The sequence below is a fragment of the Abrus precatorius genome, unplaced genomic scaffold (assembly GCF_003935025.1).
Source record: "Abrus precatorius isolate BTA unplaced genomic scaffold, Abrus_2018 Scaffold10, whole genome shotgun sequence".
Lineage (NCBI taxonomy): Eukaryota > Viridiplantae > Streptophyta > Magnoliopsida > Fabales > Fabaceae > Abrus > Abrus precatorius.
This window is the reverse complement of record NW_020874292.1, coordinates 14,014-77,184: the sequence shown is the minus strand read 5'-3', so window position 1 is coordinate 77,184 and position 63,171 is coordinate 14,014. Positions and strand designations below refer to the sequence as shown.

Below are 63,171 nucleotides of genomic sequence, written 5' to 3'. Positions count from 1 at the left end.
CTAATAGGCTTGTTGAGTTAGCCTTGATTTTGGCCCTTTAATTAATGTAAATAATATTTTGATTATTACCTTCAATTGAGTTAATTACCTCCTAATCTGACAAGGGGTGTTCGGTTATATTAGGTCGAAGGGGTACTCGGTTACCTTTTTCTACAAGTAGGACAGAGTAAGGCCTTATCCAGTACACTAGCCCCCCAAGCCCGGAGAAGAACGAAGTGAGGGCTTAATAATAATGACATAAACACCAAGGGTATGTAGATAAGGAAGTACTCAGTTTTAAGATAAAGTAGGTATACCGAGGAGGTACTAGGTTTCTGAAGCGGCCAATATATAAAGAAAGTATTCGGTTTAAGGGAAGACCAATAAACTGAGAGGGTATTCAGTTTAACAAAAAAGTTAAATAGGTCGAGGGGTGTAATCATGAAGAAAATTATTAGGTGAAAAATAAAATAATAAGTAATTAAATAAAGATTTCAGTCATATCAGGGTTTCTAACCTTCAGGGTTTCAGTTTTTAGGGTTTTCTCGTAGTGTGTGTCTGAAACAAAAGGGTGTCTGATCTGAGCCATAGATCTGGAAAAGATCTAAAGGTCCAGAGGGGGTGCGACCTTTCGCTTGCCTGATGCCATGTACTCTATAAATACATGGTGGTCCAGGCTTCAATTTGTCACTTTTGTTCTGAACTGAAAGGTTATTAGGGTGTTTGCTTGCCGAGAGCTCATTCTTCTTTTCCTTTGAACCGACTATTGTAGTAAGGTACGCTTTACTCATTCATTCATTTTTTCATTAGTCTTCAATGGCCGAATCCTTAGAGTGGGAGGACTTTTTATCTTATTTGTCGAGACTGACTACTGTTGAGGTTGATAGCATTAGAAGAACCAAAGAGGGTGAGGTTCCTTCAAGACCGAGTAGGGCAAAAGATGAAGTAGAACGGGTAGTTAAGAAATGCAGTGATGGCGCCAAACCGTCGGGTGCTGCCGACGACTCTGAATCTACTCATTCGTTACCGAATGTCAGCCCTCTTAGAGAAAGACCAGTATTCCCTCCTTGTACAGTTTCTGGATACAAATGGGTCCATGGGGAGGTGGCCGCTTACTTCTCTCGCTTTCAAAGGAACCGAGACCTTCAATCTTTTGTAGATCACTGTGATATTTCATTATGAGAGTCTTCTACTCCCTATCCAATAACGATCGACACTTGCTGAGGAAATGACTCCGGCAATCCCAACCTAGTGTTCCTAGGAGGTGTTGAAATGGCCGACACCTTCTTAGTATATGAGTACATGTTTAAGGAATCAGGTATAAAGCTACCCTTTGACGACTTCCAAATGGGACTGTTAAGGGTTTTAAATGTAGCGTCGACACAACTTCATCTGAATGGGTGGGCGTCTATACAAGCCTTTAGAATCTTATGTAAATTTCATTACATAGAACCTAGTGTAGGTTTATTTCTTCATTTCTTTTGTACTTGTCCTTCAGATTTAGTAAGGTGGGTATCCTTAATAAGGCAACTTGAATTGCCATTATTCAAGCCTTATGCTTCGTCTTTCAAGGGTTTCAAGACCGGCTACTTCAAGGTAACCGTGCATCCTGTAGGTAGAAATTATTTTTTTGATAGCGAAGGTAACACACTTTTCCCCTTCCACTGGACTTGGGTACCTCGTCAGTATGACGTTTTACCCGAGGATATGTTATCGGCTACCGATGTGTCAGCCTTGGAATACTTAAGTCTCTTCCTAGAGAGCTTTCTGCTTGAGCCCTCATTCTCTTACAGAAGTCCCCTCATCCATGTCTGGACATGGATGGTATGGTTCATTTTTACAGTCTTTTTTTTTAATCAAATTGTATTGATTTGACTTTATGTTTTTGTTGTAGGTTTAATGGCTCAGAAAGGGGTAAACATGTCGACCTACCGTCATGGTCTGAGAAGACGGACTGCAGGTGATACACCAGTTGAAGAGCACTGACACCCCTCTTGACCATGTTCCTGACGTAACTGAGCCTCGTCCTCCACCCCAAGACCTTGTTCTTGCAGAAAGGCAACCGAAGAAGCGAAAGGAGAAGGCCAAGGAGAAAGAAGGGGAGAAGGAGAAGAAACAGACTGGTGCTGATGGGGCATGAAAGCAAGCCCAAGTTGCTGAAATGGTTGGAGCTAGTAGCCCTTCAAACTTCGTGATTCCCCCAGCGGTTCTATCTGACTCCTTCCGAGCCGACGAGGTTCGGGCTAGACGAGTGGTTGCCCCCGATCTAGTCTCTAATTCGGGCAGGGACGTTGTCAACAATTTAAACCGCAAGTCTTTGTGGCAATGCTACGCCGAGCTTCAAGCCCGAGCCATGGTGATGCTCCGAAGGCTGGCGTTGGAGCCCATGCTGGAGTTGGAGAAGGTTCAAAGGACTAAACAAGAGAGTGAAGAAATCCAAGCTGCCCTTACCGAGACCAACAAGGGTCTGGAGACCAAGATCATTCAACTTAAAGAACATTACAGTATAACGGAGTGTCAACTTCAGAGCACCAAGCAGGCTTTAAGGGCTAAGGAAGCCGAGATGGAGGAGGCTTTAAGGGCAAAGTCACTGGAGATGGAGGAAGCTCTCAGAGCTAAATCTCTCAAAATGGAAGAGGCCTTGGCTCATGAAAGGCAGAAGGCAGAGGCTGAAATGAAGACATTTTCTGACAAATGTTCAGACAAGATGGTTGTCAAACATGAAGCAGGCTTCCAACATGCTGTCTGTCAATGTCAGGAATTTTGCCAAGTTCCAACCGACTTCCATTTCGACCTAACCAGAGACTTCTTTGGCGGAAGTTTCTTGCAATATGACGAAGTAGATGATGACATGGAGCCTGACGCCGAGGCCCCTAGCCGAATCCCAACAGCTGAGAATGCCCCTGGTCCTGATGCCGAGGAGAGGGGGAATTAACAAAAAAAATAATTTCTTTTTTGTAATTTTCCTTTGTATTCATGGGCCGATAGTGCCCTAGTTTTGTAATCCCTTTGGTTTAATCGATACAAATGCATTTTTTCTTCAGTCTTCCTTGTTACTTAGCCGAGTACTACTACGTATATTGTAAATAACATATATAGCTTGACTTTGATTAGATTGAGTATATCCGACTAGTTGATATAATGAAATCTTCCAATATACTGAAGAGAGATTGTATTTTGCTAATGTAAAAAATAAAATTCATTCATTCTTGACCGAGTAGGGGGTACTCGGGAGGGAAATAATTCAACCTTGGCCAAGTAGGAATACTTGAGAAAAAAATTAATAAATGATTCATCCTTAGCCGAGTAGGGATACTCGGGAGGGAATTTAATTAATTTCAACCTTGGCCAAGTAGGAATACTTGGGAGGGAATTTAATAAATGATTTATCCTTAACCGAGTAGGGTACTCGAGAGGGAAATAATTCAACCTTGGCCAAGTAGGAATACTTGGGAGGGAATTTATTAAATGATTCATCCTTAGCTGAGTAGGGGTACTTGGGAGGAAATTTAATTAATTTCAACCGTGGCCAAGTAGGAATACTTGGGAGGGAATTTAATAAATGATTCATTCTTAGCTGAGTAGGGGTACTTGGGAGGGAATTTTATTAATTTCAACCTTGGCCAAGTAGGAATACTTAGGAGGGAATTTAATAAATGATTCAAGACAATCGAGTAGCTGTAGAAGAAGTATTTTATTGATAATGTGACTCGTTAAAAACCTTCCCAGAAAAACCCTTTTTCATATTCTTTTAAGAGGACAAAACCTGGGTGAGGAAAAGAGTGCACTGATTACATATTACAAATGCTTAACTGAAATAATGCTTTAAATGTGTGCTGTTTCAAGTCCTCAGTATCGTCTTCCCTTCCAGTGTCTCTAGCTTGTATGACCCATTGTCTAGCCGAGCCGTTACCTGAAAAGGCCCTTCCCAATTAGCAGCCAATTTCCCTTCTCGTCGGTCCCGACGTGCTTTCCCTGTTACTCGCCACACCAAGTCATTAACATAGAATTGTCTTGGATTAATTTTTGAATTGAACTTCCTTGCCATTATCCTTTTGCTAGCTTCGACCACTATCGTTGCTTGACCACGTACTTCATCCAATAAATCTAGGTTGATGGCAAAGGATTCGTCGTTTGCCGATTCCTCAAATTGTTGTTTTTGAAATGATGGCTCTCCAATCTCGACCGGCACCATGGCATCAGTACTATAGGTCAACCAAAAAGGTGTTTCTTTTGTGGTTGTTTGTGACATACACCGATAAGCCCATAAGATCTCGGGCAACTTTTCTGCCCATTCTCCTTTTGCCGAACGTAATCGTCTCTTAAGTTCATGTAGGATGACTTTGTTCCCAGCCTCAACTTGTCCATTGGATTGAGGATACTTAATAGATGTAACCCTGTGTTTGATATGCAATCCTTCCAAGAATTCATTGAATCACCGGTTTGTCAATTGCAACCTGTAATCTGTGATAATGGCATGAGGGAGACCGAATCGTGTGATAATATTTTTCCAGGTAAACTTTGTACATTGTTGGCCGTGATGGTAGCGAGTGGTTTTGCTTCAATCCACTTGGTAAAGTAATCTATAGCGACAATCAGGAATTTACATTGTCCTTTTGCCAAGGGAAAAGGACCGAGAAGGTCCATTCCCCAAATGGCAAAAGGCCAAGGAGAACAGATGGGGTGAAGGGTATCGACATGTTGGTGTATGTGGGGACCATGTTGCTGAATGGAGATACACCTCTTTACAAAGATATCACAATCTTTGGATAGTGTCGACCAATAATATCTGGCTCTCAAGACCTTAGTTGTCATGGTTTGTCCACCGGAATGGGTACCACAAATACTTTCATGAATTTCCCTCATTACATAGCTGGCTTGGTCTTCATCTAGGCATTTCAACATGGGTGTTGAAATTCCTCTCTTATATAGTTCTTTACCGAGAAGGATGTACTTGGCTGCTTGCATTCTTATCTTCTTAGCCAAGATTAGGTCATTTGGTAAGCTGTTGTTGGTGAGATACTGAATGATTGGGGTCATCCAATTCTGAGGCCTATTTTCTATGTTCATGCACTTTTGTTTAGAAATGTTGAGTGTATGTATGTTTGGATGAATCACACTTTGTAACTGCCCTGGTTTCCTTTGGTTAGCCAGCCTAGCAAGCTTATCGGCTTGTACATTCATAGTCCTCGGTGTGTACCAAACGTGTACCTCGTCAAATTCTTCCTCCATATTCTTGAATTCCTGGTAGTATTAGAGCATAACTGAATCCTTCACCTGATAAGTTCCACTGACCTGTTCGGCCATTACCTTCGAATCGCTCCAACAAATGATGCGTTTCACTCTAATTTCTTTCGCCAATCTGAGATCGGCAAGCAGAGGCTCATAGTCAGCTTGATTATTGGATGCTTTGAATCCAAACCGAATAGATTATTCAATTGTTACACTATTTGGTCCCTTTAATATAATTTCTGCTCCGTTACCCAGTTGGTTTGATGATCCGTCTACATACAGGTTTCATATATCAGTGGTGATCTGTTTTTGGGTAATAAACTCGTTGACGAAGTCTGCAAGCACCTAAGCTTTGAGAAGGCGTCAGCTTTCAAAATGGATATCAAATTGGGATAGCTCGATTGTCCATGCCACTAACCGACCAGCTAACTCCAGTTTTCTCAAAATTTTGGCCATTGGGCAGTCGGTGCGTACGATAACCCGGTGGCTTTGGAAGTAATGCCTTAGCCGACGAACTGTGTGAACTAGAGCTAGCACTATCTTCTCCATCAACTGATATCAAGTTTCAGCACTTTGGAGTGTTCGACTGATGAAGTATACAGGAGCTGGTTCAGGTGCTTCTTGTAATAAGACCGAGTTGATTGCATTTTCTGTTACAGCCAAGTAAATAATCATATCCTGTCCGAGTTTTGGTTTAATCAACACAGGCGGTGCTGCTAACACGTTTTTATATTGGAAAAAGGCCGCCTCGCATTCATCGAATCAGGTGAATTTTTGCAATTTCTTGAGCAAATCAATAAAAGGCTGAGACCTTTTTGCCATAATATGCAGAAATCTGGCGAGGACAGCAATTCGGCCGGCAAGTCTTTAGACGTCTTTGACATTCCGAGGACTGGTCATTTCAATGATGGCTTGGCACTTGTCAGGATTTGCCTGGATCCCCCTTTCAGAGAGCATGAATCCCAGGAACTTGCCACCGGCTACTTCGAATGTGCACTTTTCAAGATCAAACCGCATCTTATGTTGCTTGGATGCGCCGAATACCTCATTTAGATTAGCAAGATGTTGCTCCGAGGAAATGGATTTGACTACCATGTTGTCAACATATACCTCCATGTATTTTCCTATTTGTTTTTCAAAAATTTTATTCATCAGTCTCTGATATGTTGCCCCTGTGTTTTTCAAGCCGAAGGGCATCACTCGGTAACAGAAATTTGCCGAGTTCGTGATAAATGCCATTTTTTCCTCGTCCAGGGATGCATCCAAATCTGATTGTATCTAGAGTAAGCGTCCAAGAAGCTGAGTATCTTGTGATCAGCTGCACCATCCACTAACGTGTCAATGTTTGGAAGAGGATAGACGTCTTTTGGACACGCCTTGTTGAGGTCTGTGAAGTGAGTGCATATTCGTCATTTCCTGTTGGCCTTCTTGACCATGACTACATTGGTCAACCAGGTAGAGTATCTTACTTCTCGGATAAAGCTGGCCTTTAGCAGCTTATTGGTTTCCTCTTTGACTGCTTTCACTCTATCACCTCTAATTTTTCTCTTTTTCTGTGCTATCGACTTGACTCCCTTATACATCGAGAGATGATGACAGAGAAATTTTGGTTCTATTCCTAGCATATCTGACGTTGACCAGGTAAATAAATCAGCATTTCGCAGCAAGACTTTCTAAAGGTCCTACCTTTCTTGTAGGGACAACCCGGCGCCAAGATAAGTGATTTGTTCAGGCTTCGGTCCCAATTGGAAGGGCTGCTTATTTTCGCTGGGCTCGACCTGACATCCTTCATCAATTCTGGGATCTAACTCCATATCCAGATTTTCTTCTGATCGAGGGAGGACGATATTGACGTCTCGCTTGTACTCCTGGAACGGTTTTAAGCGCAGGCTTGCAAAATAGCATTCTCTAACCGTCTTTTGGTCAGCATGTACTGTAACAATCCAACTCCTTTCTGATGGAAATTTCATAGCCAAGTGATGAATAGACATTATGACTTTCAATTTATTAAGTGATGATCGACCGAGTAGTATGTTGTACGAAGTATTCGCGTGCACCACCAGGTAAGTGACCTTAATGCGTTTTCTTCATTTTCGAACGCGAATGAGGTGTACAGGTCAATGCAACCACGAGTCTCTACTCATTCCCCAGAAAAACTGACCAGTGGTTCGTGATACCTTCTGAGTTCATCTTCTAGTATCCCTAGTTGTTTGAATGTGTTCCAGTAGAGGATATCGGCGAAGCTCCCCTGGTCAATTAGTGTTTTCCTGACGGTGCAATTGAGGATATCCACATTTATAACCATAGGGTCATCTTGCACTGGATCTATCCCTTGAAAGTCGTTGTTAGGGAATGTGATGAGGGGAATCCAAATTCTACTACCCAGCGATATATTGTTGACAGAGTGGACTTGTCTCATATGTCTCTTTCTAGCCGAATTGGAGGGTTCTCCACCCGCAAACCCACCGGCTATGGTGTTAATAACCCACTTTGGGTATTTCTCCCGTTCCTCATATCTGTTTCGCAGGAGGTTCTCTTGACCGGCTCTGTTGTCGTTTAGGCTGTTTATCCTTATATCTTCTTGAGGATTGGGGATATCGGTCTCTACTTCTTTCAGTATGACCAGTGGGATTTGTTTGCACAAATCCTCGAAGGTGCTCTTCTTTGATCAAATTTTCGATTTTATCCTTCAGGGCCGTGTATTCTTATGTGGTATGGCCCCTATTGCGATGATATCGGCAAAATTTGCTTTTGTCTGCTCGATGGGGGTATTAGCACGCTTGGGCATGCTCAATATTTTAGTCGCGAGAGCTTGGTCAAGTAGCCTAGATCGGTTGGTGTTGAGAGTAGTATATGAAGGATACTTGGGACCTCTAGACAGCCTCTCAACATCATTTCTTTTGACTTTGTTTTCTTATCGAGACTTGAAAGTTTTTTTTTTGTCCGCCTCTCTCGAATTGGATCCCCCTTGATCTATCCGGACTTGGTTCCGGTATTCAATTAACTCCTCCATTTGCATATATTTGGCTGTCCGACTCCTTAATTCGTTTAGGTCCATGGGTGGTTTCTTACATATGCTATTAACAAAAGGTGTTGGTCTAAGGGCCGTTATGAGGTGGTGCGTGGCCACGGCTGGTTTCAAATTGTGGATTGAAAGGGTTACTTTGCCAAAGCGTTTCATGAACGCTCTAAGTGTTTCTCCTTTCTCTTGGCAAATATTGACGAGTGCTAGGGATGTCAGGGGGTGAGCTCAGCTTATGGCGAACTGTAGATTGAATCGTCGTGTAAGGATTGCGAAAGAGTCAATGGAGGAAGGGGGAGTTGGGTGAACCAACTGAGAGCTGGTCCTCAAAGGGAAATGGGAAAAATCTTGCACTATAAGGCCTCGTTTTCTGTATACAAACCGACTTGGGTTATGAAAATATTCAAGTGTTCTCCTGGGTCAAACGTTCCATTATACTTTTCTAATGTTAAACCTCTCCAGTTATCAGGTAACTTAGCCTCCAGGATAGGCTGAATAAAAGGGCTTCGACCCGAGACATTGTCCCATTTAGTAGGGATTCCAACTTGTGGAGTTCCCTTAGGCTTTTCTTGCAGTGCCGAGGACTCTCCCTGCTCTTAAGCGAACGAGGTAGTCTGAGAGGGTATATGGATTTTAATTTCCTCCCTCAAGTTAGCGTTCTCCCTCCTTAAAGCTGACATCTCAAGAGCATCTCTCTCTCTGGCCTGTTGCATTTCCCTCATCTCGGCCTGTAACTGTCTTACTATAGAAGAGAGGCTTGCATCTCCTTCTCTTTTGGCCAAAACTTCAGGGATCAGTTGATTGGGTGTGACATCTTCCTGTTGACGAGAAGTTTGTCCTTGATAATTATGTCCCTCTTGTTGGCTTCTTATTAGTACCATGATGATTGAAAAAGTGAGGGACATCCTTCTGTATGTTGCTGACGTGGAGAGGGTACCTGCAAAAGGCACTCCGATGCTGAAGTCAGATCTCGATTCTGAGCAGTAAATACTATTTTAATAATTAAAAGTCAACTCTTTACCTATATTTCCTACCTTTCTTTTATAGGCATTGTTATGGGCTAATGAGTTTGTTGAGTCAACCTTGGTTTTGGCCCTTTAATTAAAATAAATAATATTCTGATTATTACTCTCAATTGGGTTAATTACCTCCTCATCTAACAAGAGGTGTTCGGTTATATTAGGCTGAAGGGGTACTCAGTTACCTTTTTTTACGAGTAGAACCGAGTAAGGCCTTATCCAGTACACTAAGGATAACAAAAATAGTCCAAGACCTTGGTGTTCCAATTCTAAAGTTTGGCATTTCAACACACAAAGCTCAGGCAACTTCAAATAGTTACATGTTCCAATGCTGGCTCTTAGCCTTGCATGTTCTTGTGTATATGCAAAAAGGCTTCACAAGTGTTTCAATGTTCATTCTAGCATTTCAATGCCCACATGACTCCAAAGTATATAAATAGATGTCATGAAGGCTAATTTAGGAATTCTTTCATATTTTACATTTCTTATTTTAGGATTTTTTAAACTTTAAGTTTTTTTTCTTTAGAGGTATGAGAAATTTTTTGGTGTCTTCCCAAATTCTCCAAGAGAATTTCTTCTATCATCATTATATGTGAAAATGATTGAAAAAGCAAGAAGCTTCTTACTAAATTTGGGCGTGAAAGACAAAGTGAGAAGGTGAAAATTTGAAAGTGATTTTAGGGTAGCTTTGACATGAATTAAGGTTTTTTTTTTAGACTTGGTAAATCATCATTGCTTTTGGTAGATTTTTACCATTTGGATAAACCTTGAACGTTACTTTATTCATGCATTAAATGGCTTAAGTCTCCTTGGTTTCTTTTAGGTTCTTCCTCCTTAAAACCTTTGATGAGTCACCATAGTTTGAAAATTTTATCTTCTTATACTCATTGTCATTTGCAATTCACCCTAAGCTTACACGTTGTAAGGGCCATTCATTGCCTTCTTTCCTAATCTTACACGTTGAAATGTCCCTAGTAGTTTCACATTTAAGGCTTGCTAAAGTGATGTCATTTTTTACCTATGTTTAGCCAAGTTTTGATTTTATCTTCACGATAATTAACTAACAATTTTGTTTAATCTTGACTCTTTGACTAAGATTTTTCCTTTTGCAATTAATTTTTTTCATTACCTAAATCTCCTAACTGTACACGTTGCATGGTTCTAGTTTCTTTTATCATGATTTCTTCTTATCTATTTGGTGAATTATGACTATTTGAAACACTTTCTTTTCTTTGTTCCTAATTCAATTGCTTTCTATATTAATAAAATCTTCTTCCCTTGATCTCACATCATTACTTATGTAATAGGTTACTTGGCATTAATTCCTTTTCACTTGCTCTTAGATCCGTTCACGTCACTTTGCAATATTTGCTCCCTTGTTCACATTACTTTGGTTGCTTTTACCAAGTCCCAATTTCAATTCTTTTATGGCTTCTACTTAAATCTCCTGCAACTACATTTTTGGCACCATGTTCCCCTTCCTCTTGGAGGTTCGTCATGGTTGGTTCGAACCATTCAGTTATCGTCCTCACCATCTATTTCATCTGCTTCTAAAACATCTCCTGAACGGACGTTTGCTTTCCCTCCAACCTGCATTCCACGTTCTCCATTCGACTCTCCATTTGTGTTTTTACCATCTAAACACTCCTAGGATCAGGAGCTCTAATACCAGATTGATAGGACTTTATATTATTATGGTAAAAAGACGAAACAACCAGGGAAGAACCCTGAATACATGACGATATTCTAACATATTCAAGTATTCCCTCCCTCACTCTCTCTTTGCCATTAGTTACACTGCAAAATCATTTTCTCTATTCCCCTTGTTACCCCCTCTCCTACGGGTATGCTTGAAGGGCCCAAGTTACCGCAACCCATCAGTATCGTTGAAAACTCACTTGAAGAATTTGAAGTGACGAAAAAATAAAACCAATTAGAGGAAGGAAAACCATTAGGCACAATGGTAGCGATACCAAAGATGAAGCAGATGAGGATGAAGATAGGATTAGGAAAAAATATTTTGTTGAGATTTGTGAAGAAATTACAGAGTAATATAAATTTTAAAATTATAAATAAAAAATTATTTAGCGATAATAATTAACTAGTATTTTTAATTATTGATAAACAAATATGTTTTAAACCTTTAGATATAAAATTAAATTTAGTAATTTTTGCAGGAGATTTCATCCCTCACTATTCAAAATACAGTAAATTTCACCGATTAAATTTGTTATAACTAGATTCCCGTCAATGGTCCGAAAGTTTTAATCACTTGGACATATTTTTTCTCGTAAACTCCTACCAACCCGCTCTAATTACACGTACAGCCAGCAACATTTTCATTCACTTTCCTCTTCCTTTTACTAACATCGTTATTCTATTTTGTGGTATCTGATGTGATGGTATCATAATTGATGATTTAAGTGTTGCATATCTCCTCACAAAATATCATTTTCCGTTTCCTCTGAATCTGATATTACTATTCATTGGAATCTTTCTTTGATGGACAAGGCAAATGCTGAACTTCAAAGAGAGGCAGCAGATCCTGCTCTTCTTCTTCACGATCAGGTGATTCTGTAAAACCCACTTTGATCCTTTGTTGAAAATCTCAATGCTGAAACCCTTTTGATTGTATCATGATTTGTCTTCAGACCAAATGGGTTTGTTTAGTTTTAGCTATAGGGACGTAGATGATGCAAAGTCCACTTTTTTCACCACTTGGGTTAAACTGTTAAAGAAACAAAAAATTTGCCTTTTGTTTTTTCATTGTTTGCAAAGAAAAAGAAAAGTTTTATACTTCACTTTTTCTTCTTAGTGTCATTGAACTAGTTTTGATGGCTTTTAAGACTTGTGCTGGGAATGGAAAAGGTGACAAGACCTCTTTGATTCCACAGTCCAGAAGACCAAGCCTCTCCTCTCTGCAAATACCAGCAAGGTCAATAGAAAATGCATTATCTTCTTCTTCCACAGATGGTTCTACGCTGTCAAGTCCAGGTTCCACTAGAGGACTGCCACCGAGGCCAAATTCAGCCAAAGTCAAGTCCTCTATGAGAACTTTACTTTCTGAGAGGAGCTTTAGGGCCAAAACTTGTTCACAGGACAGTGAAAGGACAGTTCTGATTGTTCCTTATACTTTACCATCAGATGGTCCTATGGATAATAATAATAATAATAATAAGCCTTCAACTTCAAGGTCCCTTTCTCTTAACAAGATTTTGTTCCCTTCATCAACAAAAGCAGCACATTCATTGCCTGTTACTCCAATTGCAAACTCAGGTGTAGAGAATGTACATGGAAGACACCCAGGGAATGGTTCTGATTTAAGTGTATGTTTCTGCTCTTCATTCTTGTTCCATGATATCAAAACAAATACTCTTATACTCTAGTCATCATAGTCTAAGTTCTTCAACAATTTTTAATATTGAACATGCTGTTGTATTTGATATTTAAATTATGCCATGTTGATGAATATTTTCATTTCGTACAGAAAATGGCCGTATATCAGCATATGACTCGATCGTTTTCAGTTCCAGTTAATGTTAAAGCCACTAATTTAAGGCCTACCGATTCTAGGGGCTTGATTCGTGTAATTTCAGCAAGATCACATCTGGCAACTACTGATGACATTTCAACTTCCAATGCTTTGGTGTCAGAGATTGGTACATGTTCATAATATATGGAACTTACATTACTTTCTTCTAGGTATCCTTTTGAAATTTCTTGATCAAGAGTGTGGGGTCTGACGCAGTCAGTTGTTTTGGCAGGCAACGATATTTGTTTAATCAGGCACTGAACCATAAATAATGTTAACAATGGAATGAGTTATGTAAATGATGACATAGAGGAAAGAAAAGATAGGAGTTATAATTTAATTTCAGAGTTTGTGCATAACTTCCAACAAGTCTCATGAAAGTGGCCATGCTTATATATGTCTATTGGAGCAGTAAGTAACAGTTGTTACTTTCAAGTTTTGTTTAATATATAAACACAAGGACAAAAAAGCTGTTATTTTCCACTTTGATAGGAAAGGAGGATGAGAACTTTGAGAAATAGCAGATTTGAACGAGATTTAGTTTCAGGCAGCTGCATCAAAGTAGCCTACTGAAGAATGAATGAAATATTGTTCTGGAATTTATTGCCTTATTTTCTTACCTACTGTTATTGGATGATTGTCTAAAATCTAAATCGTTGTTGAGGATGACTATAATTGTCTGAAAGAATCAAAGAAGAAACCATGATTTGAAATTATATTAAGCAAACTGCTCTTCTTAAACAGGGTATAATGCCAAAAAAAAAAAAAAAAACTCAAAACTCTTAAATAATTCATAACAACAGAACAAGCCTCATCCTGTTAGGTGGGTTTGAGTACATGAATCAGACAACAATATTCTGATCTTCTGAAAACAAATTTCAGAATTGGTTGAAATACATATTTTGTCTTGAAATAGTCTATCTCAATTTTGGTATTAGTCCTTATACTTGGTTGTGTTCCCAAGAACCAATTCCTTAACAAAAAGAAACCATAGGGACTTCAACCGAACTTTTTAAAGTATTGGAAGCAAAACCAAAATTTAGAAAAATTATAAGAACTAAAGTGTATTTAAGCCTTCAGAATGTTTTCATGAAGCTCTTTTCAATGGTTTGTCCTAAATTTTAATTCAGTCTTCCTCGCTTATGTAGTCTCCAAGAATCCTTTATAAAACTCATTTTTCCCAAATTCTTGTTTGTTCAGGTAAACATCTCAGAAGTTTCTGTGGTGTTGTTTTTAAATAAAATTTGAAGAATAATGTATATAGTTGATGTGGGACTTCAACAAACCTCCTCACACTCAAGGCTGGACATTTGAAAGTTGCACTATAGTTCACAGGGCCACTGGGAAAATTTGTGGGGCCAAATTATTATTTTTTCAATCAAGGGTGGCCCAATATTAGATGTACGATAGGTTTTAAATACCATATTGAATTTGGGCTTTAAGCCTAACTCAACCCTATAAGTTAGCTTGTAAGGTGAGGATAACTTTAGCCTTTATAAGTTCTTATTTAGCTATGTCTATAGTCCATGTGGGATGTCAACTGTAACTTTGTTCCATCTAAGAACATGTTTTGATCTTAACCTTTCAGATAGTTGTAGTAACTATCTTACTGTTTAAAACATTGCCTTTTTTGTTAAATGAAATTACTCAAATAAATCAATGTGTGTGGTATTGATCTTTCTTTCTTTTTGTTTTTATCATTAAACATTATTTTGTTGCCTTTATATCTGCATTATCAATGGTGAACTACTGTTTATGCAGGCATAATTTGCATAGTGCTTTTTTTGTTTTTAATTTTTCTTTACTATTCTCATTGTCCTTGATTATCTTGTTAACCATATGCTTAAATTCCTCTTACTCCTTCTCCTCCCTGTGTGCTGCCATTTCTTATTATCTAGTCTCTGAAGATGCTTCTGAGGATATTCCAGAAGAAGAAGCAGTTTGTAGGATTTGTTTGGTGGAGCTTGGGGAAGGAGCGAATACTCTTAGGATGGAGTGCAGTTGTAAAGGTGAGCTTGCACTTGCTCACCAAGACTGTGCAGTAAAGTGGTTTAGTATCAAAGGAAACAAGACCTGTGATGTCTGCAAGCAGGATGTACGAAACCTCCCTGTAACACTCTTGAAAATTTCAAATCCTCTAACTGTTGCTAGGCAGCCATCGAGTGCACCAGCGCCACAGCAGAGAGAAATAGCTTATTACAGGTACGTTTAATTGCATCAATGCACAACTCATTCTCATGTTGAATTCCCTCCCACACCATAGGAGAGACCTAAAATGGTCCTGTTGTGCTTAATTGCTTGATCTTGTGAGGTTGTTAGGTTTAGGGGTTTAGGTCTTATATGAGGTTGTTAGGTCTCATTTTCCATTTAGCTTTACATACTTGGTCTGTGAAGAATTATTGTACCTAAAATTGAGATCCAAACTATGGAGAAGAAGTGAGTGAAGAAGCCAAAAAGACTAATCTGTATGTAATTGGCTGCTTATTTTATACTGGCAATGTATTAATTAGAGTATGTTTACAATATTATTTACCACATAAAATGCTCTTCTATTAGAGCAGTAAGTTACTTTACACTGACACTAACTGCAAGATATTTCCAATAGGTTTCAATGGCTGCAACTAAAGTTAATTTTAAAGATTTAATCCTTGGAGAACAGTAGTTAATGAAGGAAACTGCTTCATACTGTGGAGGAAAACCCAAGATTCACCAAGCCAACCACAAAGCTTACTCTGTGTGAAATTGGCTGTTAGCTTGGTAATAAAAGCGTGCTGGATATTTCTGAATTTGAACAAAGTCACAAACTTATCAGGAGACAATGCCATAGAAACTGGCACTGATGATAAGAAAAGTGAATCCTTATTGAGAGAAAATCCCAATTCCAGCCCTACTCCCCCAGTGTGGATGCAGACCAATAGATCAGGAAAATGACACAACAATAACTCCCCTGGATATTCGAGGGACCTGGAAACTCTCCCACAACTAAATTATTGTTCCTCTCTGCTCTCTCTTTCCCTCTATTATTTATACTGTCTCTTCTATTTGCAATTTTGTAACTAGCTAACAAAAGTTCTCACTAACAGTCCCAGCCCAACAAACTAACCAACCAACTCTAACTAACTACATAGGGCTTATCTATCACAATGCTTTGTCAGGTCTACAAACTTGTGACAAACTGACAAAATACTGGCCAATTGCTCACTTTCTAATTATAATGTCATGTACAGGATATGGCAGGATGTATCAGTACTTGTCTTGGTCAGCATGCTTGCATATTTTTGCTTCCTAGAGGAACTATTGGTATGCTACTGATCTTGGAAACACTTACAAAAAAATTTGGATCATTTTTCTTGTATATTACAAATGAAATGAAATGAAGTGGGCATTAGGTTGGCATTGGTATAAACTTATAAGATTAAACCTACATAATTGATACTATTAGGGTGAAGGTGAACCTTGCACCTGCAGCTGTTTACATGGACCCTTTGTGTCAGATCAAGGGATACCATGACCAAAGTCAATAAACTTTTAGGGAAAAATTGTATGGCTCTTGGTGGCCTTTTCTCATTAAATAGACAGAAATCAAATCCTTGAAATATATCTAATCAAGATTAAGTACAAGTGGGAGATTGTTAGTATATGCACTAACAGCTTGAATATTTATATTTAAATATTATATCCCAAATAAGCAAGAAACACCTATAGGGTCACACGCATAAAACTAGTGCACTAGAAAGGTTATATTGCCTTGTTAGGCCAGGTTCATTGAATGAGCCTAACTACAGTAGACAAGGATGCAGATTAGTGTTAACCACCTTAGGAGTGATGCGCTAGAGCTATTTTTTGGTTGCTTATAAAGAGAAGAAGGGATGCTCAAACCCTAACATATAAGAATAGACCTAAATTGAAAAATTAGGTCAGCACTCTCTCTGCACTCTACTAGCACAAGGAGATTGGAGAGATTTTAATGAGAGTTTGTGTGAACTCCTGTAGAGATGAGGTTAATGTTTTCACAAAGGTAATATTCCAATCTTAGTAATTGTTTTTATGAACTTTGAAACATGAATGTTGCAAGAGCATTGAGAATCATTGTTTTTCCACTGTGCTACCTATGTTTGATTCCCAACAATTTAGGGTAGGATAATATTTTAAAGATAATAAATAAAATGAACATATGACACAATAATTACCACCAGCCCAAATAATGGTTCCAGCTGATGTCAAGTCATTAACACTTGGAACAACTGGCATAGCTGTTACTTGTTTCAAATAGGTAACATTTTGAGGGGTGCACAACCTTTTTAAGATCAGATGTGTAATTACCCAAAACTGGACAATTCTCAATTTATTGCATCTCATAATCAAGGTTATTGAATCACAATTCAAATAATGCAAGCTAGTTTTTCAATCCTGAACCATAAATTTTATTGATACGCAGGATTCAGATACACAATAAAAAATAACTTGAAATATATCATATAGATGATGTACTGTGCTCAAAATTCCTCATAAGTATCACAAAACAAAATCATACGACTGTGTGTGTGAAGCCTTTCTTTCAAAAGACTCAAATAAAATGATGGATTAGCCAAATATAGTACATGGAATGAATGAGTGACACAGTGAAACCTATTTTAAAAGATTGCAAATAGAGCATTTTAATAAATAAATATGGTGCATTTATCAGTGCTCCTTTAGTTCTTTTTCATTTAACAATTTAAGTTAATCTAACTTTTCAATTTCGTTGTTAAGAAATGGTGGAAGAAAAGTAAATTGGATGTTGAAGTTCCACATCAACTAGTGATATGACTAAAGTAGAATTTATAAAGGCTAAAACAATTCTCACCTTAGGAGCCAACTTTTGGGTTTGTTTGGAATTGCACGAATTCAATAATGTATTGTATGATTCAAAGTCATCTATGATTCTAAATTGTTCAGTATTTGAATCACCACTCGTAGGACTCTAATAACCAAGCTCATAATTTTAAGATCTATTTCATTATTAATTTTAAGGTCTATCATACTCTACCAGTCAACATTTTCTGCTAGAGCCAACGTCTCAATTAACTTGGGACTTTAGCACCTAAAATATCTTAATGGCTGCTAATGTTTGGCCTAGAACATTTATATAACTGAGTTTCTTGTACCTTGCATGAGTATTATTAAATTAAAATATTATTTTAAATAAAAGTTAAAAGTGTAGAGTATGATTATTTTTAAATGGAATAAGTTTATAAATTTAAAAGGAGAGTAAATATTTTTATTATTAATAATAAGTATCTTATTATATTAAATGAAACTGAATTAAAGAGGTAGGATTTTACAATTAAGAAAGAAATTATGAAAAATTCTAAATTCAAATTAAGATTGAGCTAAAAATATTTCTAATTTTTATTAATATAATGTGTCAAAATTCAAATTCAAATTAAGATTGATTAAGTAACAGTAATCTTAAAATTCAGTTTATCTAAAAACAATATATCTTCAATTTGATTAGTGTGTCAAGATTTAAAATTTAATTAAAATTAAAATTAAAATAAAGAAATGATATTTGAAAGGAATAAAAACTAACCAAAAATTAATTGGTCAATGCCAAAGAAGTCATGTGACTTAATGAGCTGGAGAACAACTCCTGAAAATACTTTCTTGTATGATTCAGAATTCAGTTTATCTAAAAACAATATATCTTCAATTTGATTAGTGTGTCAAGATTTAAAATTTAATTAAAATTAAAATAAAGAAATGGTATTTGAAAGGAATAAAAACTAACCAAAAAATTAATTGGTCAATGCAAAAGAAGTCACGTGCGTAATGAGTGGGAGAATAAACATGTAATTTATCTATGATGTCACTATAACAGCCAAGTCACTCATTAATGAAGATGTCATTCCATACATTTTGCTCATGAATGAATTTGTTTTAAAGGAGATACTGTTTCTTTGACTCTTTTATTACTTACAAGAAGGTCTTATTAATGTTAATATAGAATGTTTGGGATGATATTTTATATTTCCCCCTCGTATTTATTTTCTTGTTTTACTTTTGTTTTATTCCAAAATGTTTGTACAAAAGGTAGTATGTCTGATTCAATGATTTCTAGTGTCCCAGGTTTCAGATATGGGCTCTCATGCTCTTGCCATTTCATTACCATTCTCTTGCGTCTTTGGTCTCCTTGCATCTATGATTGCTTCAACCATGGGTAAACCTGCTTTTTCTATTTGCTTTAGCATATCAAAGTAATTTAGTTCTCTTAGTTTTCTCTGTTTTTTTTTACTTTTCGGGCCGGTTGGTTTTTTGCCATGAATTATGAGTAGAGTGCTTAAGAGAATTGGTGTGTCTTATCCGTAAAGCATTGAATAATAGTATTTGGGTCTTACTAGAAATGAAATCATATCTATATCTTCAAACATTTGGATACCCATAAAAAAGACTATTTTGAATATTTTTGCGTGTATTGCATTTGACTCAGGCCTAAATTTATACAAATGCGTAAGGATCTGGAAAAATGGAATTCCGATATTATATTCCTAATTACTGTATTTACATATATGCAATCTCAATATTATGTCACTAATTGTTGTATTTACATATCAACACTCTTCCTCAAGCTGGAGCATACATGTCATAGTAGTCATTAACAGCTGCTATCGCGGAGGTGTGGAGTGGAGTGATAGGGTGTCGTCATCTTGTTGTCGTCGTGTTTCATTGTAGCATCTGCCGTACTGCGAAACGCAGCCAAGAACAACGCAAATCGTGGCCATCACGATCACTATTTCATCCTAGTTCAAATCCCTATTTTACCCTTCCTTTCTGAATGTTGGGTGACCTTTAAGGAGGACAATCTTGTGATTTTGCCCCTCTTTTACATTTATGATATCTTTTTCTCCCTTATTGAGCTAGCCCTAAGCATCTGTCTCCTTCTCATCTCTTAGTTCTCCTCTTGTTTTGTTCTTCATCTTCATTCTCTGCGTCATTCTTTTGTTTTGTTGCAAGTTAAAAAGACATTTATTTTGGATTTCATTCATTGCACATTGTATTGGTTTGATGTTAAAAGACATTGGAAAAATAACAAGAGTCAAGAGGACAATACAAATAGGAATTAATTTTGTGGGCTTTATTTATAATTATTTATTGACTTTGAATATTATGAGGAGGTTCACAAATAAATTTGATATGGGTTAACAAGATTTGCCACAACATTTCTCACATTACAAAGGTTGCATAATTAAAAAAAGAAACCATAGAAAAATATTCACTTTCGATGAGTGGTTAAAGTTCAAAATGACCAAAGAAGTTAAAGAAAAAAGGGCAATAGACACTGTGCTGTAAACCTAATATATATTTTTTATGGTAAAATAGATCCATTCTAAAAAGAGAAGAAGACTTAAGCATAAAAGGTTGCAAGACTTGATTTTCATTGAATATAACCAAGCTCTCAATAAAAGTTTTGAGTGTTCTAATGAGATGATCCTATTCTCTTAAAGGATGTTGATAATAGTAATGATTGGTTGCTAGAAGGAATTAGTGGAGATGATGAAGGTGCTGTAGATGAATTAGTGTTTGATGATGATAATTTGATTTGGAGAATTATTACCAATGCAATTAAGACTAGTGAGCCTATAACCTATACTAGATGACAAGCTAGATCAAAATCCAAGATAATTACAATTGTTTCTTCCTCTACGTCTACGGGAAAAGGAAAGAAAATTGTACAAGAAGAAGAATGTGATGATGAAGACTTTGAAGGAGGAAGACCTCTATAAAAGTAGTGATAAAAGTAAAAATGAAGACATGAGAGATCTTGAAATGAAGATGATGATAATTATTAAAATATTAAATATTTGTATTTGAATATTAAATATTTTTAAACTTCCGAGCATTAGAGACTTGAATTTGTTTTATTCTTGTATTTTGTTGTTATTTGTTATTAACATTTGACATGTATTATATTCTTGAATTTACACTTTTTATCATTAATTATATACATGTCTTTAATTTGGGTATTTTGTATGTTTTCAGCATATATATATATATATATGTGTGTGTGTAGCTTAATTTATATTAAGTATATTTAAAACTTTCGAAATAGGTCATCCCACTATCTGCTATCCCACTAGCTGAGATTGACTATTATGTTCTTGATGTTTAGTTGATGAAGTGACCATTAATAAATGACATAATATTATTTTATTAATTTATTTATGGGTTATAATGTACTTTATCTTTTTATATTATTTAAAAATTTTAATAATTAGTTATCTTCTTTGAACGATGACCCTTCCCTTAGATGAACAACCTCTTTCAACCTACGACCATCATCACACCCTTGTCTCTTACCATTTGTTGGCTCTGCAACTTTAGTACCCAACTTTTCACCCGAGCTTCAAGTTCACCTTTATCATAAGTTTCACCCCATCCTTCAAATTCAACTTGTTCTGAAATCTGAATTTCCCTCACAAGTGCTTAATCTGGTTAAGATGATTGACATATGAGGCTTGAGGATAGTGATTATGGTGGGAAAGAGGGGAAGAAACTTCCCCCAATTGAGGGTCTTTGGTGAAGATGTAGCGGCGCCATCTCTAGAGGCTTCACACCAATGTGTTGGAATCCAGTGTGAATTGAGTTTTACATGAAATGAGATATGAATGAGTTAAGGGTCTATAAGGAGATGTATCCATTGTTAGGCTCCCTATTGAAAAAAATTCTCCCTCACCCAACATTGGTATTAGATCTAGGTCAATCTAGATGAATAGCTCAGATGGGTAAATGAGGCTGCCATAGAGAGGAACTCACAGCAGAGAAGCACCCATGATTTGTGAGAAACGATGACACTAGATGAGCTTTGAGAGAGCTGGTGGCACCTATGTGTAGAAAATGTGGAACACAAAAAGTGTTGTTGAGTGGATGGCAACCCATGTAAAAGAGAACAAGAGTTGCTCTACAGCTCTAGTGTAGAGCATGGATACTCGTGGAAGAAAGAATTTTTGAGTGTTAGAATTAAGTGTAAATTGAGTTCCACATGTAATGAGATATGAGCAAGTTAAAGGTCTATAAGAAGATAGATCCATATACCCATTACCTTAGGTGTTGAGGTTGCATTGTAGTGTCTTACTCATTGTTAGGTTCTCTACTTAACAAAATCTCTCTTACCCAACACAAGGGAGTGCTATGGAAGCCACCAAAGGATTTGGGATCATGCCAGAGCTCATGTTGCTCGCGTTCTCGCCATCTTAGGCTGCACAAAACGTCGTCATTTACACCACCTAGTCAAATTAGGAACTAGAGGCATCCATAGATGCCACATTTTGGAGTTTCTAGAATGTTCTAGGCTCTCTGGTTCCTTCCTCTTTTTTTTTTTTTCTGATTCCTTGAGAAAATTGATTAGTGTGCTTTCTGGAATTTTTCATGGATAATGTGCTTGCTTTGTTGTAACATTAAGATTAAAAGAGAGCACCTCCATACTGGGCAGTGTGCAAGCTACAGGCCGAGAGGGTTATTGAGTTGGGGGTTTTACTAGTAATGGAAATGAGAGTTTTGTCATGGAAAGGGGACGAGCAACATCGAATTTGGAAGGATGGGAATTTGTCTTCGGGTGGAAACGGAATTGATGAGCAACTAGTGAAGCTAAAAATGAAGTTAGGTTTTCACAACTCAGAGAGAGAGATTGATGGTGGATAGAGGGAGAGGAGTGAAAAAATGTGATTTAGATTAATTATTAAATTTTTAAAGTAATATAAATATTTTTTCAAACTTTTTTAAAAAAGTTAATTTTTAAATAATAAAATATAAAAAAATAACTATGTGGTTAGATTTTTGTTATCTAATATATAAATAACGGGAAACTAAATTTTTATATTTTTAGTGACTTGCAGTAACGATATAGACTAAGGACTATTTTCAAAAAAATAAATTTTATAAGATTAAAATTAACTTAAAAATTTTATAGACTATTTTTGAAAAGGAGTATATTTTTATGAACTATTTATTTATTTAAACTTAATCTACTTTCATAAGGTCTTTCCAACACACCCTTAGAATTTGGTTAAAAAGATAGAGTTGTTATATAAATCAAATGTTGGCATTTGTTCTTTTACTTTGAGCATGAAAATTGATTGGAATAGCACCAGGTACTCCCTGTAATTTTCCCCTTCATTAGAGTTAGGGTACGATGGGTACGTACTAAATTAAACACTTATTTATTGACATTAATTTTTCATTAACATAAAAATTTGTTAACTAATAATGATTAATGTGTTTTAACTATTGGAAATAATCATAATTTATGTGCTTAGGAAATAATATGTTTACGTATCACCTGATAAAATATTAAAATGCTTTAGTATTCATGGGTACTGGTGTTTAGGAAGTTGCACTCAATTTTAGCCTAAGAAATAGTCTCCACTAAAATAAGTCTATTACCAGCCTATAGTTATACATATGGATGTCTTGCATAACCAGTATACTACACATTCTACTGAATAATAAGCTGTTAGAACCCATGATCAAGATTTGATTCAAATTCTGGATTGTGCAGAGAATAATCCTAAAACGTGGCTTATTTACTCTAGGAGAAATAAGAAAATAGAAGGCCAGAGTAAATGATAGAGTAGAGTTATATGGTAAGGGCAATTATGCAACAATATTTAATTAATTACAGTTATGTAACAGTTATTGTTTCTGCAGCAATTGTTTAATTGTAATAGGGCATTTATTTAACAGTTATTTAATTGTATGATGTGTGGTTATAGAAATGGGTAGTTTCTGCTGTACGATATATCCTTCTGTTTGGTAAGGCTGAGAAGTTTGTCTCATTCTCTTAGTTCTCTCTTTCTCTCTAAATTCTCTCCCTCTACATTCAGTGTTAACAAATTTTGAAATCTCGTGCTTGTTTTGGTGGCAGTTAGTGGCAGTTACATGTGGGCTTATGCTTGCTTCCAGTTTGCAATTATCATCCTGTTTGCTCATGTGTTTTATACTATAGTAAGATTATTTAGTTTATCCTGTCTTGATGTTGTCATGTTTGTTCACCTCACTTTAATGAATAGGTCATTGAGTGTGGTAAGAGCAAAACTATAAAGATATCTTAACACACACCTCTTTGTACTTGTAGCTTAATGTCAATGCCATTCTCTCAGTTCTTCTCTCCTCATTCACTGGATTTGGGATTTCAATAAGCTTGAATACTCTGCTTGTGGAATATATTAGATGGAGAACAAGAAGGCAGATTCAATCTTCTAATCAGTATGTTAACACGACGCAGCAGCAACACCATGATCGTGCTCAGCAGCAGCAAGAACATCAAAGACAGCATCATCAACTGCAAACGCTGCAGAACCAACGACAATAGCTCCTCCAGCAACAGTTGATTCCACTGGTTGAGATCAATCTTTCACAAATATGAAGAATTTTGTTGTCTCTTATTTTAGTTCAGTTTTGACGCTACTCAGGTTTGGCCTTTCCACCTTGGTGTGAACCAAAATATTGCAGCTACTAAACACGGGTGTTTTCAACACAACCTGGTTGTGTTCACTAGTTATAGGCCAATTTTCATTTCCTTCAAATCAAACCAGAACACAAGTGTGTCCCTTGAAACAGGAAGTTCTGTACTTCGCTACTTAAAACAATTTCTTCCAATTCCAAACTTCAAGATCTCGTAAGCTCCATCTTCTTCCTTCAATTTATCAAAATTTCATCTCCAAAATCTACTTCCTTACGTGGCAAATGCATTAAACAAGTAACTTAAAACAAGTAAAATATCTAATGAAATTCAATCTAAATGTAAGATTACGTTTGATTTAAATAAAAATTTATCTATTGACTAATGTATGAATTTTACACATTAAGGAGATTTGCAATACCAAGTAAAATTTATGAGTTTAATTCTCATTTTTTATTAGAATTTAAAATTCTTATAATTCTATTTATCTTAATCCCTTATCAAAATTTTTAAAATTTTAAATTCTCTAAAAATAAATATCTAATCTAAGAGTTTTAATTCATTAAATTATAAATCTTATAAAAATTGAATTAGTTACTTGAAATATATTATTTGAATGCACTTAGTATTACATTAAATGCCTCCTAGACCTTCAATCTAATGGCTCGTTTGGTAGCTTGAATAGGATCAAGAAGAATAAGATAAGATTATAATATGATAAAAGTATGAATATTTTATGCATATTTGATAGAAAGAAAGATATGACAAAAATATATATAAAATAATAAAATTGTCTTTTATATTTATATTTTCTAATTTTATTTTTTTTACTTTTTACAAGTTATTTATTTTTAATTTACAGAAAAAATATAAATATTTTTAAATATTAAAATATATAAAATAATTTAATATATTTTGTAACCCATTTTCAACTGATGATGTAAATAATAATAATAATAATAATAATAATAATAATCCACTGCTTATTAATTGCTATCAAATGCAATGAATTCAATGTGTTTAAAATGTTTACCTAATCTATGAAAAATTATTTTATTCTACTATCATGTTTGTGTATTCAAGATTTGACTCTTGAAATGAACAACGTACAAAGTGAAAATGTTAAAAAGTATTTCTATTATTTTCAATCAATAACTTTTCTTCTCTTGACTCTGTATTCACGTTAGCAACAAAAGTTCGGTGAATACAAAATTTTTATTACGTTAATAAACTCTACTAGTCAGGCCCTAAAAATCGGAATCTCCTTGCAAACTATGTTTTAGTCATTACAGAAACCAGCATTTAATAAACTTTAAATTAACATTGAACAAATATTTATTTTTTCACTTTCCACATTTGCTCACGGTAGAAGAGAAGAGAGAACTAGCCAAATATGCACTAGTTTGGGATAAATATATTCAGGAAATTCCACACGTGGAGTTGCACAAGGAAAAAATTAACATTCAAAATTTGAGTTTTACAGAGCAATTCCACACGTATAGTAGCTAAGACAACGCTGTCCACAGTCAAACCGAACCCCAAAACATCCATTCCAAAAGATGAGAGAATACGATCGGTTAGTCATTGATGGCAGACAATACAAGGAACTGCATGAATACATATGAAGTTTAAAAGTTAATGCTTGATTCAACTATGCCACCTCTATATCTTAATCTTTGGGGGCAATAAATTCCTTACAATCCTGAAATCCCATGGTTGGATATGTAGGGGGAGTTGCTAGAAATTGTAATCACTTCATGATCTACCGTCTAGACTTTGATTTAGTTAATGCTTCAAGAAGTCTGTACATCCATCGGTCCAGCATCCCTATTGATGTAAATGGAATGTGAGCGAAAGAAACTGTTGAGAGAGAAAATATTGAATCCGTGTGTTGAAATTATATCACCATATTAGCAGTTGAATTGAATTATCTAAACTTACACGATTTGACATTAAATATGCTAAATCAGAATATATAATCATATTACCGGAGCTTTTCTATTTTATTTTTTCTGCAGTATTTAAAAATACAAGTTGGGTAGTTAAAGTGGAAAAAAAGCATGAGAAGTTATTTGTAACTGTAAAGTAATTGTCAAGCTAAAAGGAAATTTTATTGTACTGCAATACATGGTAGTGAATATTAAGCCTTAAAGGAACAACATAAAAATAAAGTAGTAATAGAAATAAGAATGTTAAAATGAATAAGTGGTTGCACAAGTAAGGATAGCTCAAGAATGATAGTTTATGTGAGAATATTAGAGTAGCACTTATAGTAGAGAAAATGACTGAAAACTGTCCAAGGTAGTTTGAGAAGACCTTTGAAGGTACCACTAGTGAGAAGAGTTGATTACATCACTTTTAGTTTGACAAAAAGGGGTAGAGAAGACCCAAAAGAACCTTAGATAAAGTTATTAAAAGAGACCTTTTGATTAATCAAATTTCAAAAAATTTGGCTTTTGACCAAGTTCAATAGCATCGTATAATCTATGTAACCTAACTTACCTATTGAGATAAGACTTGATGGTTGTTGTTATTGTTGTATCTGAAAATACAACTTACTTTTTGCACGGCAAAATATAGATCAACTGTCCAGATACAATGATCATATACATGTGGTACAGAATCAGTAATTATGGGACAAACCTGTTACAGCAAAGGTTCCACCTAGCACAGCACAAAGTCGAGTAATAAAATGAAGAAAGCTGCGGCGCTCTTCCTTGATTGTGACAGTGATAGGTGATAGATCATACAAAAAGTAGACAGCTGCATACATGGAATAAATGGGAAACGATATTCAAAACCTAGAGACCCAGAAATGAACAAAGGCTATGTTAAACATAAAAAACCCAACCTGGCCAGGTGCGATCAAACTGATTAAGGGGGGAATAATATTCTGTTACAGAGAACTGATTAGTTGGTAGAACTTCTTTTGAGATATATCTATATTCAGTTGGAACAACCTGCATCAGAGTTTTAGAAATATATGAATTTTACCAAAGAAAAAAAAATGCAGAAATTACAATGGAAATCACTAAATTCTATTTTAGATTAAGGGCTGCTCTAGGATTATGAACAGTACCCCAATTCTAACTTTAGGGGTTGCAGATTTTTTGGGCTTAGGCATTTAAAATGAGATTTATTTAATCATGGCGGGTCAAGAAAGAAGTTTGGTAAATGAATATGAATATGAATATGAATTAGGAGATATGCTAATCTAGAAAAGGTAATTTTGCAACTGATAGTTACTGTAAATATAAAAACAAATTACACTAAACAATGTGTAGTTTTTAATACAATTAACTATACAACCAGAACCAAGACCAGACCCAAATCTGGCAAACAAAAAACAAGCTCTAAATATTTCCAGTTAAAATTCTTAATTTATTCAAAGGGAGTCTCACTTTAAAATTGTACATTCATAAACTAGAAGCAACAAACCATGTTCTATAATAAGCATTCAAAGTCATTAGTTCACAAGGGTTGAATTCTTTTAGATCTTGGTGTTCTCTTTTCTTTTCTATGGTTAAATTACTTGGTAGGTCCCTGAACTCTTCGGGATGTTGTAAATAAGTCCATATACTTCAGAAGATTGCATAGGTCCTTGAATTTTTAATTTATTTTCAATTGGGTCCTTGGTCACAATTCTGATAGGGTTCAATTGCCAATTTTTAATTTTTCTTTATGGTTTTATTGGTAAGAAAATGCAAGCTTAGTAAGCTTCTCACTCAGTTATACTGTGTCAGTAGTGTTACTTGACAATTTGCACTAGATGTGTATCATTGGTCCAAGTGTTTTCCCTATCTCTAAAACCCAACAGTGATACATAGGAAAAATTGGCAATTGATAGATAGATGTCATAGTTAACAATTTCAAATACCAGTGCACAGTGGCCCACCCCAAAAATGTTACAGAAGAAATTATCTTTATCTAGATCACCAATAATTTCCAAACTAAAATATAGGGGCTTCTATGGTTTGACCTTTTAAAATATGAGAGAAAGGAAAGGACTACACAACAGAGAGAAATCACGACTTCGGCCCTTAAAAAGGCCCACAAAACAACGTTGTTTTGGGGGCAAAAATGGGTTTTCGAAAAGCCTCACTAGCCACTATCGCTACTATTTTGGCTGCAATCAATTCAAAAATTCCCTGCTATACTGCTATAGTGCACTTTTGATAACTATGAATGTTTATATTTTGTAGTGCCATAAATAAGTAAATAACTGAATAATCAAAATTTTTACTGCTAATTACAAATTCTGACTTCACACAGCTACTTTACAAGTGTTTGATTGACTGGTTCTAACAAAATTCAAGAGAGTGAACCTCACAAGATTATGAAGGTTCGAAAAGCAGATTAAATATAGCACCAGAGAGAATGGAAAAGATTTTCTTAGGTCAGTGTGATGTTACCTAAGACATGGTTTTCTGCACAATCTTAATTTTGTTTGCCAGAGAAAGACCATGTATTCAATAACTAAGAGGGCACAACAAATATTTAACAGCCCATTTCATTAGAAGGAAGACAAGAACCAATCTAGCTAATGAAGAAAAATAAATAAATTGGCATTCAGCAACCTATCAAAGAGGAGCCTGGAGAAATAATCATAGCAAACTGCACTAATAGTTAGGCTAGGTTTAAAGATTATTCAAGAAAGAGTCAAAATCACAAACCTTTATATAATATTTAAATGTTCCACTTGTATCATGCAGAATCCTTGTTGTGTCATCAAGTGGGTTGTGAAGTCCTGGATATTTGGGGCCAAATGACAAATCGTGGATTATGTGACTTACATTCACATTCTTTGCTCCATCAAAGATCTGCAGAAAATCATGACAACTAAATTAAATATTTGATACCAATAGAAAAAATCACAAATTTGATAAGAATCTTTGTAAACAAATTTTTGACAGAAAGATCTGATACAAGCCACTAAAAGTCACATTGGAAAATATTTATCTGCCCAATGCTATTTAAGACTAGAAAAGGAAAATTTATCCCTGATAAATTGGAATTAGAACTAGGTCATGGTTTATGGGTGTCTGATGAACACCATAACAGAAATAATAGAAAACAGACACGTATGAATGCAAATGGGAGTGTATCATTCAACTACCTGAAGGCACAACGAAAGGGGGATTCAAGCAATGCCTTAAATAGTTTCCGAGAGAAAGTGATGCAAAATGAAATGGAATTCTTTCTGCATTTCAACATTCATGTACTCTATTTACTCATTCATGAAAATTTGGGACAAATTTAAAATGAATTCAAAGAAATATTAATCTTTATTAAAGTTTAAGGCTCCTTTCATTCTATTAAAGATACGTACACCTGTAAGCATTAGCAAAATCTAGTCAAAGAAATATAATATGCATTTTTTTTTAATATTAAAGCGAGGTAAATTAATATAGAAGGTAATATCTTACCATTTGTGCAACATATATATTTAGTCCATGCACCGAAATATGGAAATTTCCAGCAACCCTTTGAACATCTAAAACACCATAAACCTGCATTGAACTAAACAAAATGATAAGCGTTTTCTAGGTTAGACAAAAAATGCCACAAAAAATAATTCATGATAGAGTAACTTCAGACTATATACCCGGCATCCTTCCCCATTTTGCAATGCTTCCTTCACCTTCTTGATAATATTTTCAGTAGATTCGTCCAAGTTCTGTAAATGAATCTTCTGTTCTGAATGCTCATGATGATCTTTATCATCTGTTCAGTTTTTAAAAGGCTGTAAGTGACACAGAAAATAACTTTGCAAGAATGCATGTGGACAAACTCTGAAACTTATGCTTGTTATTAAGATACACAATGAAATGTTTAACAAAGAACACTACACAAGTAAATCCACAATATGAATTTAGAAGAATATGATTTACAGCACATGTGAACAAAAATAAGATTTTTACGAATGAAGTATTTTATCACAAAAATTAGGGAAAAATTGCAATTACAGAGAACAGTGCTTCCTCCCTACCCTAACTCATTACCACAGTTAACTGACAATATTGGATGGCTAAATTGTTGTGAGTTCATTTTGATATAGTTTACAAGCCAGGGAAAGAGAATAGGCAGCATGCACTTTCAAGCAAGGTAGTTAAATTGGGATTCAAGTTGTGAGTCGTAAGACCTATTTTTTAAATCATGAATTGAATCATATCTTGAATCATAAGATTCATGAACAATAATTTAAAACATAAAAAACAAAAATATAAGAGCATTGTAACATAAAGAAACATCAAAACATCTAATATATTAACATTTTTGAAGTCAAATAGTATATAGCTAACAATGTGACATAAAACAATAGGAGACAGCCAACAAAAGAGGAGGAGAAAACAAATAAAAAATAGGAACAGTTGCAATGGCAGGGGGGACTACCAGAAATCTTGAATAGGGAGGGAGAAGTTGAGAGAATGAACCAAAATAAACTATAAAGCACTAGGAGACAGAGAACAACATGAAACAGTGCAGAGAAGGGGAGCAGCAGGGGCGGGAATGAGAAAACAAGGCTTTTCTCTTAATATTAAACAATGGATTGATCAGCAGAAGGAGTAACAAGTTGAAACTGCCCTTTTCGCAAAAAAAACAAAAAGAAAAAACTTTTTTTTTTAGGGTTTTAGTGAACCAGGTACGTGGTTCAAGCACAACCTGGTTTGCAAAGGAATTGTATGCCGCTGTCCAGATTCACGATTCAGCCCCAATTCAAGTGATTCCGGCAATGATTCAAACATTAAATTGATTTTGCCATACGATTTGTATCCCTGGGCTAATGAATCGAATCGTTAGAATTATATCGTGAATTGTAGGATACTAACTACATTGCTTTCAAGAATTAATGAAGCTGTTGAATTGAGAACTATCATTTCTACTCCTATTTGGCTTCAAGGGCATGACATATATGAGGAAGTTCATCAGGATCCTGTATTACAGGAAATCATCTCTAACTTAAGACAAATCCATTAGCTCATCCACATTATTCCTATATAATGGAATTTTATTATACAAAGATAGGTTGGTGATTCCTTCAAAATCCTCTCGCATTGCTATATTATTACAAGAGTTCCACTATTCTCCTACTAGTGGACACTGGTTATCTTCAAAGATACAGATGATTGGCTGGAAATCTGTGTTGTACCACACGAAGAAATCTGTCACGAAGTTTGTGTGATCTTGTGACATGTCAACGGCAAAAATATATGGCCACTACTCCAAGTAGTTTGTAACAGCCATTTCCTATTCCTACAAGAATATGGGAGGACATTTCTATGGAGTTCCATCACTAGCTTCCCAAATCTAAAGGATTTGATACTATTTTGGTGGTTGTTGATCGGTTGTCTAAGTATCTCCACTTCATTAATTTAAAACACCCATACACAACTCAAAGTGTGGCTGCTATTTTTGTCAGAGGTAATTGAGTTGCATGTAATTCCTCATTATTTGTAACTTTTGGAAGGAATTGTTTAAGTTGCAAGGCACTGTCTTACAATGTCTTCTTCTTATCACCCACAAACTGACAAACAAACTGAAGTTATGAATTGATGTTTAGAAGCTTACTTATGCTGTTTTTCTTCAGAACAGCCAAGGAGTTGGTCTTTGTGGCTTCCTTGGACAGAATTGTGGTACAATACCACCTTCCATGTTTTTACAAGAACAATACCTTTTCAAGTGTATGGCAGACTGCCCCCCAATATTATTTGCTTTGTGGAAGGGCAAACAAAAGTGGAGATGGTTGCACATGAATTGCAAGAAAGGGATGAAGCACTCAATCAAATCAAATACCATTTGACCAGAGCACAAGACCAGATGAAGTGTTATGCAGATAAGAGAAAAGATCAGCAATTTGCAATGGGAGATTTGGTTTTTTTTTAAGCTTTGGCTTCATAAACAGCAAAGTTAGCACCACGTTTTTATGGTCCCTTTCAGATTGTAGAGAAACATGGTGAAGTTTCCTAAAAATTGAAGCTTCCAGCTACTTCCAAAGTTCATCCAGTGTTTCATGTTTCTCAGCTTTGGAAAGTTGTTGGTTCCTATTTTGCAGAACTTGAATTGCCCCGTAATCTGATTATTTAACCAGTGGATGAGGTGCAGCCAGAAGGGATTTTAGATAGCCGTTTGGTGATAAATAAAGGCAAACAGATCATGCAGTATTTGGTACATTGGAAAGGTCTTGCAACTGAGCATGCTACATGCAAAGATCAATTTCTTATGCAGCAACAGTTTCCCGATTTCTTCCTTGAGGACAAGGCTGATCTTCAAGAGAGGGGTGATGGTAGGGTCATGGATCCAATCAAACCACCTGTGCTACAGGTTTATTCTAGGAGGCATAGGAATTAAAATTAAATGTTGTGTGACAGTTATTGGAGTAGGTAGTTATGTATTCAGAATGTAATGTGCAATTATTGGAGTAGGCAGTTACATATTTAGAATATAATATATAATTTCTAGGGAAAAAAGAGTCATGGTGGCAGTTCTGGGTCTGTCCCAGCTGCAACCCATAGCTCCACTGCTGTTGGCTCTTCAAGTGTGCCTCATATGTTGGTTCCCTGGAATGCTCATGAAAGCAGGGGTGATGTGGAATGGAAATATGGATTCAGTTCAAGGAACTGTGAAGGTTCAGTGCAAGTTCTGTCACAAGGTACTAAATAGAGGTGTTTATTGCTTAAAGCACCACTTGGCTAAAACAAATCAAAATGTTGAACCTTGCAAATCTGTTCCTGAAGATGTGAATAAGGAGATGATGGAGATTATTACTTCCTTGATAAAAATAAATAAATAAATAAACAGCTAACAAAGAGGACTCTAGAAATTGGTGAAAAGAGAAAAGCCACTGAAGTTGAGAGTGCTGGGATCAGACAATTTTCCAAGAAAAAGGTGGTTAGTGCGCAAGCCAAAATAAATAGCATATTCAAGATGGGTATAAGGAAGGATGCATGTCAAGCAATTGCAAGGTTTTTCTACAACAATGCCATAGCTTTCAATGTAGAAAACTCCATTGTTAAGGCCTTGCTGATCAACTCAGTGGATCCAAAAATCTGCAGAACATACCTTTCCTGCAAAACCCATGAAATTTGGACAACCGTTCAAGAGAAGCGCTAAGACCTCCAAAACTTTGCACAATAACAACCACCAAGCCTTAACGCACTAGGTGAGGTTGGCTACATAGATCACACGATGCCATTGATCTTGATCAAAAACCAAATTCTCAAAAATATTATTTATCCAAAACTTTGCACAATGTTTTAAAATCAGGTCAGCTCTTTGTAACACTCAACAAGATAACAACTCTATAACTGAGTACTTTAATATGTCAGTTGAGTTGTGGCGAGAAATAGACTTGTTTTATACCATTTCTCGAAAATGTTATGAGGATAAAATATCATATGACCAAATACTGGAAAGAGTTTTTTTATCTCCTCTAGGGTCTTACCAAAGAGTTAGATGAAGCGCCAGATAGAATCCTTGGCCTTAAGCCACTACCATTGTTCAAGGAAAACTTTGCTACAGTTAGAAGGGAAGAAAGTCCAAGGATAGTGATGCTGGAGACAAACTCTACAACTGAAGATGCTGAGCTAAACTCAGATCTTGTCACTAGCGTAAACGAGTCAAAGGCTTTGCATCCAAAGAGGCAAGAACTTGGTGTGATCATTGTCAAAAACCGTATTACACCAAGGATACACACAGGATTATTCATGGTAAACCTGCAGATTGGAAACCTAGAAGTTAGCACAAGCCTATAGCATATGCTCATGTTGAATCTACTGATTCAAAGAAACAACTCTTCTCCAATGAGCAGCTGAATATGTTGAAGAATTTGCTCTCTCAACACAAACTCAAAGCAATTGCACCCTCCACTTCTGAAGCAAACACTGCTCACAGAAGTAATGGTCAGATTACTTTCTTGTCTAGGCATGAGAATACAAGAGAGTGGATCCTTGATTTCAGTGCCATTGACCATATCACAAGATTAGGAACTGACTTCATGTCATACAAGCAAGCTGATAGAGGTTTCACTATTACAAGAGCTCACGGTAATTCAACATTGGTAGCTGGTATTGGTGATCTAAATTTATCAGGATTAGAATTGAAATTTGAACTCATGTATTAGTCTCAATGTTATGGCGGCTGCCATGGCGGGTTATGGCAGAATTATGGCAGCTATAATAAATATATAAAAAATATTATATATAGGTAATAAGAAAATAGAAAAAAAAAATTAACTCAAAACACAAGTAACTTCACCCATAATTCAATACGAAATTAATATTTTAAAATGTTTACTTTTCTTTTTTGTCCCACAGTTTTTAGGGTTTTATAAAAGTAAAAAGACTTTTTCCTTTTAAAAAAATTTAGCTTTCCCTTTTTGCCCTATGTTTTCAAGTTTTTTTAAGGGTAAATAAAATAGTCTTATCACACTACTTCCCTAACCCTTTTTTCTTTCTTCACTTCTATTCGAGCTATCTTCTCTAATATCCATCTCCCTCTCTCTCTCTTTTAGTGGGCTGTCTCTGTCTTTGGTTTGGGGTGGCTCCCTTCCCTCATTTGAAGGACTAGTTGCTGGAAATGGAAGTTGAGGTCGCTGGAGATGGAGAACAGAACAGTGGCACCCAACAAAACAAATAACAGATCAAAGAAGAGAGAGATATGAGATGAGTGACGTCGGAGAAGACAGAGATCGGAGAAGGTGAGCGTAGAATGATGTCGGAGACGAGCAAAGATGAAAAAGATCAAAGAAGAAAGAGATCTGAGATGAGGGGAGAAGTGTTTTTGAGTGACGAAGAGGGACTTACCTTAGGTTTTTCTACGCAGGTCAGCCTCTAGACTAGGTCAGGTTTGGGCCCAAACCATGCAAACTACCATTTTTCAAGCTTTTCCGCCATTTAACAACACTGATTAGTCTTATATTCGCCAGCAAATTAACCAAAGATCTTCACTATGCAATAATTATTTACCCTTCACATTGCATTTTTCAGGATTTGTCTTCAAGAATGACGATTGGCAGTTCTAAGGAACACAATGGCCTCTACAATGTTTCTAGTTCTCTATCAAGGCTGGATTCTCCTCAAAACATTTCTTTGTAAACTGTTGCAGATTCCAATGTTCTTCTATGGCATCATCATGTTGGCCATCCTAATTTCAATTATTTAAAATATTTATATTCTGATTTATTCATCAATAAAGATATCTCCTCTTTCAGTTGTGAACATCGTATTACTACAAAACAATCTTGAAATAATTATCCTCCTCATCCTTATCAGGCCTCACCAATGTTGTCAAAATCTCTGGATCCTGCGTAGGATCGGGGAGGGGGGGTCCAAGATCATAAATTGTGTGATCGTAACAAAGATCGTAAGATCCTACTAAATGTTCAAAACTATGCTTAAACATATACATACATAGAAAATAACATAGATAAATAAATAACCTCTAAAGCACATAATTTGACTAAACATAAACTCAAAATTCAAAGACTTAAGACCCAATACAACACATAATTAGTCAAATACGAAATAAGAAATGAGTGCAGTCACAAAATATTGCAGAATACTCAGTCCCTAATACTACTGGAGCTAAATGGTTTATTACTTTTATCGATGACCATGCACAAGTCCATTGGGTTTGTCTCTTAAAGGAATATCTGAAACAAGCAATATCTTCAAATGGTTTCCATAAACTTGTCACCAATGTTTTTCAGTCAACAATTCACATTCTTCATTCTAACAATGGCAATGAATATCTTTCTAATGATTTCAAAGATTACTTACAAGAACATGGCATATTTCATCAAAATTCTTGCAACAATAATCCTCAACAAAACGACATTGCTAAAAGGAAAAATTGGCACTTCTTTAGGTTGCTCACTCTCTCACATTCACATCAAACATTCCAAACCATTTTTGGGGGGAAGTTGTGCCACCTTCTACCTTTCATATAAAACCAGCTTCCATCCAAATTGTTCAATTTTTAACTCATCATAATTGTCTAAAAGAAATTCTCCTTCAATCAAGATGCTTGAGTCTCTTCCACCAAAAAAACTTGGTTGTACTCTATATTCAAATTTATCCATAAATCTAGTCCTACATGAGCAAAACTTGATCCAAGGTCCCTTAAATGCATTTTCCTTGGTTATTCTCCCACATAAAAGGGTACAAATGCCACTGCCCCCATTCCAAATGGTTCTACATATCCTATGAAGATCTTTCTTGAACACCATCCTTTCTTTTCCAATAATTATGTCCAGGGGGAGAATATGAGAAAAACTCATCATTGGGATCCCCTCCATTTTCCTTCCAATATCCCTTCCTTTACCTAACACAATACAAAAGGATTCAATTGAATTCTCTAACCAATCTGAAACAGAATCCACACAAGATACCAGCCAAGGGAGAGAAGTAGAAAAGAAACTTGAAAATAAAGATAAATTCATTTTTTTTTTTTCAAAGTCCACAATAGGAGATCTCAATTCTATTAAAAATGACAGCATTTTGCTTTCACCAAAGGACGAGGACTGAACCAACGGATAATGCATAGGCTCATCCATCCTTGTGCTGAGTTTAACTTTTATACAAAAGAATGGGGAGAAGGACTGAACTGCAGCTCACGTGATCATAGAAGCTCAAATACCATGTCAAGAACCTACTCCCCCAAAAGCTTAATCTATTGGATGAAGGCATATGAATATTTTTATATGTAGCAGTTTCCAACTGCCAAGCATCAGATAACTATATATGTGTCTATTCTACTAAAATAGGTAAATCTGGAAGGACATGAAACCTCTCAAGCATCCTTTAACTAAGATCTTCAGCCCAACATGTATGACTAATTATTTAAAACCATATAGAAAGTATTGTAGAAGAGGATATATTTATCATCCAAAGGGAAAAAGAATTAAATGAACCTAACAGTCAGTAAATGAATGGAACCCAATCAAATACAGTATGTGAAAACTAACTCAAGTTTCAAAACTATAAACATAATGCAACAAGAAATTACCATGCTTGTGAGTGGCATGTTCCTTTTCAACAAGATCAGAGATATATTCAGTTCCAATTATTTGGCCATAACTGTTCAAGCGAAGCTGCATCAAGTCCAAAAATATTAGAGTAAACAATTGTTAATGATAACAGGATTAAAAAGAAAACCAAAAATGGTTAGATAAATATACTTGACACACAACTTTATGGCTATTTACAAACAAGTAACAACTACTGAGCACATTTTACAAGTTTATAATTTTTAATATAGGTTGAGAGTAAGCAGAGAAAAAGAAATACATAAATTGGACAATGTGACTCTCAACTACCAACAAAAGCTGAATATATCAAATTAATGTAATAAAAGCAATGATACAATTTCCTAATTATTATAAGCACATGATTTGGTTAGACTCTAGCACATACAATGAATCTAGATTTGTATACATAAATGATGCTCTCAACACTTCCCCTCAAGCTAGTGCATATAGGTCATGTGTGCCATGCTTGTTCCAGATAAAATTTATTTGAGAACTTCTCAAGAGCTAAGTGAAAACATCTGTCAGTTGATCATTTGAATTGACAAAGCAAGTGGTATCTCTAAATAGGATATTCTCTCCAAAAAAGTGACAATCTGAATCAATATATTTGGTCCTCTAAAGGAACATCGGATTAGAGTGGATGCACAAAGCAGCTTGGTTTTCATAAATTAGCATCATTTGAATAATATCCCCAAATTGAAGATCTTAAAGCAGTTGTTTCAACTAAATGAGTCTACAAGTGATCGAGATCATGGCTCAATATTCTATTTTGGTACTTGATCTTGCAACCACATTTTGTTTATCCACCCAATGAATTCACAATACGAAATAGTCAAGAGCCAAAAGCAGAAAAAAGTAAGCAAACCCCAAAAATATTATGTAGCAATATGGCATAATGGATATTATGTCCATTATTGTTGAAGTGACTGTTACAAGTTACAACTGTAAATTGGCAAAATCACAGCAATATCAGCACCCCTGAAACACTCCACAACAAGACAGCCAAATTAACCAAGCTACAACAACACAACATGGATAGCAATACTGTCTCATGCTATTGACTAGTATAACAAAAAAAACCCATAAGCAGAACTTCTATCGGTAGGAGAACCTACCGAATCAGCATCAAAATATCCAACAGTCTGAGTGTGGTACTCATTTTAAAAAAATGAGGCCTATTTGTGAAGCTCCTTCGATATTCTTCAGGATGCATCTCAATGATGATGTATATTTATCACATTATCACTACATACAAATACATACTTCTAGATATTCTAGATATTTCAAACAAGACATATTGTAAACTACAAACGGACTTACTTTCCATATGTTTGTATCAAGATCAACCTCATGCTTGCCCGACATATCAATGGCATCTACACTTAAAACTGTCCACAGAACAGAGGAAAAACGTTTAGAATTGAGAGCACACACAACACCACCACATAGCAACTTCAAATAGACAAAAAGATCGCACTAACCATCACAAGGCAAGGAAGGAAATGTCATGTTTATATGAATCGGAAGAGTTTCTCCTCGCTTCAAGTCTACTGACATCTACAAAAGGCGAGTGTAAGTGAAAACCATATGGATATTAATTTTTCCAACGACACACACGTTTTAATAAAAACCTAAGAGTAAGATTAATTTTGACGCATAACTGTTCAAAATTAATTTCATGGACCTCAATTTTAATCATCAGTTGTATTGTCCATTTCAACTCACAAGTGAAATGAAAAACGGAACCTACATGGTGGACGGTGTAAGTTGTAAGATAATAACCGAGCTCGTGCACGAACAATGTGGCCATTATAATCAGACCAATTATGGACACTGCAACGCAATAAATTGAAGAAGAGCCACAAATAATTAACTTAAAAAGAAAAAAGGGCATTCATATTCATATGAGAGAAGAATAAAATACCAAGAGCCCCAGATTGAGTTTTCTGCAACAAGTGGTCCTCGGCGCGAGGAAAAGCGTCAAGGTTTTTAATCACTTGTTTCATTCCCATGTTTACCTTCGTTTGTGTTCAATCCGACACAAATTCTAATCGCAAGGAATAGAATTTTATCGTAACTGACCCACAATTCTTTCTGATCAAAAGGAAGAGAAGAAATCCACCCCCTTTTCGGATTCTATTTAATTCCTCGATTTGGTCTTCAAGTAATCAAAATACGACTTCAATGCCAGTATAAGTATTTAGCTATGGTTAAAATTTACGGTTTGTTCGAATTCGTGGAAAAATATATGTTTTAATAATTAATATTTTATAAGTGTTATTGTGATTATTAGTTATATCATATAAATTTTATATTTAGGTATGTTTAAATTAAAGGTAATTTGTATCAAAGAAAATAAAATTTTGTACAGTAAAACTGTATATATATATATATATATATATGAAATCATGTCTAAAAATTATAGTAGTTTGTTTTATGTTTAAAATAATTATTTACCAAAGATAAAGTAAATAAAAAAATTTAATTAAAAAAAGCCGATACTTTTATTATTATAAACTAAAATTGTATTTATTCTAAAAAAAATATTCTTAACAAATTAAAATTATGAGTTAATTTTTTTAAAATTCATAAAAAAAATGAATTATACTTTTTAAACTCTTTCACATAATTTACAGAAATACTGCATAGATGGTTAAACTTTAAAATCAAACTAATAATGTTTTCATGACTTATAGGGGTATTATTAAGTTAAAATAATTTTTATTTAAATAATTAAAAATATTATGTGACCATTTTTTAATTTTATAAATTTTTAAAAACATTATGACTTCAAATAATAAATATTTTATTCTATTAAATAAAAATATAAATTTTAAAGAAAAATAGATTAGAAAAATAAAATTTAAATCAACATAATAAATCCTTTAAAATACTCTGATTTGTTATAACTCATAACGTATTTAAAAATCTGAACTTACAAGTTGTATATAAAAATTGATAATAACTAAAATTATAAGATTTTATTAATTTAGTTCTTAAAATTATAAAAAAACATTTCATAAAAAATTTATAAAAAAATTATTTTAGTCTTTGAAATTATTATATATAAAATATTAAAATTAAAATAAATTTTTTATAATCTTAAAACTTTATAGATTAATAAAATTTTTATAACCTTAAAAATTTATAGATTAAGTTCATATAAATTACTTTATTTATAAACGAATAAATATTTAACTAAATGAGATAATAAGTAGTAATTAGATTAATTATAATAATTCTATTATAAAAAATATATTATTTTTAAGAGTAAGTATAGATATGTAATAATAAAAGTGATCTATCGTAAATTGATTGAAATCAAAAGAATATGTTGCTTTTATTTTCAAGATTATAGAAATTGTGATTTTTTAAAACTAAAATAAGTATCATTATTATTACACGAAAAGTTAATATAGCAAAATAAATTAAATATTATTTTATTAGTTTTAAGTGTTTCTTTAATTTAATATTTATTAGCAAGTTGACTCGCTCGTTGAATTGTGTTATGACATGACATTTTACTTCTAATTTATTTTTTTACATAGAATTAAAGTATGAAATAAACTGTTAAAATAATATCTAAATTATATGGCCTCTATTTTCTTTATTCATCCACTTCTACGTAATAGTTAAATCTTTTAGTCTACTTCATTGTTAGTTAGGACATCTAAGTTTGGATAAATTGAAGAAAATTATACATCATCTCAGTTAGAATCTTAGAGTGTGAGTCATGTTAACTTAGAAAGCATGTAGAGCTTTCTTTCCTACTAATGATCAAGCTTTATCTCCTTTCAATTTTATTCAGTCAAATGTTTGGGAGTTCAAATCATGTTTTGTTTATCTTAGAATATAGGTATTATGTCACTTATATGGATGATTTCTCATGTTGCACTTGGATATTTTTAATATAAGATCGTTATGAATTATTCAATATTTTTCAAAACTTTTATTCAAGAATAAAAACTCAATTTGGTCAAGTAATTCTGTTTTACATCATGACAATGCTAAAGAATACTTCTTTGATTGTTTTTGAATTTTTTTATGAAATCTCATGCAATTATGCATTAGTTTATATATCCTTATACACCGCAACAAAATGATATGACCGAAAAAAAACATGGACATACTAGGGACATTGCTTGCACTATCTTGCTAAGTGCCAATGCACCTTCAAAGTTTTGGAGTGATGTTGTACTTATTGTAGGGTATTTAATAAATTAAATGCTATGGTTATTCTAAATAATCAAATTTCTTATTTCGTATTATATCTTAAGAACTCTCTTTATATTGTTTCTCCTCGTGTTTTTAGGTGTGTTTGTTTTGTTCATAATCTTTCTTTAGGTCGTGATAAGATGTCTACTCATACCATCAAGTGTGTCTTCCAAGGTTACTCTTGTGTCCAAAAGGGTTATCGTTGTCTCCCACCACATAGTGGTTATTGTTGTTATTCTCTCACTATATATCAATCTCTGTCTTCCGGTATCGCTTGTTCTTCATTTTACTCATATAATGTCTCCTCCTTCTACTCTTGTACTGGATGAGACATCATATTCGGTCATCATGACAAAAGAAGGAATTCGAGTATCCCTTTGTCCTAGAAGAACGAACACCCATCTAGTCAGAATTAAGACAACTTAGTTTAAGGTAAAATAGATTAAATCGAATAATCTGTTAATTATCCACTTAAGTAAAAGGCTTAAAACAGGGCTGAATATTGAAGTCCATTAATCCAAAATATTACCTATAAAAGGAAAGTAAGAGGTACAGGTAAATGATTGACTTTTAAAACAGAAGATAACATTTATTACTTAAACTGGCATCTAACTTTACCATCGAAGTGTCTTTTGCAGGTACCCTCCCCACACTATATAAAAGAAGAATTGAGAAGATTCGCAGAAACGTCTTACTATATGGCAGAAGAAGAGATCACCAGAGCATCAATGCACTCTCAACAGGAACAACTCTAAAGGTACCAAATTCTTCCTTACCTAGTGTATGATGATTTGGGACTACTTATGAGCGCGACCAGGTCCTACAATAGCCCTTGCACTTGAACCCAATGATTTAACTCCTGCAATTTAGCTTGGTGATTCAACTTTTGTTGCGGTCACTTTTCTTACTCCAAATCCACCTACCTCTATCTATTTGTCCATCAATATCTGTAAAGGTAGTCATTCTTCTTATAACCTCCATCCAATTTATAATTGGCTTTATCTGATCACATTCGACGGTGTCATGCGATTATGATGAAATGTCAACCTTACACTCATGTTAAAGGTTCTCGATGAGACTTTATTGTTAAAATAGAAGTATTAAATGGGCCAGATTGTCCTGACCCACTTTTTCCTTGCCAAAAGCCCGCCTGAAAACAGGCTAGCCTGCGCCCTGTTTAAAGGTAGGCTGATGGGCTAACTAGCAAGCCCTCCAAAGATTATATATATAAAAGAAAGGATTGGTAGGCTAATGAATTATTGGGTTAGTTCACCTAAAATTAACAAAAAAATATTAAAAATATTTTTATATTAATAAAAAATTATATTTAATGGGCTTGACAGCCTAACCTGCCATTGGCCTACATTTTGGCAGAATAAAACAAGGCAAGATAAGTGGGTCTAAAATATTCAGCCCAACCTGCCATTTTTAATGGGTTAAGCGACCTAATCCTTTAAGGCAATCCCAATTTGACACTCCAATATACATGTATCTTAAATGCTGGTCTTGGGCTAAAGGATATACATAAGTCTATGGGTTGGATTATAGTGTACTTTTCTCTAATTGCAAAGATGGCCTTCATCTTCCTTTTGTTGGGCATGGTTTTCACCATTGACCATTGTTGCAATTAAACATTAAAATTGTATTTTTACACGGTAATTTGGAGGAAAAGACCTTCAAATAGATTGTGAAGATGACCTACTCCAAACCTAACAAACAAAGCTTGCTTGAGATTGTCCCATGTAGGTTCTTTGTCCTCACTCCACAAATTGACCCAGTTAGTGGTTCCTTCCACGTATAACTTGACCAACTTCACTTATGCATCTCAAAATATGTCTTGACCTTGCAAATATGTTGTGTGGAATCAACACCATTGAAAGCTAGAAAGTTCACTTTCTTGGTTGGAGAATGAAATTCCTCAAAACTACCACCACTCCATTTAATAATTTTGTGAGGTTCCATTACTCTAATTTTCATCTCCTCTAATTTTGCTAAATTTTTTAAGTTTTCTAAGATTATGTTTGACAATTGTGTTTAGGAGGGGAGGGGTTAAGAGGACTTAATCCTTATTGGGAGTTATTTAATTAAAAGGGAAATGGTTTGAGAGTTTTTCTAAAGCCTCTAAAGTCCTCGTAACACTAGTTTTTTGAGTTTTTTCAATTTAGATGTTTTTCTCTCTCACACTCTTTTACAATTAGGATTCTAACATTTTTTTAAAATATTAATTTTTCAAGTAAGAATTTTTTTTAATAAAATTATAAAAAATAAAATATTAAATATAAAAATTTTAAAATTATTTTTTAGAGAAAGAAAAATATTATTTTTTATTTTTAAAAAAAATATAAATAAAAGATATAAAATATAATATTTTTATTTATATAATTAAACTCTCCTTACCCTCCCTTCTCAATATTAAATATCCAAATTAAAAGAGGTTTAACCTCCCTTCCCTTCTCCTCCTCTCCTTCCCCAGTCAAAACATTTTCTTCCTTCCTCCTCCAAAGTCTAAAATAAAGCTTAAGTAACATTTGTTGCATCCCTTGTATTTTCTGCATTTGTTTACTAAACTCTATTTGTCACTGTATTTATTCATGACCAAAAATGTGTAAAACACCCATCGCTAATTACACTTGCTAAACTCTAAATTTGAGGATGTTGACCCTCTCACTCATTCTTATTAACATGGGACTGTATGTGGCAAGTTTGACCAATTGTTAGGATTTAAAGATAAGAATGAGACAAAATTTTATTACTTAATAAAAAAAATTATAATTTACGAGCAATCTTAGAACTCTCCTTTAGATGTTGAATTTCCTATCAAGAATATAATTCAAATTTAGACTAATTTCCTAATTGCTTACCAACTTGACTTTTTATGGTTGATCCTTCTTTATAAAATACACGTTCTAGGAATTATTCTCTCAGGCTTTCTTCTATATTTTATAGTCTATCAAATGTCCTGAAAAAAAAAAGTATAAAGAAGATTATTTTAAATTTTTTGGGTTATCTGACCTAACTTAAAATGAGCTTTGTTCTATAAAGCAATTCAACTTGACCTAATATTAATTTGATCATGTAAGGATAGGTGAAAAAACATCTTATCAATCGCAATTTAACCTAACTCGAGTTCAATTATGAGATTCAGACAGTTTTTTCGTTGATTTCAATTTAACCCAACATTGTAGGTCCTAATTAATAGAAGCTGCAGGATTTAAATTTAAGTTAGTGGGAAAAATTAATACTTTCATCGGAGTAATTTAAATTCAATTGGATAAAAGTATAACAAATACAATCTAAAACGTCAAATTATAAGGATCAAACTCCTAATTGAGAAAATCTATACTGACCATAATTTTCTTTTTATTTTCGCATTCAAATACTTAATGTAAAACTTTGTTATAATTTTAGGAAAAACAATTGTGAATTGCATAAGAATTCCCTCCTACCATGGACCATGAATAAAATAAACCTCTATAAAGCTATCAACAGAATTCCGTATGCATATTAGCTGTCGGGCACGTGAAAAGAAAATACCTGATAGTTCGAATTAATTGGATCTTATTTAAGATTAATTATCTCTCAACAAAAATTAAATGGATTAGCTTTAAGGTCAATTGAGAAAGAAATGATAAATGAAATTAATTATGATACATTAATAAATAATTTTACATATCAACAAGTTTGAAGAATAAATTTTAAATAAAACTACAATAATTAAAAAATTTTTTAATTGATTTAAAATGCCTCATTTAAAAATTGCTTTAGACCTAAATATATGTAGGGCCGACCCTGCGAAAGAATTCCTTACATTTTGTCCAAAATCTAGGAGTTTGTCGAAAACTAAAGTTGAAGTGAGTAACTTTTTATTTTTTTTATCATAATTTTATCTGTTTTAGCTTTGTAGTCGTAATCATTTCCATGGTTTTTATCACAAAAGAACCAACGAAAGAGCAATCCAATCTTGACTATGTTTAGAAACATTTTCAATTTTGAGAATAAGATAAAATTAAGACGTCTATCATATACCATAAGTCAAATATCTTCCGAACTAATTTTTATAGTCATTCATCTCCATGCTATGTTCAACTTATGATGCCTTTTGCCATTTCCGCTTGAATCAGTAATCTTACATTTGCTCTTCATTTACTTTTCAAACATTTTGCTGTACTAGATAAAATTGCCTAGTTTAATATTAAATTTAATTTCAATCGGCTACTTTCTTTTAATCTAATTGATCATTTAAGAAAAATAACGTAAAATTATTAAAATAATTCAGTTAGGTCATCCTTACTATATTTCAAACATGAACACTGATTTGTAAGTCAATTCATCTGTTATTTTTCGCAATAAAATCCAAACACGTGAGGATTTACATATTAGGTAATACAAATTCAAATTGAGTCAAAATAATTATATCATCTGATGTTTCAAGCACAACGTAAACAATTATTTATATCGATTTATTTCTTAGCAAAGAAATACCCTATTATTTAAAAGTACATTAATGTTAATATAGGCATATATTACTTGTTTTCTGGTCACAAGGAGGCTAGTAACTAGTATAGTATACTATAAAGTGCAGACAGATAGCACAAATTTTAAACCCGACTGTAAGAAAAAAGTGATTATCCCCGATTGAAAATAGGCTTAATTAATTGTTTGATCTCCATAAAAATTGCATAATTTTGACTTAATCCCTATAAAATATTTTGTTAAGATAGTCTCTATTTTTTCATAAATAAATTATTTTTAGTCATTCTAACTTATGTTATCCAACTAAAAGTTGACTAAACTATGCATCCAAATATAACCAGGTACAAAATAATTACCAACTTAACTAAACTAACCTTTTAATATACAGAAATCAAACACTCGCATACTAAAAAATATTCCCCCATTGGTGTTTGATTCCTGACTATACTTTGCACCTGGTAGCATGGTAGTCACAACCTTCATATAATTCTAAACCAGGTTGGCCCAACTGAGAATCTTCAAAGCATGCACAACGCTTACTCATCTTACCAGTCAAAGCAATTTCTAGTGGCCTCTGAACCAACCTAGGGTGGCCAACATCACACCATACCTGCTCAAAAGAGGAAAATCTATGTCATAACTTGGAAACAATCTGCATTAATATAGCTACGATGAACTGTCATAACTTGTAAACAAATTTGCCACGCATGGGTAAGCTCGTGATCTATACAAGTTATTTCCTAATTATTACCAAGTACCCAGAGGGTGTCACGACAAGATGCGACCAAAAACTTGTTAGAACATAAAATAAATGGAATTGGCATGCCCTCTGAGCCCACGACAGTTTACTAAATCCATCAGGAGGTAATTTACAAAAAATGTAGAATGAATACTTGCAAATCTATCATAAGAAAAAAGAAAGCGAAACAAAGTTATGAGATAGATAGAAGGGTAAAAGTAAAAGGAGTGATAGAAGGGAAAATATTCATGCATACTTAAAAGATTGGTATAACAACACAACATGACCATGATAACATCAATCATTTGGTTACAGGTGGAAGATATAAGCATAAAACTCATTACCCAAATTACATCAAAATAAGAAAAAGATTCCTAGTTATCCAATTCCCCTTCATTGTAGCTTGAGTGGATTAATTAATAGCTGTGCATTGTCAGGATAATCAGTGTAACTATATCCACTAAGGGAAGATTTCGTAGCCCCATGTCAGGAAGATTTTCCTAATACCGTGTTGAAGTGGTCGTATTAGACTTTGCCCTTACTGAATCTATTAACACTATGGATGAACCTGAGAAAATGCAACTATTAATCTGCCACAGCTGCATGGAAGGACAATCAGATAAGGACTATGGATTTGTTCACGATCAAACTCTTGCAAATCATATCATTCCTACAGTGGAAGAACTCATTGATTGTTTGATTCAGATTCCTTCACAGCAGGATGATTCTCAAACAGGTTGAGTCCACTGCTTTTATTTCTAATTTTCCTGATTGAGGAGGTCGAGGTTGTGGCAGAGGTGGTTGAGGGAGCCTTCATTGTACTTATTGCAAGAGGGGCAGACATACTCAGGATTGGTGCTACTCTTTGCATGGTTTTCCAAGCAAGACTGCTAATGTTGCCCAATTTTCGACTCCAACCTTAGATTCAAAGATTGAATCCAGTGGCACTCATTCAATTTCGATGATCGCAAATGAGTATAGAGAATATCTTGAATTGAAGGTAGCCAAACAAGCATCTTCATCTGCCATTGTTACTCATCAATAATTCTACGACTTGTCTCTCACATTCTGCACCTCTTGGGCCTTGGATTTTGGATTCTAGTGCTTTTGGTCACCTAACTGGTAATCCTTCTCTTTCCTCCAATTTATCATCACCCAAAACCCCACATCATATTACTCTTGCAGTTGGGTCAAAAGTACAAGCCACTAGTATTAGCCAAATATCACCTCTTCCCTCACTACAATTAAATTCTGTTTTATTAGTTCTTGGGTGCCACTTTAATCTAATATCTAATAACAAGCTGACTAGCTCATTGAATTGTGTCATAACCTTCACTTCTAATTCCTTTTTGATAAAGGACCGGAGTACAGGACAGATGATTGGAGCTGGATCTGAATCACATGACCTCTACGTCTTCAGCCATCCGCTTCTACCATATGTGCAACTGCTGAATCTCCTAGTCTACATCGTCGGTTGGGACATCCGAGCTTGGATAAATTGAAATCAAGGGTACCTCATCTCTCAGAGTTGGTATCTTTAGAGTGAGTCATGTCAACTCGGAAAACATGTTAGAGCTTTCTTTCCTAGCCATATTAGTAGTCAAGCTTCGTCTCCTTTGATGTTATTCATTCAGATGTTTGGGGTCCTACTTATGTTTCGCCTGTCTTAGGATATAAGTATTATGTCACTTTTATTGATGATTTCTTAGGATATAAATATTATGTCACTTTTATTGATGATTTCTCACGATGCACTCGAATATTTTTAATGAAAGATCGTTCCAAATTATTCAATATTTTTCAAAACTTTTGTTCAGAAATCAAAACTCAATTTTGTCAAGTAATTCGTGTCTTGCATAGTGACGATGCTAGAGAATACTTCTCTGATTGTTTCAATCCTTTTATGGAATCTCATGGCATTATACATCATTCTAGTTGTTCCCATACATCACAACAAAATGGTGTAGCCAAAAGAAAACATAGACATATTGAGGACACTGCTTGCACTCTCTTGCTAGGTGCCAATGCACCTTTAAAATGTTGTGCTTACTGCAAGGTATTTAATAAATCGGATGCCATCCTCTGTTCTAAATAATCAAATTCCTTATTCCATTCTGTATCCTAAGGACTCCCTTTATACTATTTCTCCTCATGTTTTTTGGTGTGTTTGTTTTGTCCATAATCTTTCTCCAGGTCATGATAAGATGTCAGTTCCTACCATCAAGTGTGTCTTCCTAGGCTGCTTTTATGTCCAAAAGGGTTACCAATGTTATTCTCCCACCACACATCAGTTTTACACTTTTGTAGATGTAACTTTCTTTGAAGATAGTCTGTACTTCCTACCTTCATATACTTCTTCACTTGACCTAAATTGCAGTCCTCCGATATTACCTGTTCCTCATTTTCATTCAACCACATCATGCAACAGCCCCAACAGCCCAGTGATTCAGCTCCTGGTCCAGTCACTTCTTTTGCTCCACATCCACCTACCCATGGTTGTCAAAATCGAGCTTCAACTTGGCTTCAACTCTTAATACAACTCCTTGGATTTGTTGCTCAGGGGGAGTCGGACCTTGTGTGTAAATTGCAGAAGCCCTTATATGGCCTTAAACAGTAACCTCAGGCTTGGATTGGTTAGTTTACCAAAGTTATACAACAGTTTGGGATGATTTGCTGCACGGCAGACCACTCTGTTTACTTTCAATGTTCATCGTCACAACAATATATCTATCTTGTGGTTTATGTAAATGATATTGTGATTACAGGTAATGATTAGGAAGGCATCGAGGCTCTGAAACAGCACTTGTTCCAGCATTTTCAGACTAAGGATCTAGGTCCTTTGTGTTACTTCCTTGGGATAGAGGTAGCTCAATCAAAGTCAGGTATTTCTTTTTCTCAAAAGAAGTATGCCCTTGACATCTCAAAGGAGACAGGCCTTCTAGATTGCAAACCAGTTTAGAACCTCATGGATCCCAATGTGAAACTTCTAACCAATCAAGGGGAGCCTTTAAAGGATCACATGGAAAGGGACTTGTTTACACTGACAAAGGGCACACTTATATTGTTGGATACTCGGATGCAGATTGGGCAAGAAATGTAGGAGACAGGCGGTCTACTTAAGGCTATTGTGTTTTCATGGGAGGTAATCTTGTCTCATGGAAAAGTAAAAAACAAAGTGTTGTTCTAGGTCAAGCACAGAGGCTGAGTATTGTGCCATGACTCACACTACATGTGAGCTATTATGGTTGAAACATTTACTTTAGGCTTTGTTTGGAAGTTTGGAGGGAAAGGAAAGAGAAGGGGCATTAAACCCCCTATCTTGTTTGAATGTTCAATTTGAGAAAGGGAGGGTAATAGAGGGTTTAAATATATAAATGATATTATTGCCCTTTATATTTTTTATTTTTTCAAAAAATACAAAAATAAAATTTTTCTTCTTCTAAAAATTAATATTTTTAAAAACTAGTATATTTTAAAACTATCACTCTAAAAATATATTTAAAAAATATATTTCTATTTTTTGATAATTTTTTTTTTTAAATATCACTCTAAAAATTAATATATTTTGAAAAAATTAATTTATTGCTATTTTTTTCTTTAATTTTTTTCAAAAAATACACATTATATATTTTTCTCCCTCTAAAATTCATATTTCTAATTTTTTTTATATTTTAAAAAAATTCTCACTCTAAAAACTAACATTTTTTTGAAAAAATAATTTTTTGTTATTCTAAACCCCCTAATCCTTCCCCTTCAAATTAATTAACTTCCAAACAACAACTAAACCTCCCTAATCCCTCCCTTCCCTTCCCTTCCCTTCCCCTCCTAAATATAACTCCCAAACATACCCTTAGGAGTTGTAGTTTTGTGAGGTTGGTCTTATGGAGCTTATGTGTGATATGATAACCAATCAGCATTATATCTCTCCTCCAATCTAGTGGTTCCTGAAAGAACAAAACATTTTGAGGTGAATTGTCACTTTTTCAGGGAAAAGATTCTCTCAGGCATCATCAAAACTTTCTTTGTTTGCTCTAAAGATCAGTTGGCAGACATCTTCACTAAGTCTTTAAGTGGCCCTAAGATAATATACATATGTAACAAGCCGGATGCATATGATATATATGCTCCACCTTGAGGGAGAGTGTTGAGATATTATTAGCTGTAAGTTGCCTATCATTTTAGTTTGTGATTTAGTCACCATAAATAGCTTAATACAAATCCTTAAACTTTAGGGATTGAGATTGTCTCTTTTGTATATAAATATTGTGGAAATTACGAAATATATGAAAAATATCACTCACTCAACTTGAAGTATAACATAGCCATGATTCATCACTAATTTCAATCCCTAAACTTTAGGGATTGAGATTGTCTATTTTGTATATGAATATTATACAATTTACTTAGAAATATATGAAAAATATCACTCTCACTCAACTTCAAGTATAACAACCATGATTCACCACCAATCTAAACTTCCAGTAATGTTTGGGTTGGGAGAAATCATATCAATAAATAACATGAAGATAAACTGGTTTCATATAGTGATAATGGTGCATACCTCACCACCCTCATCTTGACTCCATCTCGAATTGCACACAGGTTGTTTAGCCTCTTCAATCTTTTGCTTTTCTAGAAGCTGTGCACCTCTGGCAGCCTTTGCTTCAACCCCTCTCAAATATTTAGTAGGACTCCCTTGGCTATCATAGTATCGACCGACTAGCTTGCCAACATACCTATAAAAATAAGGATAGAAAAGAATCTAGTAAACATTCAAGTAATGAGCTGTGTCCCAAGGCAAGTGCTTTGTAATTTCCTAAACCTAACACAATGATCTAGAAAGTCAAAGCATATTAATGATAGTGGTAGCTGGTAAAACAAATACTAAACATGTTAAAGCAGGTACAGAAAATATGCCATTATAGACAATAACATATGAGAAGCAAGTTTTAAACTTGTTGAGAATATATCATAATGATTACGATTTATTGTAAATATTTGTTGTCATTATCTATGTAATTATTTTTTCAGAGAGGGATATCTTGTCATTTGAGAGGAAATTAGGGCCTTTGGGAAATGGGATGTGCAGAACCTCAAAGTTTTGCGGCGTGTGTGTTTTGTTCTATGAAGAGTTCTTTCCCCATTCTTTCTAGTAAAGATACCAAGTTTCTATCAGAAGTTGTCTAAGCACTGTACACAAATGAGATGAAAGGTCCTAAAACAGCCATAAGCATAAGGGGTGGAGCCAGAATTTGGTTTAAGAGGAGCCAAGATAAAAGTGTATATGACCTATATAGAAAGAAAATTTTAACTAACACATGCAAAATATATGTAGCAAATTTAAGATATAACTATCATAATATACAAACTACATTAATATATTTATAGATGATAGTGTCTAACATATAACAAGATAAAAAATATACCTATACTTTTGAAGTTATGTTCTCTGTTAAGATGTCTCACATTGGCTAGGAATAAAGACAAAATATTCCTTATAAGGGCTTGGATAGTCCTCCTCCTATGAGTTAGCTTTTGGGAGTGAATTAGGCCTAAATTTCTTAACATGATATCAGAGCTTATCTAGTTTTGAATGTTAGATGTCCAGTTCTATTGGGATACTTGCAGATGTCCAATCCTGAAACTTTATGCACCAAATGTCTAGTCTTGAATGTGAGGTGTGTTTAGATGTTTAGGCCTAAGTTTCTTAACATTCTCCATTATTTCATAAGGTAAAATCATCAATTATCATATTCATGGTTAATTTTTCAGTAATATCCTCAATAAAAACAATCATCTAATTAGTGAGAGAATTAGTGTCCATTTTATTGCATAACCTTATTTTTAAAACTATAACAACAACTAAGTTTGTCCCAGTAGATGAGGTTGGCAATAAACTTATTTTTATAACTATTGAGAGAAAAGAATAAGAAAGCATGTGAATGAATTCGCATGTCTTGGGTTACACACAGGAGCACATATTTATATTATTTGTCATTAATAATGAGTGATTACAGTTAAACACAAGAATATACAATTACCTAATAAACATAATTACGATAATAAAAGCTTCCCTATTACTATATTGCATATTGTCAATGCTCCCCCTCAGGCTGAAGCATATAAATCACGTACACCAAGCATGTAACATATATAGGTAATTCAAGGACCTCTTAATGGCTTAGTAAAAACATCCATCAATTAAATATTGGAATTGATGAAGCTAGTGGTGATATCTTCGAATAAGATATATTCGCTAATAAAGTGACAATTTGTCTCATGTTTGGTTCTCTCATAGAAGAATGGATTTGAGACAATACGTAAAGTCATAATGTCATTTGTGTAATCTCCCCAAATCTCACCTCTTTGAGTGACTATTTAAACTAGATAAGCTCACACCCAACCACACTCAATTTCTTGCTTTCTCAAGAAAGCGGATTTTCACCAATAAGGATGCAGTAACCAGAAGTGGATCTTCTATTTGCAAGAGAGCCCGCTCAATCTGCATCTAAATAACTCACAACTTCAATATGACATTTATCTCTATATAATAGACCATACAGTAATATTTGGAGATGACAAACTAGTCCTAAAGAGTCCTCTTAAGCAATAAACTTAGGAGGTTGTTCATATATACATCTTTGGTCAAATCAACATGGAGGAAAAATATGGATGTCAAGTTAATGAACTGGCCAATGACAAATAGTGAACATGAATAAGAATAGCTGAACTGAGGTCATTTTGTTCACAAGGGAGAAGGTGCCGCCATAATTTAAACCAAAGATCTATGTATAAATTTTGACCACCAAGCAAGCCTTCAAGCAATTAATTTGACCATCAACGCCAACCTTAGCAATGTAAATCCACAGACAACTAATAAGTAATAACAAATTTTCCAAGAGGAAGAGAAACATGATCGTAAGTACCACTACTATGAAAAACACACATCTCATCAAGCATACGTTACCAAAACAGAGGATAAGTCAAAAGTAGTCTCATCACTAATTGATGATGGCACATAAGATGGTTGGTGCCAACAATGATACACTTGTAGAGGACTCAAAGAAGTCAATTCTTTTTGTATTGTGGGATATTTCTAGTGGTTGATAGTGAAAAGGAGTAGACTTAGACTCAAGTGATATAACAACTAGTTGTGAGAAAGGAATAATAGATTAAAAAATAATCACATCATCATCATCAACAACAATCAAGTCTTATCCCACTAGGTGGGATTGACTACATGAATTATATGACATCATTGATCTCAATAAAAAATCAAATTCTCAAAAATATTATTTATCACTAAATTTCTTTTAATAATTTATTCTAAAGTTCTGTTGGATCTCCCTCAACCCTATTTTACTAAACTAAAATTATGTCATCCATTGACTCCAACTCTTTGCATATAACCAACTCACCTTTAACAATTTTCTATCATCTAATTCACCAATGTAGAACATTTTATTATCTAACACTAACACTCATGAGGATGTGTAAACCTTATATAGGCAGAGTGTCATTAGTATTAAGATCCTTACCCTACACCCAAACTGCTCAAATCTTATGGGAGCAAAAGATCCATCTCACAGATAGATGAATGGTGGATTTTATGATGCTACAAACTATAAATCAATCTTTGCTCCACTTAGAACAATCACCTTCATCTATAGACTCCTTTGTGGAGAGGTGGTTGAGGTAATGCTGTCCCTTGAACCAAAGCTTGACATCAGAAGCCTAGGTGTCATAGTTAGAGCTGTCCAAATTCTCAGTGGACACAGAGCACTAACATGATTGGTAAAAAAAATAGTAGGCTCAACTTTTGGAGGACCTCCAAGGGTGGATCCAGCCATGGGTGAGACAAATAGTACCAAAATATAAAAAATAAGCAAAGAACAGTACCACAAACAGTTTGTGTGAACAGTACTGCAATGAGCCTTCCAAAAAAATTTAAAAAACATTTCTTAATATTTTACATTAAAAGTTAAGCTAAGTTTTTCTAAAGTACAACGAAAAAGTTTTTTCTAATAATTCTTGTGTGCCTCCATCTACATTGAAGTGTCGGTTTAGGTGTCCAAGCTGAAAAAAATAATAATTGAACACCTCATGTGGACATGTGTCAAACAAATGTCCGAGAAGGGTCAGGGTCAGAAATGTGTCTGTCAATGCGACATTTCAAACAAAAGAGATGTCCATGCTTCATAGGAGGTAGGGTCCTCAGTCCTCACCTCCTAAAATAATTATTTAGCCTTATCCCGGTTAATCCTCCTCAATCCCCTTTATGTGAAATCTGTTATCTCACTGATAAGAGCCTTGGGAGACCCACACCCTAACACTCACCTAATTAATTTTGTTCGGTAATTTCACCAATTTGAGACAATTAAAATAATTAGAAAATTAGTTTATGTTGTTGTAAAATAAATATTCATTAAGATAAAAAGAAGATTATAAAGAGATTGGAGAATAAGAGATCCTACTAAGACATGGACCAAAAGAGATGGAGAAAAAAAAATTAAAGCAAAGATTGTTCCTAAACATATCTGCAGGGAAAAGCCTTCTGAAAGACCATGAGCTTTACACCATGCATAAGCCAAATGCTTAATCCTATCCCAAAGAAAGATCTCACTAATTGTTCTCTCCTTAAAGATATGAGAATCAAGCTCTAACATACACACCAAAATATAGCTTAGACAGCATGTGGTCACAACATTTTGGCTTCCTTTAACCAAGACAGGCATAACTAATTAAAAACTCATCTAACTGTCTAATGAGCTAGAACATACACCACACTAAGTAGATGCAAAACAATGAATTTCACAAAGAAACACCAATCAAACAGGGAAAAAATAGATCAAGAGCACACAGTGGTTAGTGGTTCTTATCCTATACTTAAGAAAGCCATTAAAACTAACACAAGATGAAAAATATGTTGTTATTCTAGAAGTCTAAAAAGCTTTATGGGGTCTGAAACTTAGGAGCCAAAGAAATCAATCAATGTCCAAGGAAAAGAATCAGTTTGGTTATAGTTATCAATAGCGGCCGCTATGCTGTCCTCCTCGAAAATTTTGTGTCGCAGTTCAGTGTCGTAGCTATCGTGCTGCAAATAGCGGCTGTAGCGGCCGCTATGCTGTCCTCCTCGAAAATTCTGAATCTACCGCTGTTTTTTAATGTTGGGGCTTTTAAGGGGGGCAATATTGGGATTTCGCCCCCTCTCCTCTTTATTTTCTGAATCTTCTCCCTTCCTCTCGCTAGCCCCTCAACTCTTCTCTTAGCTCTCTCTCATTTCATCTTTGTTCTCTCTGTTTCTACCACTGGAGTGTGGCCTTCATCTCCAAAGGCTTCTAACAAGAAAAGAACATTTTCTAGTCATCTTCGTCTCTGATGAAGCCTCTAATCTGACCGAGATTATTTTGAGTCATTTTGTTCATCTCTTGTTGTCTTCTTCAAGGTTAGTGAAGCTTTCGGCATCACCTAAACATGTAAGCATTAGACTTATATTTATTTAGTTCTTATATTTTTTTTGTTACTTATTATTGACATTTGACATGTGTTATGTTTTTAAACTTTTACTTTTAATCATTATTACATACGTTTTTAAGTTGGGTCTTAAATTTATATTTTTCAGCATATACATGTGTGTAACTTAATTTATATGGGTATATTTATAATGCCTAAAATAGCGATCATCCCGCTATAGCATTTTTGGGTCGGCCACTCTATGCTGCTATCCAAGATTAACTACTATGAGTTTGCTGAATTATAATTGTACAATGCATTCCAAAACATTCAAGACTTTAATATAAGCTACATAAAAGTTTAAACAAAATAGCAGATTGCAGAAGATATGACTCACTCATAAGTTCTAGAGTAGAAATCCCTCCATTCGACAATACTCTTCACCTGCACGCACCATTTAATTTGGGGTAAGATTTAGGTTTGAAAACAAAAATTTACATCTATGTTTTAGACATTACACAGGTATGACTAATGACAAAAAAAAGTGGAAGCAATATATTCAACACGACAAGAGGAAAAATTAATTTAGATGATTAGGCTTATAATTTAATCTTTCAGAAAACAAAGTTAATAAAAACTGAACAAATCACATCAATTACAACCTCAGTACTTGATAGACCGCGCAATGAGTCAGTGAGACCATCTCCTACATGAACAAAAGGATACATACAAAGTTAAAATACAGAAAAGTATATAGAATGATTAAAGAAAAAAATGTTTCTCAGAGCAGTAATAGCAGACAAATATTAGGCAATATTATAAGATGTCTCGGAGCAGTCATAGCAGACAACAAGGTCTATGCAGGGCCCTCCAAATTTTAACTTCTAAAAGAAATTACAAGCCATTGTTAACCTAATTTTATTTTCACGAACCTTATTTCCTCCCTTTCAAATCAGATTAGAAGTTAAGAAAGAATAAAGGCCATAGTTTCCAAGCACATGTAATTCATCCATTTATTTATCTAGTATTTATTTATTCTGCGATTTAAAGCATCAAGAACATGATAGATATCCAATCAATTTTGTCTACAACATCATATAAATTTAAAACAAATAAAATTACAAAAACATGAACCACACATAGCTATCCATTACCAAAAATCAAAACCAAATGGAACAAAGTGAATATTAAAAGTAACTCAAAATAGTTACTTTGGTTTGGTTAATTATGAATCACCTTTTTTATCACCCCACATTTAAAACATTACAAATTCTCTAGATTCCCAACAGTAAAAATGCAGTTCTCATCTTTTGCGGTTGACCCAGTGTCTCCAAAGGAGGATTATTGACTCATATTAAGAAACACCAGCCTGAACAACCCACACACAAGTCTTTTACCTGTGAAATTTCCAGAGACAAAAGCGCGAGAAGCATCCCTGAATTTGCTCCCAAAAAAAACAGAAAAAAGCTGTCACTATGAGTTGAAATCTCTAAGTTTCATTAAATTCCAAGAACAACAAAAATCATGATTGGATGAGGGAAGGGTTTAAGAGCATGCCTTCCAGCAAAATGATTGTAGCCCCCTGCTAAACCATAATGAGATTTTCCCTTCGTTACATCAAAAACAGATCTATCAAGAAATAATAAAAAAGTATTAACATATCAGAGTTAACAATCTAAAGTAACATTACAATTGCCACAATGTCATTCAATGAATATGGCAAATTACCCAAGAATTCCTAGAAGGATTGGCAACCCTTCATCCGTTCCATTGAACAATGCAAGTTCTTCAGCACTGAACAATCTCTACAAAACAAAATGCAGAGTTAAAATTGTTGACTTCATCATCCACGCATGGCTTCGGGTCGGATATTTCACTTGATTAAAATTTAAAAGAAAAATGAGATATTTTATGACTCAATTTAACAAGCACCACAAAAACCTCAAACCCAAGAATTTAAATTTTTTTTTTTCTCGGGTGTTAGCAGCTGTTACCTGCGTGGTGTCGAATTTAATGTAAAATCTGAGAAGGAGAGCGAAGAGAAGGACCAAAACAGCGATTCCCGAAAGAGGGGAGGTTGTTAACGTTTTCAACCACATTGCTTTGTTTTTCCAGTTCGGTCTTGTCGCTGAGACGCCTGCATATTTACATGTTTTTCGGCAAATAGTTAAGGTTTCAGAAGTCAATAAAAAAAATAAAATAAAAGATACACTTATAGGGTAATTTTTTTAATTATGGTTATTTTAAAATCAAATTACAAGAATACAGAAAATTTGGCAATATTATCAGAATATAGTCTTTTATAAAAACCGTAACTGGCGTTCTTATATGTAAGGTAAACATATATGTCAAAAAATCAAAATTTTCAGATAAAAAATTGTAACTTACAAATTATCGAAAAAAAGAGAGTAAAATTATAAAAATTACAAAGCGTGAGTTTTGACTGAATTAAATTAAAAAAATATCTTAAAATCACAAATAGTAATATTTAACAAAAAAAAAAGTAAAAATAGTACTTTAAACTCGTCCATAACAATATTTGACCAAAGAAAAATAGTTTAAAAACAGTAAAAAAACACAAATTGCGATTTTTAAGTGATGAGTCTATAAATGTGAAATTTTTGGTAGCCTTAGCCATTTGTAATTGCGTACATATCTTTTCCTAATTTTTGAGAATTTTGTATTTTTATAGAAAGAAAAAATGAGTGTTGTCATTGTTATTTATTTTAATGGTGAGATTATACCAAATACGAGTGAATGTGTAATTTTTACATTTGAGAAGCCAACATGTATATATATTCCATACACTCTATTATTTGAAGATTTAAAATATTAGCTCAGTCAATATATTAAAATTTCGTTTATCAAAATAATAGAAATTATTATGTATCGATGTCTAGTGTTGATATTTGACGGTTTAGTGTTAGGGATTAAGGGTTTAGGAGTTAGGGTGTAGGGTTTAAGAGTTTGGTTTCGGGTTTGGGTTAGGGGGCAGGGGATAGGGGCTAGGGTCTAAGTTTAGGGTTCAGGGTCTAGGGTTTGGGGTTAGGGCTTTAGGGTGTAGGGTTTAGGTTATAGGGTTTGGGGTGTAGAGTTTATGGCTTAGGACTAGGGTCTATGGCCTAGGGCTTAGGGTTGAGGGTCTAGGGGTTAGGGGCTAGGGGCTAGGGTCTAGGGTCTTCATAGTTTGTTCCGAGTGGCTGCACCCCTTCAGATTCTGAGCATTTCCGGACAATATTTACTTTTTTGATGATATCTCGAGCTACTGGCCGAGTTTTGATACGATTCATTTGTTTTTGCGAAGCTTTTTCCTGAGGCTTCACTATGGAGTCCATTTTTGCAGAAAACGGAGCTCGCAGATGAAAGCTATGGCTTTCGCAACTTGTACTACAAGGTCGCACTTTCAGCCCCGTTTTACTCTTCGGGCGATATCTCAAGCTGCGGCACAAGTTTTGAGCCGGTTCCTCACTCATTTCGAAGATCTCGTCAGGGGTATCACTCTAGAGTCTGGTTTTGCAGAAAACGGATCTCGGGCCTAAAAGATATGACCTTCGCAGTTTGTTACGAGCGGCTGAACCCTTCCAGATTTTGAACGTTTTCGGGCAATGTTTACTGTTTTGACAATAACTTGAGCTATAGATCGAGTTTCGAGACGATTTTTTTTTGTTGCAAAAGGTCTTTTTTGGAGCTTCACTTTGGAGTCTGGTTTATCAGAAAATCGAGCTTGCAAATGAAAGCTATGGCCTTCACAAATTGTTCCACACAGCTGCACTATCAGCCCTATTTTATTGTTTTGGCGATATCTTTAGCTGTGAGCCAAGTTTTGAGTTGGTTCCTGACTCATTTTGAAGCACTCATCATAAGCTTCACTCTGGAGTCTAGTTTTCCAGAAAACAAATCTTGAACCTAAAAGATATGGCCTTCAAAGTTTGTTCCGACTGGCTGCACCCCTCCAGATTCTTAGCGTTTTCAGACAACGTTTACTGTTTTGACAATATCTCGAGTTACAGGCCGAGTTTCGATACGATTCTTTTTTTGCTATAAAGCTCTTTTCTGGGGCTTCACTATGGAGTCCAGTTTTTGCAAAAAAGGAGCTCGCAGATGAAAGCAATGGCCTTTGCAACTTGTTCCACACGGCCACACTCTCAACCTCGTTTTACTCTTTGAGCGATATCTCGAGCTGCGGGACAAGTTTTGAGCTGGTTCCTAATTCATTTCGAAGATCTCGTCAGGGGATTTACTATGGAGTCTTGTTTTGCAAAAAACAGATCTCGGACCCGAAAGATAGGGCCGTCGCAGTTTGTTTCGAGGGGCTGCACCCCTCCAGATTCTGAGCGTTTCCAGGTAATGTTTACTGTTTCGACGATATCTCAAGTTATGGGCCGAGTTTTAAGACGATTCTTTTTTTTGTTATGAAGCCCTTTCCAGGGGCTTCACTATGGAATCCAGTTTTGCAAAAAACAAAGCTCACAGATGAAAGCTATGGCCTTCGCAACTTGTTCCACACGACTCCACTATCAGCCCCTTTTTACTGTTTGGGCGATTTCTCGAGCTGCGGGATGAGTTTTGAGTTAGTTCCTGATGCATTTGGAAGATTTCGTCAGGGGCTTCAGTCTGGAGTCTGATTTTGCAGAAAACGAATCTCGGACATGAAAGATATGGCCTTCGCAGTTTCTTCCGAGTGGCGGCACTCCTCCAGTTTCTGAGCGTTTCTAGGCAATGTTTACTGTTTCGATGATACCTCAAGCTACGGGCCGAGTTTCGAGACGATTCTTTTTTTGTTGCGAAACTCTTTTCTGGGGCTTAACCTTGAAGTCTAATTTTGTAGAAAATGGAGCTCGCAGATTAAGCTATGACCTTCATAACTTGTTCCACACGGCTGCGCTTTCAGCCCCGTTTTATTGTTTGGGTGATATCTCGAGCTGCGGGACGCGTTTTGAGCCGATTCCTGATTCATTTTGCAAATCTTATCTGGGGCTTCACTAAGGAGTCCAATTTTGCAGAAAACGGAGCTCGTAGATGAAAACTATGGCCTACGCAACTTGTTTCACACAGCTGTACTTTCAGCCTTGTTTTACAATTTAGGCGATATCTCGAGCTGCGTGATGAGCTTTGAGTCGGTTCCTGATTCATTTCGAAGATCTCATTAGGGGCTTCACTCTGGAAGGCTGGTTTTGCAAAAAATGTATTTCGCACCTTAAAGATATGGCCTTTGCAGTTTCTTCCGAGTGGCTGCACCTCTCATGATTCTGAGCATTTCCGGGTAATGTTTGTTATTTCGACGATATCTGGACCTACGAGCTGAGTTTTGCAACGATTCTTTTTTTGTTGTGAAGTTCTTTTCAGGGGCTTCTTTATGGAGTCCAGTTTTGCAAATAATGGAGCTCGCAAATGAAAGCTATGACCTTCACAACTTGTTCCACACGACTGCACTTTTAGCCCTATTTTACTATTTGGGCGATATCTCGAGTTGCGAAATGAGTTTTGAGCCGATTCTCGATTCATTTCGAAGCTCTCGCCATGGGCTTCACATTGGAGTCTGATTTTGCAGAAAACAGATATCGGTCCTGAAAGATATGGCCTTTGCAGTTTGTTGCGAGTGGCGACAGTTCTCCAGTTTCCGAGCATTTCCGGGCAACAGTTACTGTTTCGACGATATCTCAAGCTACGGGCTGAGTTTCGAGACGATTCTTTTTTTGTTGCGAAGCTCTCTGCTCGGACTTCACTATGGAGTCTGGTTTTGCAGAAAACGAAGCTCATAGTTTAAAGTTATGGCCTTTGCAACTTTTTCCACCTGGCTGCACTTTCAGCCACCATTAGTATTTAGGAGATATCTCGAGCTGCGGGACGAGTTTTAAGCAGGTTCTTATTTCATTTCGGAGATCTCATCAGAGGCTCCACTCTGGAGTTTGGTTTTACAGAAAATGGATCTCGGACCTGAAAGATATGGCCTTCGCAGTTTTTTCTGAGTGGCTGCACTCTTCCAGATTCTCAGTGTTTGCGGGCAACATTTACTGTTTTGATGATATCTCGAGCTACAGGCCGAGTTTCGAGACAATTCCTATTTTTGTTACAAAGCTCTTTTCTGGGGCTTCACTATGGAGTCCTGTTTTGCGGAAAACAGAACTCGCAGAAGAAAGCTATGGCCTTCGTAACTTGTTGCACAGGCTGCACTTTCAGTCCCTTTTTACTGTTTAGGCGATATCTCGAGCTGCGGGACGAGTTTTGAGCCGATTCCAGATTCATTTTGGAGATCTCATTAGGGGCTTCACTCTGAAGTCTAGTTTTGCAGAGAACAAAGCTCAGACTTGAAAGATATTACCTTCGCAATTTGTTTTGAGTGGCTGAACTCCTCTAGATTCTGAACGTTTCCGAGCACTGTTTACTATTTTGACGAAATCTCGAGCTACAGGCCAAGCTTCGAGATGATTCTTTTTTTGGTGCGAAGCTCTTTTCTGGGGCTTCACTATGGAGTCCAGTTTTGCGGAAAACAGAGTTCGCAGATGAAAGCTATGACCTTCATAACTTGTTCCACACGGCTGCATTTTCAGCCCTGTTTTACTATTTGGGCGATATCTCGAGCTGCAAAACGGGTTTTGAGCCGGTTCCTAATTTATTTTAGATATTTCATCTAGGGCTTCACTCTAGAGTCTGGTTTCTTAGAAAATGGATAGCGGATCTGAAAGATATTGCCTTCGCAGTTTGTTCCGAGTGGTGGCACTCCTCCAGTTCTGAGCATTTTCGGACAACGTTTACTGTTTCGACGATATCTCGAGCTACGGGCTGAGTTTCGAAACGATTTTTTTTTATTGCGAAGATATTTTCTAGGGGTTAACCATGAAGTCTAATTTTGTAGAAAACGGAGCTCGCAGATGAATGCTATGACCTTTGCAACTTGTTCCACATAACTGCAGTTTCAACCCCCTTTTTTACTGTTTGAGCGATATCTCGAACTAAGGGACGCGTTTTGAGCCGGTTCCTGATTCATTTTCGAGATCTCATAAGGGATTCAATATGGAGTCCGATTTTGCCGAAAACGGAGC

At 35.1% G+C, this 63,171-nt stretch overlaps 3 protein-coding genes across 5 annotated transcripts; 1 reads left to right on the top strand and 2 right to left on the bottom strand.

Moving 5' to 3' along the window:
* The first annotated feature begins 11,793 nt into the window (after nucleotides 1-11,793).
* Nucleotides 11,794-24,273, top strand: LOC113852761. Its single transcript, XM_027483129.1, has 8 exons — nucleotides 11,794-11,820; nucleotides 12,068-12,578; nucleotides 12,740-12,911; nucleotides 14,683-14,986; nucleotides 16,012-16,084; nucleotides 18,893-18,983; nucleotides 23,685-23,764; nucleotides 23,895-24,273. Exons 2-8 carry the CDS (start codon nucleotides 12,087-12,089, stop codon nucleotides 24,129-24,131), a joined length of 1,449 nt encoding a protein of 482 aa, XP_027338930.1. The 5' UTR covers nucleotides 11,794-11,820; nucleotides 12,068-12,086; the 3' UTR covers nucleotides 24,132-24,273.
* Nucleotides 24,274-25,591: 1,318 nt separating this feature from the next.
* On the bottom strand, nucleotides 25,592-39,438 carry LOC113848638 (endoplasmic reticulum-Golgi intermediate compartment protein 3). 2 transcript variants are annotated; one of them, XM_027478181.1, is made up of 11 exons: nucleotides 39,173-39,438; nucleotides 38,999-39,081; nucleotides 38,730-38,805; nucleotides 38,569-38,636; nucleotides 37,227-37,311; nucleotides 29,827-29,945; nucleotides 29,648-29,731; nucleotides 28,895-29,041; nucleotides 27,073-27,181; nucleotides 26,865-26,984; nucleotides 25,592-26,048 (listed from the first exon to the last, which is right to left on the bottom strand). In XM_027478181.1, the coding sequence occupies exons 1-11, from the start codon at nucleotides 39,258-39,260 to the stop codon at nucleotides 25,984-25,986; spliced, it is 1,044 nt and encodes a 347-aa protein (XP_027333982.1). In that variant the 5' UTR covers nucleotides 39,261-39,438; the 3' UTR covers nucleotides 25,592-25,983. The 2 variants fall into 2 exon arrangements, with proteins under 2 accessions (XP_027333982.1, XP_027333981.1); XM_027478180.1 differs by having other exon boundaries at nucleotides 25,666-26,048; nucleotides 38,933-39,081.
* A 6,456-nt stretch (nucleotides 39,439-45,894) lies between these two features.
* LOC113852611 (membrane-associated progesterone-binding protein 4) lies at nucleotides 45,895-58,309 on the bottom strand. Of its 2 annotated transcripts, none has more exons than XM_027482925.1 (8): nucleotides 58,123-58,309; nucleotides 57,857-57,933; nucleotides 57,686-57,757; nucleotides 57,526-57,563; nucleotides 56,791-56,834; nucleotides 56,526-56,572; nucleotides 51,237-51,411; nucleotides 45,895-46,546 (listed from the first exon to the last, which is right to left on the bottom strand). In XM_027482925.1, the coding sequence occupies exons 1-8, from the start codon at nucleotides 58,225-58,227 to the stop codon at nucleotides 46,379-46,381; spliced, it is 726 nt and encodes a 241-aa protein (XP_027338726.1). In that variant the 5' UTR covers nucleotides 58,228-58,309; the 3' UTR covers nucleotides 45,895-46,378. The 2 variants fall into 2 exon arrangements, with proteins under 2 accessions (XP_027338726.1, XP_027338727.1); XM_027482926.1 differs by having other exon boundaries at nucleotides 46,267-46,546; nucleotides 58,114-58,227.
* Nucleotides 58,310-63,171: the final 4,862 nt, after the last annotated feature.

Excerpts from the sequence above, each read along its gene's own strand:
- LOC113848638 (XM_027478180.1), bottom strand. The coding sequence starts at position 39,260 with ATGGGAATGAAACAAGTGATTAAAAACCTTGACGCTTTTCCTCGCGCC. Across the intron at positions 38,806-38,932 it reads AACTGATGATTAAAATTGAG|ATGTCAGTAGACTTGAAGCG; the intron begins GTCCATGAAATT and ends CGCCTTTTGTAG. Across the intron at positions 27,182-28,894 it reads CATTTAAATATTATATAAAG|GTTGTTCCAACTGAATATAG; the intron begins GTTTGTGATTTT and ends ACTCTGATGCAG.
- LOC113852611 (XM_027482926.1), bottom strand. The coding sequence starts at position 58,227 with ATGTGGTTGAAAACGTTAACAACCTCCCCTCTTTCGGGAATCGCTGTT. Across the intron at positions 57,758-57,856 it reads ATCCTTCTAGGAATTCTTGG|ATCTGTTTTTGATGTAACGA; the intron begins GTAATTTGCCAT and ends ATTTCTTGATAG. Across the intron at positions 56,835-57,525 it reads TGTCTCTGGAAATTTCACAG|GAGATGGTCTCACTGACTCA; the intron begins GTAAAAGACTTG and ends TTGTTCATGTAG.
- LOC113852761 (XM_027483129.1), top strand. The coding sequence starts at position 12,087 with ATGGCTTTTAAGACTTGTGCTGGGAATGGAAAAGGTGACAAGACCTCT. Across the intron at positions 12,912-14,682 it reads TGCTTTGGTGTCAGAGATTG|TCTCTGAAGATGCTTCTGAG; the intron begins GTACATGTTCAT and ends CTTATTATCTAG. Across the intron at positions 16,085-18,892 it reads GCTTCCTAGAGGAACTATTG|GTTTCAGATATGGGCTCTCA; the intron begins GTATGCTACTGA and ends CTAGTGTCCCAG.